A 72089-nucleotide genomic window follows, 5' to 3' on the forward strand; every position below is an offset into this window, starting at 1 on the left:
TGACCTTGGGAAGTATTCCAGAGTCATAAAAACTTGAGCTTGAGTCATAATTCTGCCACCAACTTGTTTTATGATTTGGGAAAATTATTAAATAGCAAAGGTTTTCAGTCTCCTATACACAATTGCACTGCCTCATATATTTTATTGAAGGTTAGATGTGTTGAATCCCATAAAATGTAGCTGGTATATATGCCTTTCATGCTTGCTTTCTTTTTCCTATTTTGGCTCGTTAGTTTTTAATAAGTTAAACATATACATAGTTTAAAAGTTTAAAAAATTAGAATATCATTTCCATGCTGTGGGAGGCAAACAATGCTCACCTCCGTGCCCCTCACACACATGAAAAGATGTCCATGTCTCAATCCTTGGACTGTGAACACGGCACTTACATGGAAAAGGGGACTTTATAAACATGATTGAGGGTTTTGATATGGGGAGATTATCCTGTACTGTCTGGGTAGACTCAGTATTAAAACCAGGATTCTTAACGGTAAAAAATGGGAGTCAGAAGAGTGAAGTCAGAAGAATGACCTCCTACAAGAGAAGAGGTCAAAGTGACTCAAGGGGACAAGGACTCAACAACCCATGCTTGCTGGCTCTGAAGATGAAAGGGTGTCTGCCCTATAGAGCCTCCAGAAAGGAACACAGCCCTGCTGACATCTTGATTTTGGCTCAGGGAAGCACATTTAAGAACTCTGACCTCCAGGGGGATTCCTGGGTGGCACAGCAGTTTGGTGCCTGCCTTTGGCCCAGGGCGCGATCCTGAAGACCCGGGATCAAGTCCCACGGCAGGCTCCCGGTGCATGGAGCCTGCTTCTCCCTCTGCCTGTGTCTCTGCCCCCCTCTCTCTCTCTCTGTGACTATCATAAATAAATAATTAATTAATTAAAAAAAAAGAACTCTGACCTCCAGATTTGTAATATAATAAGTATATGTTGTTTTAGGTGATTAAGTAAATGACAATTTGTTATAGCAGCTGTAGAAAACTAACACATGCCTATTAAGTCCTACCCATGCCTCACTCCCACCCTACTTATCAGTAACCATATTTCCTACTTTCATCTTTATCTTTCCTGTGGATATATTTTTTTAATAAACAAATATATATGTGTTTACCCTAAGTTTTCCTTCTTTCCTGTGCAAAAGACTCTCTACTATATACAGACTCTGTCCCTTGCTTCTTTAAATTTATATATATTCTTCTGGGTTTTTTTTTTTTTTTAACACCTGCACAGTACTGCATGGTGAGGATATGTCACAGTTCATTCAACCAGTTCTTTATTGATTAACATTTGGGTTGATTCCAATCTTTTTCTGATACAAATAGAGTTTTAATGAATAACTTTGTGGATACGTTGTCTACTATCTGAGGAGGTATCTCATCGCATTAGTTTCCTAGAAATGAAACTACAGGGAAAATAGTGAAGCCACATGTAGTGAATAGTGAAGCCTTTTGTTAAATATTGCTTAATCTCCATCCACCTCCTATTTTTTATGGCAACCAGCCATGTATGAGAGTGCCCATTACTTTACACCTCACCAGGAGCATATGTTGTCAAACATTTGTATTTTTGCCAATCTGATCATTGGAAACTGGTATCTTGTGTAGTTTTCATTTTCATTTCCCTTATTATGAGTGAAGGTAAGCCCATTTTTCTCCTATTTAGGGGCCCCAAGGTTCGAGTCTTTATCTGTAAATTGTCCTTTTGATCTTTATCTCATACCTTTATTTTTTTCCTCCTCAATTAAAAAAAATTGACATACAAGGGAAGGTAGCCTTGAACAGAGATATCTTCCATTGCTTCAATGAAGTGTAATTTCTTTAATAAATCATGCACTTTTTATCTACTTCTTCCAAATCTTTGATGCTCTAGTTTCGTTAGAGACTTTTGTTCAATAAATTCCTTTTTTTCCTTTACCTCTAGGCCCCAGAGAGACTCATCTCTCTGTTTCTGTCCCACCACCCCACTACCAAAGTCTTCCTGAGATTGCTACTCCCACTCACCTTCCAGACTCTTCTTTTTGACTGACTCTGCAGCATCCAGTTCTCTACTCACTAGGCTTCAGGCTAGGTCCCCCTCCTGTTGGCCTGGAATCCTAGTTGACATGATCTGTGATCTTCTGCCACCGAGACACACTGCCCTCTGGTCTCTTCTTTGCAAGTCCCTCTTAACCATCCCTTCTAATGCAGGCTCTGGAAGCAGCTTTGCTAGTCTTGAATGAAGGTGTGTGATCTGAAGGGTGTGTGAACTGAAGGTTTGTACTACGGTCTCTAATTACATTATAATAGTGGGGTTTGGTTGATTTCATTTGGCTTCCTTCTTGATCTGTATGATTTAGGGGAAGGGAACATGGAATGTGTGAAGATACTCATATTTAACCAGCACTAACAAGACCTTGGTATGTATCTATGTGTGTATGTATTAAGTTCTAGATAAGTGTTGGCAGTTATCGTTAATTGTGTTAAAAAAAGGGTATATGGAAATCTGAAGAATAAGTATTGGGAACACTGGATTGCTATGGGTAAAAACAAACAAAACTGGATTCCCCTCTAACATCATATTGTTCAAGAGTGGACTGTCCAGGGTGCCTGGGTGGCTCAGTTGGTTAAGTATCTGCCTTCAGCTCACATCATGGGGAACCTGCTTCTCCCTCTCCCTCTGCCCCTCCCTCCTGCTCGTCTTCTCTCTCTCTCAAATAAATAAATAAATAAAACCTTAAAAAAAGAAACAAAGGTGGCCAATAGATCAGAGTTTCTCAACCTTGACACTATTGACAGTTGGAACCAGATAATTCTGTTTTAGGGGCTATCCTGTGACTCTAGGTACCAGCAGCACCTCTAGTCACCCAAATCACTGCAATCAAAATGTCTCCAAGACATTAGTCAGGGAAGCCTCATTTGTCTCCCAAGAGGCAATATTACTCCCAGTTAAGAACCACTTCTGTAGATATAATAAATACCTGAATGAAAAAGAGCCTCTTTGTGACCTAGGGATACAAAAAAATTTCTTTAAACGAAACTTCAAAAACATAAACATAAAGCAAAACATTGATCAATTTCATAACCTCACTCAGGTTACTTTGCTGATAAGTAAGGAGTCAAGAACTGTTTCAAAAAACCCGTTTTAGGCAGCTCATTTTTTTAAAAAGATGTTATTTATTTATTCATGGGAGACACAGAGAGAGAGAGAGAGAGAGAGAGAGAGAGAGAGAGAGGCAGAGGGAGAAGCAGGCTCCATGTAGGGAGCCTGATGTGGGACTCGATCCTGGGTCTCCAGGATCACACCCCGGGCTGAAGGCAGCACTAAGCCAGTAAACCACAGCAGGCAAATGGTGGAAAGAGGATCCAGTGGTGGAACTAGGTGTTGTCTTACTTCATGCATATGCTCTTTAACTCCACTTGCTACTGGATTTTGGGAAGTTAACCTAAGGACAGTTATAGGCTGATGAAAAGCCTAAGAGAATTAAGTCAGCTCAAATCCTGAAAAGTTTCCTTAAAATAGGTTATGTGATTAAGTTCAACTTCTAGACTCAGAGATATTATAAAAGTTATAAATAATTTGAAAAATTACAGTGGAAAGATCTGAGCATAATGTGACCATATATTTATACCAGCAGGAAATGACCCATGGCTGGTGGAAAAATTGGACTTTTTCAATGACTAGTACAAAATTGAGTTATAGGATAAGAAGGTTAAAGCTATGCTTTTGTAGTTAAGTCATATAAAAATGGCAAGAGGAAGGCAATTCTTGGGACCATGTGAATAGAGCCCACCCTCTGAGATATAGAGCCTGTTCTAATACCATGCTGCCAACATTCCTCTCCAGAATACTAAGACCTTCATGGTTCCTCAGCCAAAGACCTAGATGACCTATGGGAGGGTGGATTTGCCACCTTCTGTCCTCTAGCCACTACTGTACATCCTCTACTACCTTGCACTTTTTTTATTGTAGTAAAAAACATACATCATAAAATTTGTCATCTTAACCATTTTTAAATGTACAGTTCAGTAGGGTGAAGCATATTTCCATTGTGAAACAGATCCCCAGAATTTTTTCATCTTGCAAAACTGAAACTCTATGCTCATTAAATAATTTCCTTTTTCCTTTCCCTCTAGCCCCTGATAGGGGCTTTCAATTCTTTAGGATATACCCAGAAGTAGGATTGTTAGATCATGTGGTAGTTCTCTTTTAAATTTTTTGAGAAAATTCCACACTTTTTCACAGCAAATGCACCATTTTACAATCCTACCACCAGTCCACTAGGCTCTGACTTCTCCACATGGACCATAACACTAATTTTTCTGTTTTTGTTTTTGTTTAGAAGTAGCCATCCTAACAGGTACCAGGCACCTTGCACTTTTAACTAAGCCATGTATGCTAAAACAGGTCCAGATCTTCCCTATAGGAAAGGCTTAGGGGGTGCTTTCTGGTTGAAGCAATGCTGTATTTTCACTATATTCTATATGAGATTGAGAAAGTGTTAGTTTTTTTTGTTTTTTGTTTTTTTTTTGTTTTTTTTTGTTTTTTTTTTTTTTTTTGAGAAAGTGTTAGTTGACCTTAAATAAGACCAGGAGAGTCGAGGTTTGATAGATTTCACGGAGTAAGGTTTGGGTGAGGGAAAATTCTCTGTCAGGTGCTTCCTGCTGGCACCATCATTGGCTAATGCTTCCTAGGCAGGTCTCACAGGCCCCCTATTTTCTGTCACATGTCCTTACAATAAAATGCTATATTTTTTAATGTTTACAAGTTGAGTTCCTTTTTTCACTGTATTATTTGGCAATTCAAATGAATCATTTAAATGATTCATTTTTTTAAATCATTTGACCGCAAACCATAAGCCTAAGTGCCCTGCTTGAAGCACACAGTATTTCTACTCTTTAAAGGGAATAGCTGTAAACTGGTATCAAGTCATTCACTGCAAGATTTCAGCCACCAGGGGGCACCTAAGTGTTTCATTTATTAAAAATCAATTGCACTGTTGGTTTGCCAAGTTTTAAATTCATTAAATTCATTTAAATTCATTAAATTCATATAGAGTCAACAGAAAGTCATTGTTTATAATCATATAGTTACAGCTACTATATTAGTTTCCTATTATTGCTGTAACGAATTACTACAAATTTATTGGCTTAAAATTGATACAATGTATTATAGCTCCACAGGTGAGAAGTCAAAATTGGCTCTCAGTGCATTAAAATCAAGGCATCAGCAGAGCTACATTCCTTATGGAGACCCTAAGGGAGAAATAATTTCCTTACCTTCCTCAGCTTTTAGCGACTGCCTGAATTCTTTGGCTTACAGCCCCTTTCTCCACCTTCAAAGTCAGCAGTGGAGTATCTTCAAATTTCTGATTCTGACCTTTCCCTTCCATTTCTAGGAACCTTTGTGATTCCATTGGCCCACTTAGATAATCCAAGATTATCTTTTTTTTTTTTTTAAGATTTTATTTATTGAAACACACACACAGAGAGGCAGAGACACAGGCTCCGTGCAGGGAACCCGACGTGGGACTCGATTCCTGGTCTCCAGGATCATACCCCGGGCTGCAGGCGGCGCTAAACCGCTGCGCCACCGGGGCCGCCCCAATCCAAGATTATCTTATCTCAGCTCCCCTGATTGGCAAATTTAATACCATCTGCAACCTTAATTCCCCCTTGTCAGGTAATTTAACATAATCTCAGGTTTCAAGGAACAGAATACAGGTACCTTTGGGGCCATTATTCTGCCTACCACAGCTACTGTATGTTCTGGAATTTCTAATATGTCTTGATTTTTAATATTTTTGCCCTGTCATATTCAAGTCATACAGCATGCTCAACAAATTTTTCTGGGGTATTCAGAAAATTGATGGATAAATGGATAGATGGAAGGATTAACAGACAGATGGACAAATGGATGGATGCTTGGGTGGATATTCAGACAAGCATAAGACATGAATCAATGTTTTTTACATATGCAAACTCTTTTCATTTCATGACCTTTTCCCTCATCCCACTTGGTCTTATGGACATGAATAACTGCCACGGAAACAAACATCAAATTCTCAGCTTTCAGGGGCAACTGGGTGGCTCAGTGGTTGAGCGTCTGCCTTTGACTCAGGTTGTGATCCCAGGGTCCTGGGATGGAGTCCCACATCTGGCTCCCAGGAGGGAGGCCTGCTTCTCCCTCTGCCTTTGTCTCTGCCTCTCTCTCTGTCTCTCATGAATAAATAAATAAAATCTTCAAAAAAAATTCTTAGCTTTCAGTTTTGAAAAAATTAGTCTGTGGATAAAACAGAAAGATTTAAAATAGTACCCGAAGAATTTTTTTTCCAGTTTCAAAATGAGTCTATTCTATCCACAGAATAAATTAGGATTCTTCTGGCTGTGAGAGAGAGAAGAGAAGGAGAAGCAGGAAGATCATCTGCTCTTGTAGGCTCTGAGGGTAAATACTAGACTGGCAGAGAATATAGAATAAATCAAATGATAAGTTTGGGGGGTCCAAGAGAAAAGATACTTTGTCCAGACTCCTACCTGAAATTTTGGAAGTCAAGGACTCACAAACATTTTCCCTGCTATACTGGCAGAGATTGTGGAGTGGACATGGCTATGAGGCTAACAGAAGGGAGGGATAAGGCAACCTGACAACCCAGAGAGTCATGGGATAATAACTAAATCCTCTGCACACAACTGAGAAAAGGGCATGGAAGTTAGGAGAAAGAGAAAAGGAAAAGGAAAATGGGACAAGCCATATGGCCAAGGACTAGATATATTCACAGAAGTCTCTGCAGATGCCAGCATGGACGATGACTTCTGCCCAAGGACCAGATGGTACCCAGTAGAAGCCAGTATATGATAGAGCATGCCCAAGGATTCAAGGTCTTTTTTTCATTGATGTATGAATCTAATGGAAGTTTCTAGAGCTAAAGTACAATTTCAAGAAGATAAGAGTAGGAAATGGATAAGGAGAAATATATCCTGAACTGACTGAAATTGACCTAGAGGGAATAATTTACCTTAAATGGATATATATGTAAAATTTATATGAAATATAATAGAAATATAAATTATGTATAATGCACAACATATTTTTATTTAAGATGAGGCAAGTCTCAAAATGAAAACTAAATTGTGATTTAAAAAAAAATCTGGTACACTTGAGTTAAAACGATATATCTACTAGATGTAAATATATAATATATAAATAGAGCTATCAAGTCATATGTTTTGTTCAAGTCAATTTTTTGTTCAAAAATATGCAATCACATAGGCATGCTAGGTGAAAAATGATATACTAGAGAAAACGTTGTACTAGTTAGAAAACTTGAATTTTGATCCTTAGACAACTAACCCCAGTTTTTTTTCTATAGCCTTTACCCTCTTCTCATGGAAAGAAATGCTGATGTTTAAGTGCACTTTTTCCATATTTATACTGGTCAATAAATATCTGCCATCAAGTTAAGAAGTTACTTTAGACAGTACATGTCAAATACCCATAAACCTAAAAATTTGAAGTTTTCAACCTTTTTTTTTTAAGAGAGAGATGGGGTAAGAGTGTGGGAGCCAGAGATGGGGAGGGCAAGGGTGCTGGAGGGGAAGAAGAAGAAGAAGAAAGAAGAAGAAGAAAGAAGAAGAAGAAGAAAGAAGAAGAAGAAGAAGAAGAAAGAAGAAGAAGAAGAAAGAAGAAGAAGAAGAAGAAGAAGAAGAAGAAGAAGAAGAAGAAGAAGAAGAAAGAAGAAAGAAGAAAGAAGAAAGAAGAAAGAAAGAAGAAGGTAAGAGAATATTAAGCAGGCTCCATGCCCAGCACAAAGCCCAGCAAAGGGCTTGATCTCACGACCCTGAGATGATGACCTGAGCCGAAATTAAAAGTTGTATGCTTAATGGACTGAGCCAATCAGATATCCCATATTCAGCTTTATATGAGTCTTAATCTTAAATATTTCTATAATTGCCCCACTAATACTTATCTGAGTAAAAGAAGAATAAAACTAAATGGTGAAATCAGGATTGTCACATGGAATCAGCATTGATCCCCAGTTAAAGACAATTTCAAAGAGAGTGTTTACTAAGATCAATGATAGCGTGGCTCTCTGAAATGGGAGCTGGGTGTCACTTTGTGAGATCTCAGTAATTCTGACCTCTGCAGCCTAGGAATAAAGTGAACATTGGATTTACCCAGAGTTAACCATTACTTGATTCTCTAGCCCCTACGGGAACTATATAGGCCTTAGAGCAGTGTAGAGGGGACACTAAAGAGGTTCTCTGGGTATAACGGCAATGTTGGCTGTGAAACAGAACAAGGCTTAGGAAAGTTTTTTAACAAATGCAGTCTGTCTGTCTCTCTGTCCATCCCTCCTTCTCTCCTTCCTTTCTTCCCTCTCATTCTTCTGAGGCGCTGTCTATGCATAAAGAAATAAAAAATAAACACAAAATGATGCTAACAAGTCTTCTGTGATCTATGCAGAATAGAATGAAACTCTCACTAATAAATGAGTCATACAGCTAACACAGACCCAACTCTTAGCAACAAGTGCCACCCACTCCTGACTCTGGCTGACATCAGGTATACTACACTCTGATATGGCTCATAGGGCCACTACTGAGTAAGACTCACTTTTAATATGGCAAAGACAACAGAAACTTATGAACTCAGCCAGAGAAAAGTGTATGCTATGACACCCTAATCATGCTTCATTTATTCAGATAATGAAATGATATAAAAACAGTGAGGCAAGAAAAAGAAATAAAAGACGCTGTTAGAAAAGAGGGGGCTGTCCTTATTTGCATATAATGAGATTGTATTCACAGAAAAAAATCTAAAGATAAGCTATTAGAATACATAAATAAATTCAACAAGGTTTCCAACTATAAAAACAATATACAAATATCAACTCATTTCTTTCTACATACAGCAATAAACAATTAGAAATTAATATATATTTTTAAAATACCAGGACTGGGTATTATATAAGACTGGTGAATCACTGAACTCTACCTCTGAGAGTTAATTAATTGAATTTAAATTTAAAAAAAGAATAAATAAATAAATAAAAATACCAAAAATAAGCAAAAAACACCAAGTACCTAAAAATAAATCAAATAAAAAACAATGCAAGGTACCTACATAGAATACTCTAGAACATGTAGAGAATTTGAAGAAGACCCACGGACCAAAAAAAGACTAACGTGGAGGGATAAATTATGCTGATGAATGAGAAGATGCAATCTTGCAAAGCTACTAACTCTCTGCCAGGTCAATGTAATTCCAACCAAAGTCAGTAGGTTGTTTCCCTATCAGTTGACAAACTGTACTTAGACTTTTCATCACACAAGATGAGGATTATTAATTAATACAGCAAAGTTAGACTGACCTGGATTCTAAATCTAACTCTGCCCCTCTTGCCTGCATGATCCAGGCCAATCTACCTAAACTAGCTGAGCCTCATTCTCCATATCTATAAAATGAAGATAATATCCCCCTCATAGGATTCTGAGAATAAAATGGACTAATTTAGATAATATCTTTAACAGAGCTATCTACCACTAATATTTCCTTTTTAATACACAGTAAGCTCCTGGGAGATGGGGACTGGGTTTTGTTCACAACTTTAAGTGCAGTGTGGATGCCCAATACAGGTTAAATTAATAAGTGTATCTGGAAATATTGAAATAGGAAATAGATGGTAGTTCGAGCAAATATTGGGCAAGAAGGCATTCCTGTGGAAAGTAAAAGGGGTTTCCAAGCCAGTGGGCAGACTGATAAAGAACATCTGGAAACAGACATTGGCTATGGTCAGGGAGGATCTAGAGGAAAATAGAAGATGTGGGACAAGGAGAAGATCCAGACTTCTGTGGACCTAGAATCAGAGAAGCCTATCAACACAAGGCACAGGTTTGTTATTAGGGCTGGTACACTATGGAAAGTGGTGCCCAGGAGACAGGTGGAAGTTTCCAGGTGCTACAACTGGTAAATAAATAAAAATAAAGTCATGTTTAATTATTATTGAATCAGCTAGTTCCTCCCAAACAAGGCTTCTTTCCTCTTGATTAAGGACAGAATCTGCCCTAAAGCCTTAGGCAAATCTGATCCTAAATGTTAAGATCAGGTGACCCCAGCTAGGAGAAAACATTGAAGTTCAGGTTGGTCGATCACATGAGACACCCTTGCTATACACACTGATTAAAACATAAAATAATAGGAGGAGTTTTTTTCTGTTTAAAAAATCCTATTGGGGAGAACTTACTATCGTTAAGAACTTTTCTACTGAGCTCCATTGAGGGGCATGGCTAGACAGCAACATCAAATTGTGAGGTGAGACAAATAGGGGATAGAAGAAAGAGACTCTTTCTTGAAGTATTCTGAGACCTCAGTAGAAAAAGCTAGTGGGGAAGGAGAGGAAGCAAACCTAGGCTGGATCCATAGGGAGTGAGCAGCCACCTGAGTCCCAGACAGAGTTCACAGGGTCTGGGTAACAGTGTCTGACCTGGGCCATGAGCAGGAGTCTGACCTGGGCCATGGGTCTAAGGAGTCTAGAATACCACAGGGTACAGCAGCCAAGCACACTTGACAATGACAGTGGATCCCAAGCAGCTGACCAATGGAGTAGGGCTCCAGCCAGGACATGGGACCGTCTCCAAGGATGAAACTGTCCAGAGGGGAACTCAGAGCTCTAGTCCTGAAGGTTGCCTACAGAATAAGGAACAGTCACAGCACAACAGATATTCAGTAAACCCTGCCAATATAGGAGATAAAGGAAATAGAACGAGCCAAAGACACTCAGGACTCAGGACTAGTACACTTAATCCGGATTGCAGGCTGTAAATTGCATGTCTTAAGTTTCAGTGTCTATGATGCTCTGAGCATACTTTCCATAATGGCTGGACTTAGAAGTGGGTAGAGTTGAGCTGATAAGTAAAAGACTTCAGTATCACAGTGGCCGAGGCTGGGAGGCCAGGCTGAAGCAGAGATGCTCTGCCCAGAGCTTGGGTCAGCGGTGGCCCCACTAACCCCAGTACTATGGTAAGTAGGAAAACTGGAGCCTGCAGCCTAGGCCACTGATCCAAGATTTAAAGACAAATATTTGCTTGTATTTCAAGCACTTGTCTTTGAGGTCACTTTAGACATTGAGAGTCTAGATAACAAACCAAGGACATGTGGCCTTGGGCCAGAAAGACAAAAGGTGGCCTTGAGGCTCCCAGTGACATGGTCCAGCCCCATTCACCAATCCTGGCCTCCCTGTGAGACTATGACTCCACACAGAAGTGCTTATGAGAAACAAATAGCTGTAGCATTCCCCCTGGAGTTCTTTGGGAGCCTCTGAGGTCAGGAAATTGGAGATTCAGGATCACAGCCAACATTCTTTAGTCTTTATCCGCAGTGACAGATGAGGAAATGGGATGAATGGAAAGGTTGACTTTTCTTAGGTCCCATGCCTCGTAGCACACAGGTACTCTCAGAGTTCATAGCAGGTGCTAGGACCTGAGTTTTTCCCTGTTTGTCTTTACTATATAATCACCCTAAAAATCAAGAAGAGCACTAGACTGCTTTTGAAGTGGCCTCATTCCTCAGGTAAACAATCACATCTCAAAGTGTACTCATGCTGGGTGGCCACGTTCAAGATCAGGAGCTGTGCTTCCTCTTTACAGGATCTTATGTCAGCCTGCAAAGTCATTGATTGGTAGGTCTCTAATAGTAGCTGATGAACTTGAAATATTGAGTCCCGGATTGCTTTGCTACCACGTCGCTTATCTAAAACAAAAAGTGAGACCTACTTCCATAGGATGCAACATATCATTAAATGTTAAAAAATCTCCACCAACACTCCCTCAGTCTACCTTGCAGAACATTCAGACCATGAATTGCTTCAACTCACTCTGCACAAAGAACAGCGTTAGTGCATCCATAACAGCAGTCTACCATTCATAGTGTCATTGGTCACATGCCCTGGAAAACAGACTCTGAGATGGAGGTTTGCTTGCATAAATTTTTTTGGGAAGTACTCACGAGAACACCCATGAGGGACAGAAGGGAGCCTGAGAGGGCAGAGGGAGGATCAAACTGCGGTGTAGTGGCAACAGAAGCTTTAGCCAATCCCACAGGAAGTCTGGAGGTGGGTGGCCCTTCAGAAATGTGCCAAATTTAGGCAAGGGGGCTGGGCCTTTACATGCAGTATCATTCAGCTGGCAGCTGGAGGAGAGTCACCACAGTGCTTCGTGGCATTCATGGATGGTTTGTCTTCTTAACGGTAATAGGAGTGTCAAGCCATCTCTCCCCAAGGAACCCTCTGTAGACACATTAATTTTAGCACGTGGAGAGCCCTTACCACTAATCTTCCATGAAGCTTGCTTTGAATTATTGAATTAAGTGACTGAAGTTGTTCAAAAATGAAATTTATCTTCTCCATTACTCTGAAAATTATTGTTTTATCATATAGAGTCCTGCTGTCTCTTATGCTAGGCTCCAGATCCAGTTTTAATTTTCATTCCTGAGGCAGGTCACTGCTCTAAAACCCTCTCTCCATTCCTCTCCTGTGACCAGGCCAATCCACTAGAAGGACATTTGAAGCCCTCCTCCAGCTCTTGCCCTAGAGCTCAATGAAGGTGCTAGTATGGAAATCCTTGATTCCACTTCTCCAGTCTACACCCCTGCTTTGCCTGCTACACAGAGCCAAAAGCACCTTCAGAGAAAAGGCAAGGTATTCACACTCTCATCCCCAGACAAATAAAGGGATAGGGAGGGGAACAAACTTTTCTCAAATGTCTCCCATCTACTAGACACTGAGAAATGTGCTTTTACAGACATCACCTTCTTCACTTTCCATAATTGCATAAGGTGTGGTTTAGATTGCCAGAATTTTATGGATGAGCATTTTATGGAAACTTCTAGGAGCTAAATAACTTGCCCAAATCACCCCAAAGAATGTAGAAAGGACAGAATTGAAACACATCTGGCTGTCTTCAAAACCTGTCTTTTTCCCCTGGCCCACCCTGCATATGCATGAAGAATATCATAGAGCCAAGTCCCAATCCATACTTACTCTATCCAAAAATCCCCAGGCCCAATGGCTGAGATGTTTACAGTCCTTATTCCCTGAACATCAGAGCCCATTCCTGTGTCTTAACAGAAGTTCTTTCCATTGTCTTAAAATGCCTTCTGTACCTTGATGGTTTCCTGCTTACCGAGTTTTAACATTCTTTACATGTTTTATCAGCTAAAATTTTTCCTCTGCTGGTTGTCAGGTCCTGCACTGAGGGGTCTTTAATCTCAATAGGAGTTCTCCAAGAGGAAGTTCAGGGAAAGACACAGGATATGAGTTCCATTCTCTGGTTGCCTCTTTTAGTGGTGCCACATCTTGCCTGTGTCCCAGAGATCCTGTATCTCTCTCAAACCACGTCCCCAATCCCTGAGAAGATTTTACCTTTCAAAAAATTGGGATGGGTAACCAAACACCAGAAGCCATCCCTTCTGTTTGTCATGCAAACTTCCAGGCACCTCTACATGAATGAATGGGATATCGGAAGATGGGAAGAGACTATGGATGAAATATCATCTGGCCATGTAATGCAGTTGAAAAGTGGATTTCTTGGGGCACCTGGGTGGCTCAGTCAGTTAAGTGTCCGACTCTTGATTTTGACTCAGATTCTGATCTCAGAGTTGTGAGATGGAGCCCAACATTGGGCTCTGCTCTCCCTCTGCCTCTTCCCCACCTCTCTCTCCTTCTCTAAAGCAAAAAAAAGAAGAAGAAGAAGAAGAAGAAGAAGAAGAAGAAGAAGAAGAAGAAGAAGAAGAAGAAGAAAGAGGAGGAGGAGGAGGAGGAGGAGGAGGAGGAGGAGGAGGAGGAGGAGAAGGAGAAGAAGAAGAAGAAGAAGAAGAAGAAGAAGAAGAAGAAGAAGAAGAAGAAGAAGAAGAAGAAGAAGGAAGAAGAAGAAGAAGAAGAAGAAGAAGAAAGAAAGAAAGAAAGAAAGAAAGAAAGAAAGAAAGAAAGAAAAGAAGAATTGATTCCTCAATGAGAGTACAACCATTAAGTCACTGAGTTGTGTTCAGAGATGAAAATTACCAGAAGGGAAAAATTTCTAGGAGAAAATTTGTTTTTAAGCAGAATTGCTCAAGGCTAAGATATTTCTGCTTAAGATTCATGCCTTGATGCTGGCATATTACATCCCTAATGCATTTTTCCCATAAGTTCTGCAAGTTTTATTACCAGTTTGCATAGTGTGGTGTTTTTTAGAAATGCATGTGTTCTCTTACTGCAGAACTGACTACTCAGCGTGATAGTTCCCCTAATATGTGCTAAGAAGAGGGAGAGCTTGGAAAAATATGGGAAAAAAGAGACTAAATGCTATTATCATGAGGAAATTATTAATTTGACCTTGATATGACACCAAGTAAATCTACCAAACTAAAGGCAATTATTTGGTTTGGAATTACCTGATGCACTGAACTTTCTAAATCTCAGGGGGTTGAGAGAAGTAAAAATTGTTTTTATAATGGCTAGAGTCAGAAAAGAAAAGTGGGTCAATAAATGAATGTTCAGGAAATGTTCTAAATATAGAAGTTAGATTCATGTCCCTCATTATGAATAATTTAATTCTATGAAAGGACTACAATTTCCAAATGACTAAAATTTTTTATCACTAAAATAATTAGTTTGATTTGAAACCAACCCTTGTCTTGTTTATAAACTACCAACACTAAAAGTCCTGAAAGCAGGGCTGCAAAAAGGTACTTGTGTGTGTGTTTTGTGAAAAAGGGGTGACTGGCCTTTACTACTTCTGCTTTCATCAAACTGCACCCCCCCCCCCCCAACACACACACGGTCCTCTTCAGCCCTACTGATAGGCCGTCTGTTTAAAACCAAACTGGCAATAGAAATTTCACTGAGCATGTCTGAAAGACTGCAGTGCTGCTTGCCAAATATTTCCAGGTCCTCACCTTATAAATACATGATAGGATTACTTTCCTGGGCTTCCTGAGTATCCGGTCAATGGGTTGAGGTAGACTGATAAAAGGGCTGTACCCAAGAATGTTGTGGTACCAATAGGGCCATCCACCTTGAATGAACTCACACATGAACAAGTTGTGAAAAGTAAATGTTTTTATTTTCATGTCTAAAATTTTTTTATGTATAGGGTTTAAACACACACACAAATAATAATATCTACAAGAATATGTTTAAGTTTCACAAATGAGGAAACTAAAGTCCTAGGAGCTAAATTATTTTATGCAAGGTCTAAAACAGACTAAAATAATAAACACATTTAAAAGTCCTCTTATTTTTCTTCTGTTCCTATTTTTAGGAAACCTACCATGACTTAACTGTCTCCAAAGTAGATTCGGTATTTCTGCTGCCACCCCACCTTCTACTCTCATGCCCACCCCTACCCTTGACACTGGATATAACTCCTGTCCCCCAAAGTATGCAGGATCCATACAGTTACAGTGGCTGGGCTTATGGAGGAGACACAGAACAGGCCTTGAGAGTGAAAGCAGACCCCCTTCAGTAGAGCCCCAATAGCTCCAGGCTCGTCCAGGAACTCAGAAAATGGCTTACTATCTTAATCTTGACAAGGTTGACCAAGAAGCCAGGCTCTTGCAAGTCATGGGTAGGTGGTCAAAAGGTCAGTGGTTCTACGTCCTTCAAACCCAGTCACCAAATGTCATTCTCACTTTTTCCTCAGCAAACATTTTGCCCTGACGGCTTAGGTGTCACACTTGGCAAGAAGAGAAAGTCTTCTGAGGAAGCTCGGTTGCCCCTACATTCCAGCTTCCCTCTCCTAGAGCTTCACTCTCAGTCCAGGACACGGAACATTTTCGAAAAATGGAGCAGCCTAAGCAAAATGGTTAAAACACATGTTAACAGGAAGTATAGCTGGCACTTACTGATAACTTAATTTGAACCAGGCATTATTCTCCAAGTTCTGAATATGTTAGCTCGTTGAATCCTGAAACCATCCTGGGAGGTACGTACTATCACTAGCCCCATTTTACAGATGAGGGAACAGAGGCCCAGAGGCCTTGAGCCATCTCCTCAAAGCCACACAGTAGGAAGGCTATTCTCCTGGGTTCCTTTTCCTGTGCCCTCTCCCTTCTGCAGGCTGCGCCCTCAGCCCTAAACTTGGTGCTCAACGCCCTCTCTACCTCTTGGGCTACCTAAGCTTGGTCTCTAGAATGACTGCTACTCTGAACTTACAACTTCACACAGAAAACCATGTCGTTTCTCTGGAGGCATTTGTTCAGTCAGTCTCATGTCTCACTGTGGAATGAAGAGTTCTGCATCCTTTGAGGTGAATTCAGGAATAAACACATATTTTCCAGGAACGAAGAGACTTCCTAGGAACACTGGGAATAACACTGGGTCAGAACAGCAGAGGGCGCTGTGCAGCTGTGTCCTCCCCCACCCACCCCCCACCCCCCTTCTCTCTCTCTCCTCTTCTCTGCCTCCAGAATGGGATTCACACACCTCTGCAGTCCTTCCCTGATCTCCAGACCTCCTAACAAACCTTTCCTGACCTCGTTTCTAAGAGCCATCAAACCTGAGGTCACTGGGATAGACCACTGGGATATAGACTGGGATAGGTCCCTGGGATAACTTCCACCCACGCTCAAGGTCACAAGTTCTACGAGTCCAATTCGGAACTCCTGGCCCTGTCTCACCAATGGAATTCTGAGTATTTCCTCAGACTCTGGCAGTCTTCAATTTTGTACCCTGATTTAAAGTTTGAAATACTGCCTTTTCCTTGTGGTTTAGCCCTGCCTTGGGCTGCAACCTGCCCTGCACTTACCAAACCTCCCCCAACCCCCATGTTGCTGAACATGTTAATTATGTTCCATAATTCTGACCTTAACCTATGGATGGAGCACCGCCCCCCCCACCCCCATCCTGCTGAAACCCCTCTCGTGCTGCTAGGTCTCCATTCACTTATAATGAATTTCCTATCCCTGATGTCTAAATCGTTGCACCCCTAACATGGTCTGCACCAGTGTCAGCTGCTGTTTCTAATCCTTCTGGTTGCATGTGTGTCCTCATGTAAAAAGCACAGCTCCAAGTACTGAGAGAATTCGATAGGCACTTGGCCACCTATGAAGGATACAATGAGAAAATGCAATCCTCAGTTCATCCCTTACCTCATAGGTTCAAAAACAAGAGTTGAAGAATCATGTGGTGAGGATTATTTTTGGGGAGTTGTTAGTACATCTCCACCTCCTCCCTACACTTTCTCCCACCCTGTCGTGGAAGCTTTGTGTACCTCCCTAATTCCAGGTAGGAGTGCAGTCCAGATCCTGAGTTCTATTGGTTTTATCCAATTTTTACTACAGCCAACCTGGTCCACTCAGCTCACTGGAGATTAGACTTCAACCAGCCTCTCTCCTTTAGAATGCATAGATTTAGTATCCCCAGGAGGCAGATCCTCCTCTACCTGAAACAGTCTAACAAACTTCCTAAAATAGGTCAAATCTGGAACTTAATGGAAAGGTCAACTGTGAAAGCTGACCTTTCACAGGTCATTTGAATTACCTCTTGAGTAGTGACTAATCAAGAAATGTTATAGTGATGTTCCACTGTGGAGGAGCTCTGTGGACTAGGAAATGAGGAGAGGTGGGAGAGTTCCCCTTTTTAAAAGACTATGATATCTCTCCTCCCTGCTTTTAAATTACTGACATAAAAACCCAAATGTGAAGATAATTAATTAAGGATAATATGCTGGTGTTTTCCCAACACCCCACACAATGCCTGTCAGCATGTATGACAAACCCCTTTTTCTTTCCCTCTCTCTCCCGGGAACCATGAGCCAATGTCCCACAGCAGCACAACATGAGGTTTGTAGGATCTGTAACGTAGCAAGTCCCTTAAGAGGTCCACCAACTCAGAATGTCTGTGATTCCACCGTTTCAACTCTTGGCTTTGCTCAATACTGGGCCCTGACTCTGAAAGAGAATGAATTTAAAAGAGGATGTGCCTGCTTCCAGATGGTGTTTTAAAAAATCTGAGACTCATCTATATCCATGTACAAAAGCCATGAAACCTCTCTAAGACAAAACCATACCAAAATCGATCATCCCTGCTCATGTTTCCCTAGACCTCTCAGGCTCCTGGATGCCTCTTTGTTACGTATCCCTCTTTATGGATGTCCAGTATTTGTTTTTCCTTAATTTCATCTGTGTAGAAATATGTCTCAAAGGTTGACTGTTAGGCAGCTAACTTGCTGCAATTCTACTCATACTCCCTTAGGGATGATTCTGGACTCCAACTTCATTAGGGAGAGATAGGCTTGTTGGTTTGTGATTTCAATCAATTAAGCCTTCCTTCTCAACAATGAGACTATTATAAGTGTCACCACTTACTGACAAGATGGAATTAAGGTGTGTGAGTGCTATAGACAGCAAGGGTGTCCTATATCAGTGTAGATCTGATGACATCATCCTCTCATTGAGGAAAGAGAAGTATGCTTAAGATTTGGCCATATACTAACTCTAAAGGAATATATACACTAAAAATACTAACTCAAAGGAATATATGCACCCTGGTGTTTATAGTAGCATTATCTCATTCTATAATAGTCAAACTACAGAAACAGCTCAAGTGTCCATTGATTGATGAATGGATAAAAAAAGAAGTGAGATATATGTGTGTGTGTATATATATATATATGTATATATATGTATGTATATATGTATATGTATGTATATATGTATATGTGTATGTATATACATACATATATGTATGTGTATATATGTATATGTGTGTGTGTGTGTGTATATATATATATATATATAATGGGATGTTACTCAGCCATAAAAAAGAATGAAACCTTGCCATTTGCAATGACATGCATGGAGCTAAAGAGTATCATGCTAAATCAGTAAGTCATTCAGAGAAAGAAAGATACCATATGACTTCATTCATATGTGGAATTTAAGAAACAAAACAAATAAGCAAAGGTGGGGGAAAGAGAGAGGGAGGCAAACCAAGAAACACACTCTTCACTGTAGAGAACAAACTAATGGTTACCAGAGGAGAGGTGGGGGTGGTGATGGTTGAAATAGGTGATCGGGATGAAGGAGGACACTTGCTGTGATGAGCACTGGGTGTTCTATGGAAGTACTGAATGACTATATTGTATACCTGAAACTAATATTACACTGTATGTTACCAGGAATTTAAATTAATTAAAACTTTTTAAAAATGTGGATGTAGACACTGACATGACATAGGTTTTGAGGATGTGCATATTTTCATTTATGCACTGTGTAGTAAAGAAGTTTTTAATCTCTGAAAGATCTATCTACCTGTTCCCTCCCCACCTCACTCCTGCATCACACCATAGGCAATAGTGAGCTCACAAGGGACATTCAGGAGTTTGTCACAACTTTAAAGTAAAGATTCTCCTTGAGTTTTTAATACTCACATCTCATCTTCAACGATTCATTAATTTAGATCCATTGGTTGGGCTTAATGATGCATTCTAAATGAAAAAAAAAAAAGTTAACAGCAATGTCACTAAGTAGCAGCATTGACAAAAAAAAAATGTGTTTATATTTATATATATGTCTTCCTAGAGATAAACATGTAAAAATGGAAGCCTGAAAAATAGTACTCAAATTGACACAGCTACACAGAATTAAATTATATTTCAGAACCTAACATTGTTAGCTATGTCATTATTATGTTCCCTTAAGAAAAAGAAAGAAAAAAAAAACTTGCCAATTAACTCATGACATGCCCCTGATTGTAAGATACATTCCAATTTCAGAAATGTTTAAAGCTGAAAAAAATGCCTATCTTAGAATTGATGAACTAGGGATACCAAAAGTCACCCTCAATACTAGTTAACTGTAAGTGCTGACTCTCAATGTGTTCAGAAAATTTTTTGTTTATTTTTAAGAAAGTAGCTTTTATTGTAAAATTATTGGTTAAGAAAAATGACTTCTTTCTAATTAATTAATATAGCACTGATGGCAATTTTAGTTGGTACCTTAAAAGATGGATGGATAGATTGGTCAAAGTCATCTTCAAGATCAATAAGTATACATATACTTCAATCTAAGAATATGGTTTACTGAAAAGAGTCCTGAGCAAAAAGAATGCTAATTCTCATGATTATCCGGGTGGCTTCAGGCAAATCTCATAAGCACTCTGGACCTTGATTTCCTTACCTAGGAAACAACTAGCTTGAACTAGAACCTCATTTCTAACTCATCTCTCACTTCCCAGCTCTAGTGCTTTACGAGTCTTGATCCTGGTTTCATGTTGTCCCATCTCAACAGTCCAGATGTCAAGCTGAAATACATCCAAGGTGGAAAATTCTCTAGAGAGGTATATTTTACTGACCTTAAGCCTCAGTAGGATACTCCAAATTTGTCGAATGAAGAAATGAATGAATGAATGAATGTATGTATGCCCTAATAATTCACTTTGCTAACAAATCCTAAATACCAAGCTATAATATTTGTCTCTACATGACTCTGCTGAGGACACTGACCCTTCAGTATTGAGCCTGAGGACACTGACCCTTCAGTATTGAGCCTGAAAGGGAAGGCTTACCTCCGCGGCCCTTGATCTTCCCTTCAGTGAAGACATCCTCATCCTCAGAGCATCTCTTATCTGAAGAAGCAATGACAGACAAGAAATGACAACATCCCCAAAACCCAGACCCAGGTCCTGAAACTTCAAGACCAGTAACCCTGGAAGAAGCAGCATCAGATGGCTTAGTCTAGTGCTTAGCCAATAAGATTTGGATAAAAATTAAGGTGTCGTTATACTTAGATTTAGGATTAAAACTAAAATTCTGCGGGCACCTGGGTGGCTCTGAGGTTGAGCGTCTACATTTGGCTCAGGGGATGATTCCAGGGTCTCAGGATTGAGTCCTGCATCAGGCTCCTCACAGGGAGCCCGCTTCTCCCTCTGCCTATGTCTCTGCCTCTCGGTGTGTGTCTCTCATGAACAAATAATACATTTTTAAAAGATAAAATAAAATAAAATAAAATAAAATAAATAAATAAAATAAAATGGGGCAGCCTGGGTGGCTCAGCGGTTTAGCGGCGCCTTCAGCCCAGGGTGTGATCCTGGAGACCCAGGATCAGGTCCTGCATCGGGTTCTCTGCATGGAGCCTGCTTCTCCCTCTGCCTATGTCTCTGCCTCTCTCTCTCTCTCTCTCTCTCTGTCTCTGTCTCTGTCTCTCATGAATAAATAAATAAATAATCTTTAAAAAAATAAAATAATAAAAAATAAAACTAAAATGTTGGTTATTATAATTAGATTTAGGATTAAAATTAAAATTCTGGTTATGGTTTTTATTCTTTTAGCTACTCTCATATACAGCCTCCTGTTGACTTAAGTACAGGAAATGAGAATATACTTCTCTCCCTTCCTCCCCTCAGCTCATGCCTCAAGCACCTCCATAAATTCACCCCCATGGACCAGGCTTTTTGACCAAAGCTGTTTCACCCCCCTGCTACCCTGAGCCCTGTGAAAATTTTTACAATGAGTGAAACAAATTCATATTACCTTGCGGTCCATAATGGTTCCAAACAGCAGGATGAAGAACCCCTGAGGCAAAATTCAACAGAAGTATGAGGGATGATTTGGCAGACAATATCCCAACTGTTTTAATACCACTCTTATAGATATCTTCAATGACAGTTATTGGACATTAGAACCTTGCCCTTCTACTGATTCAGGAATAAAAAAAAAAAAAGAGAAAAATACATTGGCAAGTATTTTCTGTGATTGTACCTCAAAGAAAGAGGGTCACCTTCATGTCTGCACATGACAATTATTGATATTTATTGAACGGCTACAGATGTAGGATAATGTTTTCTACCTTATTATATCTGTTTACTTTCTTTCCAAATATTTAGCTGTTCTTACTCTTAGTAACATGACATAACATGACATGGAATCCTGTAGCTCAAAGTAACAATCAATCATGGAAGGTGTCTTGAGAAGTAAAACCTGTATTACAGTTTACTTTCAGTTGGAGTTAAAAGTCAAGAAATAGCAGGCTCTCTGAGCTGGTGGAATTAAGTTTATGCATAAAAGAGAAAAACTACACAAATTTAAAAGCAAGTTTAAATTATTTGGTTACCTACAAAGTCACAGTAATCTATAGTCAATCTTTTTAAATGGTAGAAGTTGAAGTTTAAGAAAATTCTGTATCTCAGACCACTGGGTGGCTCAGCAGTTGAGTATCTGTCTTCGGCTCAGGGCATGATCCCAGGGTATGGGGATGGAGTCCCACATCAGGATCCCTATGGGGAGCCTGCTTCTCCCTCTGCCTATGTCTCTGCCTTCTCTCTGTGTCTCTCATGAATAAATGGTTAAAATCTTTTTAAAAAGAAGAGAAAAGAAATAAAAGGAAAAGAAAAGAAAATTCTGGATCCTGCCATGAGAGTGGAAGGAAGGCTGGGTTTCTAAGGATAGTTTCATGGTGGAGAAATGCTGATCAGAAGATAAAGAATTTTAAACATGACTCACAGGGAAAGCTTGCTGAGAAAAGTTGGAGTGAATTTACCTAAAAGGGTTTCAGTATTTTTCTTTCTATCAAGAAAGGAGAAAAGAAGTGATTCAGAAAAGAAACAGAATAAAACATTATGGGGTTTGATTAGGTTGCAAAGTTAAAAAAAAAAAAAAAAAAGAATGAGATCATTAATCACCAAAGTAACTTCAAGAGTTGGGGAGATTTATGTCAGTCCAAGAGCTTTTGATTTAAAAAACAAAACAAAACAAAAAAACCGTAAGTCAAAAGTTTCTCTTTAAAGCCATGCAGGGGCAGCCCGGGTGGTGCAGTGGTGGTGCAGCAGTTTAGCGCCGCCTTCAGCCCAGGGTGTGAATCTGGAGACCCCGGATCGAGTCCCACATCGGGCTCCCTGCATGGAGCCTGCTTCTCCCTCTGCCTGTGTCTCTGCCTCTCTCTGTGTGTCTCTATGAATAAATAAATAAAATCTTAAAAAAAAAAAAAGCCATGCAGGGCAAAGAATGAAATAAATGTTCACTATAGTTATTAAAGAAGTATGAGCAAGATTTATAATTGATCTGAGTGGGCATTTCTTAAAAGTCTGCTTTGTATTTCATACTACCTTTTTAAATAGAGTAATAGTGACATGTTAATAGGAATACATTGCTGCTTTACTAAGCAGTTATATTTATATATTTAAAGCAGTGGCTAGAAAATTTTTTTCTGTGAAGAATCAGATAAGAAATATTTTTAGCTTTGTGGGCTACACAGTTTCTGTTACAACTACTCAACTTTACCATGGTAGCTCAAAAGCAGCCATAGGCAAAATGTAAATAAATGAGTATGGCTTTATTCCAGTAAGACTATTTACAAAAATAGGCAGCAGGCTGGAGTTTACCATCCCCTGATTCAAAGTATAATTAAAGATGTGAACTTGCCAAATTTGCTATTACTTATAGGTTTGAAAAGCAGTCTGGCTAGTGACAGCTTCCCAAAAGTACAAGCTCAGTCGCCAAAACAGGCAAAGCAAATTTTAGAGGGATAATTTTGCCAAACCACGTATGGTGGAACAAGAAAAGACAATAGAGATGATTTTAGATTTTTTTTTTAAGATTTTATTTATTTTTTTAGAGACACACACACACAGAGAGGCAGAGACACAGGCAGAGGGAGAAGCAGGCTCCATGCAGGGAGCCCGACGTGGGACTCAATCCCGGCTCTCCAGGATCACGCCCTGGGCTGAAGGGGGCGCTAAACCGCTAAGCCACCAGGGCTGCCCAATCTTAGATGTATATCTTTATCTTGCTAAGGAGAAGGTTGAAGCCCAGAGGAAAGTAACATTTTTAAGGTGGAGCAACATGCAGCAAGATCCATTTCAATGAAAAACGACCTAACATTTATTTCACAGGGAAGCAGCATGAGAACTCCTAACCTGTTAGCACTCAAAGAGAATGGCAAGCCCTGTCTCTTCATACTATGGAAAATGACTATTTCACTGAGTTCCCAAATTGCATGAGAAAGGATAAAAACTGTGCTTTGTTTTGAGGCATAGCATGTGAGTGTAGACTCACACATCTTTGATGAAAGACTAGTCCTCCATAAATAAAGGTCAACTTCTGACACTAAAACTTTAGGAGGGATACAATGGATCAGTTGAGGACAGAAGAAAGGAGATTCCCACCCAATCAGCCTGATCAACTAAATCCAACTTGACAACCAATAGCGTAAGAGATGCCACAGCTGAATGTCTGTAAAACATGGAAAGAAATGAAACACTTTGTATTCTATATTTTTCAATCAAAGCCATTTTTTGTTGTATAGCCAGAATAGTGAATTATAAAATAAAAATAATCTTATAAATAAAACATTTATTAATAATATTAATTAATAAAAGAAGTCTACTTCTTGGTACTTACCTGAAAAGCATTGAGGAGGGCAAAGATTATATGGAATATCAAGGAAGTGTCTTCTATAAGTGTAGCTATTCCAAAACCCCAGGTCAGTCCCAACAACGGGGTGAGGATGGCAACATTTTTGCTGATCCTCATAATTATGGCCAGATCCTGAGACTTGGAACTTCCAATAGAGGGCCTCTGAGTGTTGACAGCAACAACCAAAACCACCACAAGATTCACAGCCACAATGACCAAGGCTGGGATGGCAAATGCTAAAAGGGCTTTGGTATTGTCCCAGTTAAGCCAACAAGCATCAGGTCTCATGTAGCCTTTCTCTGGCACTGTGACAGCAACTGTGGTGCCAGCAATGATCAAGGGGCACCCATAGCCAATGGCAAAGCCAATGGCCATCATGCGGGACTTCATCATCCTACGGAAAACAACCAATATCCCATAGATGATGAGCAGTGCTTTGAAGAACATCCAGAAAAACAGAGAGAGGTAGAAAAAGTGGCTGAAAAATGTCAGTGCAACACACCAGTTGGAGTCCTGGACCTTTTTGTGAAAGTTAGAGTTTATGATGAACCACACATTAGCAATCAGGAGTGACACAGCTATGTTCACGATGCACACATGACGCATGTATGATATCTCTGTCACAACCACCCGGGACCACACCATGGCTTCAATGATCAGGCAAAGAATCAGGCTAAAGATGGAGATGCTGAGCCCAATGCAGGTGATGTAGTCCAGGACTTTGTTTTCTATAGATTTGGGGGACATTAGAATTGAAAAGGACATCACCATGTTGGTGTAGTTACACAAGCATTTCACTTTGTTCATGATCTCCAATGTGGTTTCACATGCATTCTCGTCCCACCTCCTTTTCCTGGAGTGCCAGCCAACACACTGGGCCCTGGCATTCCGGGACTTGTTGATCTTTTCAAAGGTGAATAAAACTTGCTTCAATTCTTCTGGTAAAATCACTGAAAGGACAAGACCATTTACAGGTCTAGGAAGACTCACATTTTGCAAGTGGACTTCCTTCAATATGGCCCCCAACGTGGGAAAAGCTATGCTGATGGCTTGGGATGCATTTGGTGGCAGCTTCCACAGCTCTTGTCTGGGAATTTCTATTACTCCTAAGATACCCTCTGTTGTATTGTTCATGCTCACAGAGAAATTGAACTTTTTCTCTGAGGTATTGTGGTTGATGAGAAGCCCTTTTGCCTGAATGAAGAGTTCATCCGCAATGTTCTCAGATTCATTGTGGATGTGGAGTTGCCTTGCAAACAGATTCACTGACTGCAACAAATCTGAGCTGGTATTTTTGTCTGGAATGAAAGCCCAATTTGAAATGGCTGCTGTGTCAAGGATGTGGTTGGCCACTTCACTATAACTCTGCAATGGAGAAAAAAATGGAAATTATGCTAAGGATTTACACATTATTGTAGGAAGCCAATTTCTAAAACCTGAAATTTCTAGTGATCAAATCTTATTTGACATATTTCTCTTCAAATTCACAGTTTATTAGAATCTCATGCTAAGAAGACTTCAGAGAGGGAAGTAAAGTAAAACAACGATTAAAATTTAAAAAAAAATCACAGATAAAGTTTACCTGCTTTATTATGTGCCTGGGGCAGCCTTTCCAAACTGCATTCCATATAACCCAAAATTCTCATGAGATATTAATGATTGTTTAATGGAGGGATTTGGGGGTACATTCTATAAAAACCTAAATTTGAGAAATACTGCGTACCATATCCCTATCCCCTCTCTTATAAGGAGTTCCAAGTTTCATTAACACATGAAAAGCTCTAAAAAGTTCTTCCATAAGAAAACTTGTTTATTGGGAAGCATGGGTGGCTCAGTAGTGAGTGTCTGCCTTTGCCTCGGGGTGCGATTTTGGGGTCCTGGAATCCCAGCATCAAGCCCCCTGCAGTGAGCCTGCTTCTCCCTCTGCCTATGTATCTGCCCCTCTCTCTGTGTCTCTCATGAATAAATAAATACAAATCTTAAAAAAAAAAAGAAAAGAAAGCCTGTTTATATTTAACTTGGAATTACTACATCTACTATGTACAGATTTCCCTTTTAGAAATGAAACCTCCCTTAACATTTCTCAGAACAATTATCTACAGAATGAAATGCGGGCAACATAGTTTTGCTCACAGCCATTTTTTTGGGACATTTTCTTGAAAATAGTGAGTCTATACAAAAACATGTATTAAAAATGTGCTAACTTCTTGAAAAGTTCCATAAACTAGAGTGAGTTGATATGCAAAATTGAAATAAAATGCATATTGTTGTTGTTATGGTTGCTGTAGTTTTCATACCTTGTACCCTAAAAAGTACATTTGAAACTGTTCAAATGCAAGATTTGGTACAAAAAAAAAATACCATCAAGTTTTTTAATGAAATTATTAAAGAATACCTTCATTTTTTCTCGGGTAACATTATCAGACAAATCTGTAGAAATATTTCTTAATAACTCCACTATAAATGCAATGTTTCCAGATGTGGCTTCTGATGATTTCACAACATCGAGTATGCAAGCATAGTCAACTGGACAGTTCCTGCGGATTCCTTGGGCTACACTCTCCATGGGCTCTGGAGCTCGAAAATCAAGTACATGAACAGGTATGGATGATGCTGCTAGGGAAAGGCGTGATGCACTATTGAAGTCCTGTTTTTAAAAAGAAAAAGTCGTTTTCTTAAAAAATGATTAAGTACCTAACCCATGTCAGAGTAAAGAAGCTAAGGCACAAATACACCACCTGGGGAAAATAGGGAAGCAAGTGGTCCTAAAAAGGTGTTTAGATGCCAAAAAAGTGGTAGACAGTAAGATGGAGTCATGCACAGACAAGAAATTCCACCAAAATTCCCACTGAGATCAAGATACTGACCTATTGCTTTCAGGATTTCAGTTAATGGTTCTTAACTCAAATGTGATAAGATAGTTTCCTCTAGAGATGTGGAGAAATTCTAAAAACAAAATTTGTCCATTTTTTTTTAAATTTTTTGAAAGAGGAATCACATGGAATTTGTGGGAAAGGGTCGGAGAATGAATTTGGAATTTGGCCAAAGAATGCTAAACTGTAATTTCAAAAGTTGCAAGTTCCCTAATAAGACGAAGTTACACACAAATCCATCTTTAGAGCTCAAACTTTAACCTCTAAGCATTGCCCATTGTGTGATTGAGTTTCTGATCTATTTTTGAGAAAAGATGCTGAGAGGGAGAAAGAGAGAGTGAGAATGGAGAGAGTATCTAAGAGTTTGGGTAAGGAAGGAAGAATAGACAAATTTCACTCACTTTGCTATTTTCCCAAATCTAGATCTGAGATTTATTGTCATGCCGAAGAGAACACATGAACATGCCAGTACCTTCTCCTGGGAAATTAGCCCCGGAAGCCAATAATCTGCAAATGCATTACCTTAAAGAGTGTTTCCACAGAAAGGCTTGTACATGTTTCAGTTGATTTTTGCCACTGGTTTTGATGACATGTAAATCCTATTTCTCCACGAAAGTGCTGAGCACAGGGCTGGCTGCAGTTGGAAATAGTGATGCAAGGTCCATGGCATTTCTCTGAAAAGGAAAAGAGAGAGGAGGAGGCCTAATTAGCATTGCTACACTCTGAGGGAGGCAGCTAACTCATTCTAGGGATTTGGGGGTTGCTTCCCAGAGGAGGTGACATTTAACAGTGTCCTCAGCACCAGCTACGGCTTACCAGGCAAATTGCAAAGCTAATGTCTAGACAGAGTGAACAGCATATGGACAGAAGGGATCACAGGTCATACAGAAAGACTAGTTCAGAGCTTCCAAGGGGAAGGTGGCAAGAGATGAGGATGGGAGAAAAGGAGGAGTGAAGGAATGAAGGACTTTGAATTCTGTGCTAATACAAGGGTTACCAGAAAGTGTGATTGGATTTGCTTTTGAAAGATAATTAACAATAGCATAGAGCAGAATGCAGTAAAATTTTTATAAAGGAACGGATAGAGTTGCCAGATATCATACACAAAGCCTAGTAAAATATTAACTTTATTTTCAGACACAGTTGATTCTCATCATTTGCAGTAGTTATGTTCGTGAAGTTGCTTCCACAAACACTGAATGAGGGGAAATCAAGACAGGTTCTTACAAGCTTTTCCTCACAACATTTTTATCAACTGATTAATAAATGAGCTCGTTTTGTGTGTGTTTCTATTTAAAGACATATTTATTTATGTTGTTGACTCATAACATTGAACTCGTGGCCAATAGCACCATAACTCACAATAGCACATGAACAAAACTTATCTAAGATTTGTATTTTCTCCTTAAGGCACATCACAGCCTTTACAGGAACACTAGACAGCACTTCAGAACTATACTCAGGGCCATTTTAAACAGTGAAATCACTCAAAAAAAGTACAAAATGAAAAAAATATATGGCATTATATACACCACCAAAATAACACTTGTTTGTAGTAGGACAGCTAGAACAAGAGGACAAAAAAGCCACCTTGTTTGGCTGGGAACTTGCACTTTAGCTACCTTGATTATTTTTTTCTGTGAATGATCCAGAAAGCACTGTGACTAGTGACTTGGGGGTTACAAATAAGTTTCAATGAACAGAAGAATTTGCAAATACAGATTCCATGAATAACAGGAATCACTTGAAAATATTCAGTTAAACAATGGATAAGTAGTGTTTATATGACCCATGCAATACCATTCATTGTTTATCTAACATTTAAGTTTAATGAGGCATTTCATATTTTTATTTGGTAAATATGATAACTCTAGCCAGAATGTAAATATTTTCAGCATTGTAGGCTATGTGGTCTTTGTCATAACTACTTAACTGTGCCTTTGTGGCATGAAAGCAATCAAAGACAATACGTAAATAAATGGGCATGGCTGTGTTCCAATAAAACTTTATTTTTAAAACCCAGTGGCAGGCCTGCTTTGGGCCATGAGTAGAGTGGGTTGACTTGAGTCAGGGAGCCCAAGAATAAAGCTATTGAAGTATTCCTAGGAAGAATTGCCTTAGGGTAGTAGTAATGGAAGGAAAAGAAGTAAATCATAATGAGAGCTAGTAAGGTGTTGCAGTCAATACCAAGTGGTGACTAATTGCTATGAGTCAAGGGATGCATTCATATTAATGGCTTGGACAGCTCTGTGGATGAGTCCATTCATGGGGAAAGGAAACAATGAAGTTAGCCTTTTTCTTTACCACCTACCCACCGTACCTGGTTTTGTAAATTATTTGAGCTCAGTGCTTCTCAATTTCTTCATTCATACAGTTTGGAGGTGATGCCCATAGTCTTGTTACAAACATTGAATGAGATAGCATCCTGTTCAGCACTTCAATCATTATTGCCATAAATGTTCAATGAACATTGAACATCTCTCTCCCTCTTTTCTCAACTCCACATCTATGTAGAGATGTATTTGTTGCTAAAAATATACATGGACATGTCTGTGCAGAATCCAATTATCCCTAGTATGGGGGGTGGCTAACTGTGTGATTTCACTATCTTACTAGTAATGATTATCTCCATTGTTTATCTTTGACTTCTTGAAAGCAACCAGTCTCACCAACACAATACCTATCTTACCTCATTTCAATAGATTCCTCAGCGCCAGAGTATTACGTACATTTAAGCATTCTGAAAATATCTTCACATGAAGGAAGGAATGCTGCCCTGTTCCCTCTTCTGTTTCTTGTTAGCTCATTAATTCAAATATATTTCCCTTTGGAGTTTTAAAGGGAACACTTGTCTTCTATTCTAGAACGCATGTGAATATTTGCCAATGTGGGTCATTGACTATGCCATGGATAATGGTCTAATTGTAAAAAAGTCTATCAATGCTGGTTAACAATGAGAACTGGTTGAAGACTGTTATTCTATTTGAAAGCTTGTGGCCTGGAGACTTGCTCGGCAGTATCTGGGTCCTTCTTTACTCTGTCCAGTCTCCATATGGAAGAAGGCTGTTCTGTAGACACATACCTTGTATCCTTCCAGTCTTGAGTTTCCCTTCAGGATGTTGAGGTTTATCTCCATCCTGTAAAACATAAATTCCCAAAGGTCCTCTTTATCATGGGACTCTCCTCTCTTATCTCAATTTAGAGGCTCCATGTGGATATGAAGAGAAAATGTGTTCAGGAATCGGAAGAAAACTGCACCAGGTCCATGTGTGATACTGTAGGAACTTGCAGACAGAAGCATAGAGGTGAACACATATGGAAGACAAACTACCCTCTTGCCAGTGGTCACTTGGGCCTTGAGGGTCAGGTTAGTGTAGTGGATTGGGTACATATTTTGGAAAGTTTAAGTACCCAGGGGCAGAGGAGATGTAACAATTATAATGCTAAGCTGGTCTCTATCTGTATTAATTTTAACTGTGAAATGGAGCTAATCTGATCCACCAAATACCACACTATCCCCAGAAAGGAGGAAATGAGCAGATGCTAGGAATAATCATTAGGTGACAATAACAGAATCACAAACTCATTTGTAGCTATAAAGGGCTATAAAAATGATCTAAAAGGAAAAAACTAGGCAAGCAGGTGGAGGAGCAGGGGCCTCCCCTCACCCGGCCCCACCAACTGACTAGATAACTTCCAAACCATCCTGAACACCTACGGTTCGACCTGAGATTTAAAGAGAGAAGCTGGAACGCTACAGAGACAAGGGTTTGCGCTTCTAACAAGGTGGAAAGGCGGAAAAATAAAATAAAAAAGAATCCAGTGGGGGAGGGCCCCGGGAGGAGCCGGGCTAAGGGGGGCAGGAGCCCCGGGACAGGAGAGCCCGCCCCGGGAAGCGGGAACTTTAACAATCTGCACGGGACTCTTCCCGGAGGGAAAGGTGCTCAGCGGAGAACCCAGGCAGGACCACAGGAGGGCGGTGGGGCCCCCAGTCTCCCGGGGTCACTAACAGAGGAGGTGCACCGGGGGGAGCGCCCCACAGCCCGCGGCAGAGCGCGGTAAAGGGCTGGAGTGCCCGGCAGGGCCTCGGGGAGAAGCTGGGGGTCGGGGGGGCTCCGGGCGGAGGGGGCTGTGCCCTGCTGCCTTCGGGGTCCACTGCCCCAGGAGCGATGCCAGCGGCGCAGGCCCCAAGCCCAGGGCACCGGGGGACACAGCCCAGGATCCTGTGGTCCCCCCGGGACAGGCGAGGCGGGGAGGACCCAGGATGGTGAGGACGCTCCTGCCACAGGCGCCCCCGAGCTGTGCAGGTGAGCACCCCCGCACCGGAGCATCAAGGCCACTGCGGACGGGGAGCTGCGGTGGTTACTGCGGGAGCTAACTCCAGGGCTGGAGGGCTGGCCGCCACCAGTGGGGTTGTTCCTCCTGGTGTCACCCTGTGCCTGGGAGGGTCGGGGCTGACAGGGGACATGGGCCTCATGGGGTAAACAGCTCCCACTGAGCCCGGCACCCGGTGGGGGGGCGGGGTAGCTCCCCCAGGTGCACACACCTGAGAGTCAGCACAGCAGCCCCTCCCCCAGAAGACCAGCGGGAAGAGCAAGTTCTTGAACCAGCAGCACAGGACAGCTCCAGGGGAAGTCGAAGGATTTATAGTATATAGAACTAGAGGGTATGCCCCCCCTTCTCCCTCTTTTTCCAGTACAACTCGGTTTTATATCAGACTAAAATTTTCCAATATTTTTTCTCTTCCCACCTTAACTACAATATTTTACCACCTCTTCAGTTTTAAGTTTCTTCCTTTTTGACTTTCATATTTCTACAATTACAGGTCCTAGATATATTTTCCATGTCTAGATTTCCTTGAACATACTCAATATAATTTTGGGAGATACATGAGATATGTTTTTTGTTTTGTGTTTATTTCTCTGCCTCTTTTGTTTTACAATGGTGGAAGTTAATATGTTCTAAAACATGACCAGCATGCACCCAGACCAAGTGGTATACAGTGCTGGTTCATTCTGTAAGATTATATTCTCTCTTCATTCACATTCTGTCCCCCTCTTTTTTTTTAAGATTTTATTTATTTGAGACAGAGAGAGAGAGAGGCAGAGACACAGGTAGAAGGAGAAGCAGGCTCCATGCAAGGAGCGGGATATGGGACATGATCCTGGGTCTCCAGGATCATGCCCTGGGCTGAAGGCGGTGCTAAACAGCTGAGCCACCCTGGCTGCCCCTGTCCCCCTCTTTTATCTCATTTAGGTTTTGGTGGTCAGTGTTGGGACTTTCTATAAGTATTTCTGGTTTATATAAATTTGGGACTGAGCATCTTCTAACATACAGAACTTAATACACTCAGAACCAAGAGGATCACCCTCTAGGACCCCTCAGGTAGACTACATTCTCCCTCCACTACAACTTCATCACCATCACCGTCTCCCAGCACTCCCTCCTTTTTTTCTTCTCTTTTTTTTCTTCTTTACTCTTGCTTTTTTTCTCTTTTTTCTTCTTCTTCTTTGGGATTCTTGGCCTCTTATTTTTTACTACTTTGTTTTAAAATTTGTTTTTCACTTTAGTGGTCCTTTTGTTTTATTTTGTTCTGATCTTTGTTTTCATTTTCTGGTCTCTGACCTTGTCAGAATCATCTAGGGTGAAATTTACTTAGGTCGTGTTTGATATTCTTGACTCAGCCCACTCATACAACCACTCTTCACTGACCAAAAGGACTAGAAGGAAGAACTTGCCACAAAAGAAAGAATCAAAAACAGCACTCTCTGCCACAGTTACAAAATATGGATTATAATTCAATGTCAGAAAGCCAATTCAGAAGCACAATTATAAAGCTACTGGTGGCTCTGTAAAAAAGCATAAAGGATTCAAGAGACTTCATGATGGCAGAATTTAGATCTAATCAGGCCAAAATTAAAAAACAATGAAATGAGATGCAATCCAAACTGAAGGTCTTAATGATGAGGGTTAATGAGGTGGAAGAAAGAGTGAGAAACATAGAAGACAAGTTGATGGCAAGGAAGGAAGCTGAGGAAAAAGGAGAAAAACAATGAAAAGACCATGAGGAAAGGTTAAGGGAAATAAATGATAGCCTCAGAAGGAAAAATCTACGTAAAATTGGGGTTCCAGAAAACGCTGAGGGACAGAGGGCCAGAAAGCATATTTGAACAAATCATAACTGAGAACTTCCCTAATTTGGGGAGGGAAACAGGCATTCAGATCAAGGAGACAGAGAGGTCCCCCCTCTAAATCAATAAAAACCATTCAACACCTCAACATTTAATAGTGAGACTTGCAAATTCCAAAGATAAAGAGAAAACCCTTAAAGCAGTGAGAGACAAGAGATTCCTATCTTATATGGGGAGAAATATCAGATTAACAGCAGACCTCTCCACAGAGACCTGGCAGGCCAGAAAGGGTTGGCAAGATATATTCAGGGTCCTAAATGAGAAGAACATGCAGCCAAGAATACTCTATCCAACAAGGCTCTCATTCAGAATAGAAGGAGGGATAAAGAGCTTCCAGGATAGCCAGAAACTGAAAGAATATGTGACCACAAAACAAGCTCTACAAAAAATATTAAGGGGGTTCCTGAAGAAGAAAGAGGAAGCCCAAAGAATCCACAAAAACAGGGACCGAATAGGTATTATAATGACACTAAATTCATATCTTTCAGTAGTTATTCTGAATGTGAATGGGCTGAATGATCCCATCAAAAGATGCAGGATTTTGGACTGGATAAAAAAGTAAGACCCATCTATTTGCTGTCAACAAGAGACTCATTTTAGACCTAAGGACACCTCCAGCCTGAAAATGAAAGGTTGGAGAACTATTTACCATTCAAATGGTCCTCAAAAGAAAGCTGGGGTAGCAATCCTCATATTAGATAAATTAAAGTTTATCCCAAAGACTCTAGTAGGAGATGAAAAGGGACACCATATCATACTTAAAGAATCTACCCAACAAGAAAACCTAACAATCATGAATATTTATGCCCCTAATGTGGGAGCTGCCAAGTATATCAATCAATTAATAATGAAAGTAAAGAGATACTTAGATAATAACACACTAATAGTAGGAGACTTCAACACGGCACTTTCTGCAAATGACAGATATTCTAAGCACAACATCACCAAAGAAACAAGGGCTTTAAATGATAGACTGGACCAGATGGATTTCACGATATATACAGAACCTTCCATCTGAATGCAACCAAATACACATTATTTTCAAGAACACATGGAACTTTCTCCAGAATGGACCACATACAGGGTCACAAATCAGGTCTCAACCATTACCAAAAGATTGGGATTGTCCCCTGCATATTTGCAGATCACAATGCTTTGAAACTAGAACTCAATCACAAGAAGAAATTTGGAAGAAACTCAAACACGTGGAGGTTAAAGAGCACTCTACTAAAAGATAAATAGTTCAACCAGGAAATTAGAGAAGAATTAAAAAGATTCATGGAAACTAATGAAAATGAAAATACAACCATTTAAAATCTTTGGGATACAGCCAAAGCAGTCCTAAGAGGGAAATAGATAGCAATACAAGCTTCCCTCAAAAAAAAAAAAAAAAAAAAAAAAAAGGAAAAAACTCAAATACACAAGCTAACCTCACACCTAAAGGAACTAGAGAAAGACAAGCAAATGAAAACTACACCAAGCAGAGGAGAGTTAATAAAGAGTAGAGCAGAACTCAATGAAATAGAGACCAGACTGTAGAACAGATCAACAAAACCAGGAGTTGGTTCTTTGAAAGAATTAATAAGATAGATAAACCATTAGCCAGCCTCATTAGAAAGAAAAAAGACTCAAATTAATAAAATCATGAATGTAAGAGGAGAGATCACAACCAATACCAAGGAAATACAAACGATTTTAAAAACATATTATGAGCAGCTATATGCCAGTAAATTAGGCAATCTAGAAGAAATGGACCCATTTCTAGAAAACCACAAATTACCAAAACTGGAACAGGAAGAAATAGAAAACATGAACAGGCCAATGACCAGGGAGGAAATTGAGGAAGTCATCAAAAACCTCCCAAACACAAAAGTCCAGGGCCAGATGGCTTCCCAGGGGAATTCTATCAAACTTTTAAAGAAGAAACAATACCTATTCTACTAAAGCTGTTCCAAAAGATAGAAAGGGATGGAATACTTCCAAACTGGTTTTATGAGGCCAGCATCACCTTAATCCCAAAACCAAAGACCTCACCAAAAAGGAGAATTATAGACCAATATCCCTGATGAACACAGATGCAAAAATTCTCAACATGATACTAGCCAATAGGATCCAACAGTACATTAAGAAGATTATTCACCATGACCAAGTGGGATTTATCCCCAGGACACAAGGTTAGTTTGACACTCATAAAACAATCATTGTGATAGATCATATCAACAAGAGAAAAAACAAGAACCATATGATCCTCTCAATAGATGCAGAGAAAGCATTGGACAAAATACAGCATCCATTCCTTTTTTTTAAGATTTATTTATTTATTTATTCAGAGAGAGAGAGAGAGGGAGAAAGGCAGAGGGAGAAGCAGGCTCCACGCAGGAAGCCCCACGTGGGATTCGATCCCAGGTCTCCAGGATCACACCTGGGCTGCAGGCAGTGCTAAATCGCTGCACCACCAGGGCCACCCTACGGCATCCATTCCTGATCAAAACTCTTCAGAGTGTAGGTATAGAGGGAACATTCCTCAGCACCTTAAAAGCCATCTATGAAGAGCCCACAGCAAATATCATTCTCAATGGGGAAAACCTGAGAGCCTTTCCCCTAAGATCAGGAACATGACAGGGATGTCCACTTTCACCACTGCTATTCAACGTAGTACTAGAACTCCTACCCACAGCAGTAAGACAACAAAAAGAAATGAAAGGCATTCAAATTGGCAAAGAGGAAGTCAAACTCTCCCTCTTTGCAGATGACATGATACTGTACATAGAAACCCCAAAAGACTCCATCCCAAGATTGCTAGAACTCATACAGCAATTCAGCAGTATGGCAGGATACAAAATCAATGCCCAGAAATCAGTGGCATTTCTATACACTAAAAGAGAAATTAAGGAGTCAATCCCATTTACAATTGCACCCAAAAGCATAAGATACCTAGGAATAAACCTAACCAAAGAGATAAAGGATCTATACCCTAAGAACTACACAACACTTCTTAAAGAAATTGAGGAAGATACAAAGAGATGGAAAAATATTCCATGCTCATGGATTGGAAGAATTCATATTGTGAAAATGTCTATGCTACCCAGGACAATTCACATTCAATGCAATCCCTATCAAAATACCATGGACTTTCTTCACAGAGTTGGAACAAATAATCTTAAGATATGTGTGGAGTGGGAAACAGGCAAGACGGCGGCAGAGCAGGGTCTCCAAGTCACCTGTCCTCAACAAATTACCTAGAAAACCATCCAATCATCCTGAACATCTACGAATTCGGCCTGAGATTTAAAGAGAGACCAGCTGGAACGCTCCAGTGAGAAGAGTTCGCGCTTCTATCAAGGTAGGAAGACGGGGAAAAAGAAATAAAGAAACAAAAGGCCTCCAAGGGGGAGGGGCCCGCGAGGAGCCGGGCTGAGGCCGGGGCGAGTGTCCCCAGGACAGGAGAGCCCCGTCCCGGAGGAGCAGGAGCTGCACCGACCTTCCCCGCGGAAAGGAGCTCCCCGGGAATTGGAGCAGGATCCCCAGAAAGGCGGGGACGCCCTCGGGCTCCCTGGGACAGTAACAGAGGAACTGCGCCCCGGGAGATGCGCCGAGCTCCCTAAGGGCTGCAGCGCTCGGCGGGACCCGGAGCAGCTCGGAGGGGCTCGGGCGGCGGCTCCGCGGAGGGGGCTGCGCGGCTCCGGGAGCAGCTCAGCGGCGGCGGCTCGGGCGGAGGAAGAAGCTCCGCGGAGGGGGCTGCGCGGCTCCGGGAGCAGCTCGGAGTGACTCGGCCTGCGACTCCGCGGAGGGGGCTGCGGGGCTCCGGGAACAGCTCAGAGGCGGCGGCTCGGGCAGAGGAAGAAGCTCCGCGCGGAGGGGGCGGTGCGGCTCTGGGAACAGCTCGGAGGGGCTCGGGCGGTGGCTCCGCGGAGGGGGCTGCACCGCCGGGAGCGCGAATCCAACAGCGCAGGCCCCGGAGCACAGGGCGCCAGGACACAGCCCAGGATCCGGCCTCCCCCGGGACAGGCAGAGGCCGGGAGGGCCCAAGGACAGCAAGGACGCTCCTGCCCCGAGCTGAGCAGGCAAGCGGCCCCGCCCGGGAGCCCCCAGGCCCTGCAGACGGAGAGCCCCGGAGCTACTGCGGGAGCTGACTCCAGGGTCCCAGAGCTGCCGCTGCCACTGTGGCTTCCTCCCGGGGCCTCACGGGGTGAACAACCCCCACTGAGCCCTGCACCAGGCAGGGGCAGAGCAGCTCCCCCAAGTGCTAACACCTGAGAATCAGCACAGCAGGCCCCTCCCTCAGAAGACCAGCGAGACGGACCAGTTCCAAGGGAAGTCAAGGGACTTAAAGTACACAGAATCCGAAGATACTCCCCCGTGTTTTTTTGTTTTGTTTTGTTTTTTTGTTTTGTTTTGTTTTGTGCTTTTTTTTTCTTTCTTTCTTCTTGATTTCTGATTGCTTCCCCCACCCCCACCCCACCCCACCCTTTTTTTTTCTTTTTTCTCCTTTCTTTCTTTTTCTTTCTTTTTCTTCTCTTCCCCCCCCTTTTTTTTCTTCTTTCTCTTTTTTCTTTTTCTCTTTTCTTTCCTTCTCTCTCTTTTTCTCCTTTTCCCAATACAACTTGTTTTTGGCCACTCTGCACTGAGCAAAATGACTAGAAGGAAAACCTCACCTCAAAAAAAAGAATCAGAAACAGCCCACTCTCCCACAGAGTTACAAAATATGGATTACAATTCAATGTCAGAAAGCCAATTCAGAAGCACTATTTTACAGCTACTGGTGGCTCTAGAAAAAACCATAAAGGACTCAAGAGACTTCATGACTGCAGAATTTAGATCCAATCAGGCAGAAATTAAAAATCAATTAAATGAGATGCAATCCAAGCTAGAAGTCCTAACGACGAGGCTTAACGAGGTGGAAGAATGAGTGAGTGACATAGAAGACAAGTTGATGGCAAAGAGGGAAACTGAGGAAAAAAGAGACAAGCAATTAAAAGATCATGAGGATAGATTAAGGGAAATAAATGACAGCCTGAGGAAGAAAAACCTACGTTTAATTGGGGTTCCTGAGGGCGCCGAAAGGGACAGAGGGCCAGAATATGTATTTGAACAAATCCTAGCTGAAAACTTTCCTAATCTGGGAAGGGAAACAGGCATTCAGATCCAGGAAATAGAGAGATCCCCCCCTAAAATCAACAAAAACCGTTCGACACCTCGACATTTAATAGTGAAGCTTGCAAATTCCAAAGATAAGGAGAAGATCCTTAAAGCAGCAAGAGAAAAAAAGTCCCTGACTTTTATGGGGAGGAATATTAGGGTAACAGCAGACCTCTCCACAGAGACCTGGCAGGCCAGAAAGGGCTGGCAGGATATATTCAGGGTCCTAAATGAAAAGAACATGCAACCAAGAATACTTTACCCAGCAAGGCTTTCATTCAAAATGGAAGGAGAGATAAAGAGCTTCCAAGACAGGCAGGAACTGAAAGAATATGTAACCTCCAAACCAGCTCTGCAAGAAATTTTAAGGGGGACTCTTAAAATTCCCCTTTAAGAAGAAGTTCAGTGGAACAATCCACAAAAACAAGGACTGAATAGATATGATGACACTAAACTCATATCTTTCAATAGTAACTCTGAACGTGAACGGGCTTAATGACCCCATCAAAAGGCGCAGGGTTTCAGACTGGATAAAAAAGCAGGACCCATCTATTTGCTGTCTACAAGAGACTCATTTTAGACAGAAGGACACCTACAACCTGAAAATAAAAGGTTGGAGAACCATTTACCATTCAAATGGTCCTCAAAAGAAAGCAGGGGTTGCCATCCTTATATCAGATAAATTAAAATTTACCCCAAAGACTATAGTGAGAGATGAAGAGGGACACTATCTCATACTCAAAGGATCTATCCAACAAGAGGACTTAACAATCCTCAATATATATGCCCCGAATGTGGGAGCTGCCAAATATTTAAACCAATTAATAACCAAACTCAAGAAATACCTTGATAATAATACACTTATACTTGGTGACTTCAATCTAGCTCTTTCTACCCTGGATAGGTCTTCTAAGCACAACATCTCCAAAGAAACGAGAGCTTTAAATGATACACTGGATCAGATGGATTTCACAGATATCTACAGAACTTTACATCCAAACTCAACTGAATACACATTCTTCTCAAGTGCACATGGAACTTTCTCCAGAATAGACCACATACTGGGCCACAAATCGGGTCTGAACCGATACCAAAAGATCGGGATAGTCCCTTGTATATTCTCAGACCATAATGCCTTGAAATTAGAACTTAATCACAATAAGAAGTTTGGAAGGACCTCAAACACGTGGAGGTTAAGGACCATCCTGCTAAAAGATGAAAAGGTCAACCAGGAAATTAAGGAAGAATTAAAAAGATTCATGGAAACTAATGAGAATGAAGATACAACCGTTCAAAATCTTTGGGATGCAGCAAAAGCAGTCCTGAGGGGGAAATACATCGCAATACAAGCATCCATTCAAAAACTGGAAAGATCTCAAATTCAAAAGCTCACCTTACACATAAAGGAACTAGAGAAAAAGCAACAAAGAGACCCCACCCCCAGCAGAAGAAGACAGTTAATTAAAATTCGAGCAGAACTCAATGATATCGAGACCAAAAGAACTGTGGAACAGATCAACAGAACCAGGAGTTGGTTCTTTGAAAGAATTAATAAGATAGATAAACCATTAGCCAACCTTATTAAAAAGAAGAGAGAGAAGACTCAAATTAATAAAATCATGAATGAGAAAGGAGAGATCACTACCAACACCAAGGAAATACAAACGATTTTAAAAACATATTATGAACAGCTGTACGCCAATAAATTAGGCAATCTAGAAGAAATGGACGCATTCCTGGAAAGCCACAAACTACCAAAACTGGAGCAAGAAGAAATAGAAAACCTGAACAGGCCAATAACCAGGGAGGAAATTGAAGCAGTCATCAAAAACCTCCCAAGACACAAGAGTCCAGCGCCAGATGGCTTCCCAGGGGAATTCTATCAAACGTTTAAAGAAGAAATCATACCTATTCTACTAAAGCTGTTTGGAAAGATAGAAAGAGATGGAGTACTTCCAAATTCGTTCTATGAGGCCAGCATCACCTTAATTCCGAAACCAGACAAAGACCCCACCAAAAAGGAGAATTACAGACCAATATCCCTGATGAACATGGATGCAAAAATTCTCAACAAGATACTAGCCAATAGGATCCAACAACACATTAAGAAAATTATTCACCATGACCAAGTAGGATTTATCCCTGGGACACAAGGCTGGTTCAACACTCGTAAAACCATCAATGTGATTCATCATATCAGCAAGAGAAAAACCAAGAACCATATGATACTCTCATTAGATGCAGAGAAAGCATTTGACAAAATACAGCATTCATTCCTGATCAAAACACTTCAGAGTGTTGGGATAGAGGGAACTTTCCTCGACATCTTAAAAGCCATTTACGAAAAGCCCACAGCAAATATCATTCTCAATGGGGAAGCACTGGGAGCCTTTCCCCTAAGATCAGGAACAAGACAGGGATGTCCACTCTCACCACTGCTGTTCAACATCGTTCTGGAAGTCCTCGCCTCAGCAATCAGACAACAAAAAGACATTAAAGGCATGTAAATTGGCAAAGAAGAAGTCAAACTCTCCCTCTTCGCCGATGACATGATACTCTACATAGAAAACCCAAAAGACTCCACCCCAAGATTGCTAGAACTCATACAGAAATTTGGTAGCGTGGCAGGATACAAAATCAATGCCCAGAAATCAATGGCATTTCTATACACTAACAATGAGACTGAAGAAAGAGAAATTAAGGAGTCAATCCCATTTACAATTGCACCCAAAAGCATAAGATACCTAGGAATAAACCTAACCAAAGAGGTAAAAGATCTATACCCTAAAAACTATAGAACACTTCTGAAAGAAATTGAGGAAGACACAAAGAGATGGAAAAATATTCCATGCTCATGGATTGGCAGAATTAATATTGTAAAAATGTCAATGTTACCCAGGGCAATTTATACGTTTAATGCAATCCCTATCAAAATACCATGGACTTTCTTCAGAGAGTTAGAACAAATTATTTTAAGATTTGTGTGGAATCAGAAAAGACCCCGAATAGCCAGGGGAATTTTAAAAAAGAAAACCATAGCTGGGGGCATCACAATGCCAGATTTCAGGTTGTACTACAAAGCTGTGGTCATCAAGACAGTGTGGTACTGGCACAAAAACAGACACATAGATCAATGGAACAGAATAGAGAACCCAGAAGTGGACCCTGAAATGTACGGTCATCTAATATTCGATAAAGGAGGAAAGACTATCCATTGGAAGAAAGACAGTCTCTTCAATAAATGGTGCTGGGAAAATTGGACATCCACATGCAGAAGAATGAAACTGGACCACTCTCTTTCACCATACACAAAGATAAACTCAAAATGGATGAGAGATCTAAATGTGAGACAAGATTCCATCAAAATCCTAGAGGAGAACACAGGCAACACCCTATTTGAACTTGGCCACAGTAACTTCTTGCAAGATACATCCACAAAGGCAAAAGAAACAAAAGCAAAAATGAACTATTGGGACTTCATCAAGATAAGAAGCTTTTGCACAGCAAAGGATACAGTCAACAAAACTAAAAGACAACCTACAGAATGGGAGAAGATATTTGCAAATGACATATCAGATAAAGGGCTAGTTTCCAAAATCTATAAAGAACTTATTAAACTCAACACCAAAGAAACAAACAATCCAATCATGAAATGGGCAAATGACATGAAGAGAAATCTCACAGAGGAAGACATGGACATGGCCAACATGCACATGAGAAAATGCTCTGCATCACTTGCCATCAGGGAAATACAAATCAAAACCACAATGAGATACCACCTCACACCAGTGAGAATGGGGAAAATTAACAAGGCAGGAAACCACAAATGATGGAGAGGATGCGGAGAAAAGGGAACCCTCTTACACTGTTGGTGGGAATGTGAACTGGTGCAGCCACTCTGGAAAACTGTGTGGAGGTTCCTCAAAGAGTTAAAAATAGACCTGCCCTACGACCCAGCAATTGCACTGTTGGGGATTTACCCCAAAGATTCAGATGCAATGAAACGTCGGGACACCTGCACCCCGATGTTTCTATCAGCAATGGCCACAATAGCCAAACTGTGGAAGGAGCCTTGGTGTCCATCGAAAGATGAATGGATAAAGAAGATGTGGTTTATGTATACAATGGAATATTACTCAGCAATTAGAAACGACAAATACTCACCATTTGCTTCAACGTGGATGGAACTGGAGGGTATTATGCTGAGTGAAATAAGTCAATCGGAGAAGGACAAACAGTGTATGTTCTCATTCATTTGGGGAATATGAATAATGGTGAAAGGGAATATAAAGCAAGGGAGAAGAAATGTTGGGAAATATCAGGAAAGGAGACAGAACATAAAGACTCCTAACTCGGGGAAACGAACTAGGGGTGGTGGAAGGGGAGGAGGGCGGGTGTTGGAGGGGAAGGGGTGACGGGCACTGAGGTGGGACACTTGACGGGATGAGCACTGGGTGTTTTTCTGTATGTTGGTAAATTGAACACCAATAAAAATTAATTAAAAAAAAAAAAGATATGTGTGGAGTCAGAAAAGACCCCAAATAGCCAGAGGAATACTGAAAAAGAAAACCATAGCTGGAAGCATCACAATGCCGGATTTCGAGTTGTACTACAAAGCTGTGATCATCAAGACAGTGTGGTACTGGCACAAAAACAGACACATAGATCAATGGAACAGAGTAGAGAACCCAGAAGTGGACACTCAATTCTATGGTCAACTAATATTCAACAAAGCAGGAAAGAATATCCCCTGGAAAAAGGACAGTCTATTCAATAAATTGTGTTGGGGAAATTGGACAGCCACATGTAGAAGAATTAAACTAGGCCATTCTCTCACACCATACACAAAGATAAACTCAAAATGGTTGAAAAATCTAAATGTGAGACAAGAATCCATCAAAATCCTAGTGGAGAACACAGGCAACACCCTTTTTGAACTTGGCCACAGCAACTTCTTCAAGATATATCTATGAAGGCAAGTGAAACAAAAGCAAAAATGAACTATTGGGACTTCATCAAGATAAAAAGCTTCTGCACACAAAAGAAACAATCAACAAAACTAAAAGACAATGTACAGGATGGGAGAAGATATTTGCAAATGACATATCAGATAAAGGGCTAGTATCCAAGATCTATAAAGAACTTACTAAACTCAACAGCAAAGAAACAAACAGTCCAATCATGAAATGGGCAAAAGACATAAACATAAATTTCACCAAAGAAGACCTACACATGGCCAATAAGCTCATGAGAAAATGCTCCACATCACTGACCATCAGGGAAATACAAATCAAAACCATAATGAGATACCACCTCACACCTGTAAGAATAGTGAAAATTAACAAGACAGAAAACAACAAATGTTGGAGAGGATGTGGAGAAAGGGGAACCCTCTTGCACTGTTGGTGGGAATGTGAACTGGTGCAGCCACTCTGGAAAACTGTGGAGGCTCCTCAAAGAGTTAAAAATAGAACTGCACTGCGACCCAGAAATTGCACTGCTGGGGATTTACCCCAAAGATACAGATGCAGTGAAATGCCAGGACACCTGCACCCCGATGTTTATAGCAGCAATGTCCACCATAGCCAAACTGTGGAAGGAGCCTCGGTGTCCATCGAAAGATGAATGGATAAAGAAGATGTGGTTTATGTATACAATGGAATATTACTCAGCCATTAGAAACGACAAATACCCACCATTTGCTTCAACATGGATGGAACTAGAGGGTATTATGCTGAGTGAAGTAAGTCAATTGGAGAAGGATGGTCATGATATGGTTTCACTCATATGGGGAATATAAAAAATAGTGAAAGGGATTATAGAGGAAAGGAGAGAAAATGAATGGGAAATATCAGAGAGGGAAAGAGAACATGAGAGACTCCTAACACTGAGAAATGAACAAAGGATGGTGGAAGGGGAGATGGAGTGACTGGTGACAGGCACTGAGGGGGGCACTTGACAGGATGAGCACTGGGTGTTATGCTATATGTTGGCAAATGAACTCCAATAAAAAATATACAAAAATAAAATAAATAAAAATAAATGAACAAAACACCCTATGTTATAGATAAGGAAATTAAGATTCAAAGAAGCAAAACAACTTGTGCAACTAATGAGAAGCAAAGTTAAGGTCTGGGGCTGAATTGCTAGCTGCCAGGCTAGTACTTCCTCCTCCCAACAGCTGCCTATCTACATATTTTGTGGCTTGCAAAGTGATTTTTCAACTATATTATTACATTTGTTGCACCCTGCAAATGTACTGTTACAAGGCCTAGCCACCTCTCAATTTGTCTTTGTTCCCTTAAAAAAAAAAAAAAACTATCAGCAGGAGTAAAATTGTAGTCATTTGAAAATTTATTTAAGATTATGTTATTTATAATAAATTTAGCCATCTAGGAGAACAGACAGATTTCTCATGGGACCACCTAAAAACGGATCAAACTTACCTTTATGTGCATCTTGGATCTATAGTGAGAACATTCTGTGGCCAGAAATAACATTAAACAGCAAATCATGGTTGCTTGGGACTTCATTTTCATACATTAGGATCTTCACCTGCAATACAGAATGAAACTAAATCCAGCTGGAGGTGATAAGGCCAAACAATACAAAACTTAGCCAACTCGGGACACCTGGGTGGTTCAGTGGTTGAGAGTCTGCCTTTGACTCAGGGCCTGATCCTGGGGCCTTGGATCAGGTACTGCATTGTGTTCCTGTGGAGAGCCTGCTTCTCCCTCTGCCTGTCTCTCTCTCTCTCTCTCTCTCTCTCTCTCTCTCCCTCTCTCTCTCTCTCTCTCATGAATAATAATTAAAAAAAAAAACCCTTAGCCAACTAACCAACCACTTGGTGACCCTACTGAGTACTCTGAGATATCCACACCAAAATATCCTGCTCCAAGAAAGGACACCAACATCTACTTTCAGGCCAGCTAACATGTAAAAAAGAAAAAAAGAAAGAAAGAAAAGCCTTTCTCTCAACTGTTAACTTGTCTGCAAAAAATAGACAGGAATGATGGAACCACCAAGAAAGATGTATGTTCACCAAAGCATCATTTCTGATTGTTTAATCCACAATTTTCCGTAATAATAACATTTATCAAGCACTTTTATTTGTCAATCACTGTTCTGAGCATTTTCTTTGCATTAACTCATTTAATCAGATGACATAAGACAGTATTACATCTTCATTTTATCAGTGGAGAAGCTAAGGTATGAAGTGTGGAGCAACTGTGAGCTAAGGTCACTCAAATAAAAAGTGGGGAGCCGAAAGTTCAACCCAGATGGTACAGCTGGAAAGCCAAGCTCTAGAGTGGGATTTCTCAGTAATGGTATTATTGGCATTTGGGGCTGGATTCTTTGTTGTTGGGTGTTGTCCTGTGAGTTGTAGGATGTATAGTAACAACTCTGGCCTCTATACATGAGGTGCCAGGAACAGCCTCCTCCCCAGTTGTGACAGCCAAAAATGTCTCCAGACATTGCCAAATGTGCCCTGGGAGATAAAATTGCCCCCAGTTGAGAACTACTGTTCTACAGTATACTGTCTTTCTAGGCATATGGAGTCAAGCAACTTGAATATACACTATTGTCTGTTACTGGAGCAAGCACTGAGACTCTCTCTTATGGATGGATCAACTATTATACAGAGAAATTAGAAGCCTGAGAAGATCACTTTCTATTCTTCGGCCATATCTCTGTTTCTTGCCTTTTTATTTTTTTAATATATAATTGGCTTGTAACATTATATTAGTTGCAAGTGTACAGCATAATGATTCAATATTTATGTTTTTGTGAAACTGTAAGTCTAGTTAACATCTGTCACAACACATATTTACATTTTTTTCTTTTGATAAAGCCTTTTTCTTGATAGTTCTACCTTTCAAAGACAAATCTCCAAGAAAGCATCTTTACAACAGTTGGAATTAATCAACATCATCATTCTCATCACCACCATTCTTTTCTTATAGGATAGTACAAACTAAGACCATTTATTGGAAACAAAGCTCCTTAGAATGATTTCCCTGGTAGTACAGATGCAGCAAAGTGGAAATGTCATGGATTTCAGAGGCAGCATAAGCTAAGTTATTAATCATATTTACACTATTGATGAACTGTTTAACCTTTGCTTAGCCTGTTTTCTTTCTCATCCATTTCAAAAAATGTGACATGATTACATTTGTACCAACCACCGTTGATTGGGTGCCTCCTATTTGCCAGGAACTGTGCCAGATGCTGGGGGTAGAGAAATAAAGGGTGCTGTCATTTCCAGTAGGGAATGCTGACAAATCAAACCAATAGTGAGAAGAGAGATCATCTATGTACTGTGTCTAGTCAACAAGGCGAAGCAGAAACTGAGCTTCAGCAAACATAAATTCCTTGATGGAGGTGAACTGACTCTGATCCATCTAGGCTCACCAGGCAACCTGTGGCCAGAGAGCAAACAAAACTCACTGATCAGGGATCAAGCCCTTCCTGAGTGGACTCAAGACTAATATGGACTGTCACAACTCCAGTGAGCCTTCACATAAGATGACGAGCCACATCACCTACAGGAAGGCTTCCAGATTGTCTTTGAGCTTAAAATTCTTCAAGTTCCTAACCAATGAACAGGGGAGGAAGTGTTTTTGACTTACACTATCATCTTGCAGAGCAAGTCTGAGCAAGGGAAAGGGAACATGGAAGAATGACGGGCAAAGTGTGGTAATGGATTTGCATAGTTGTTGGGATATGTATGTGGAATTTAAGATCTTACAAGAGTGGGTGGAAAGTAGGTCTCACATGTGTGGCAAATTGGTGGATGGGCACACTAAGCAGTTGCAATATTAATATTATTTAAGATAGGGGTCCCTGGGTGGTGCAACGGTTTGGCGCCTGCCTTTGGCCCAGGGTGCGATCCTGGAGACCCAGGATCGAATCCCACATCGGGCTCCCGGTGCATGGAGCCTGCTTCTCCCTCTGCCTGTGTCTCTGCCTCTCTCTCTCTCTCTCTCTCTGTGACTATCATAAATAAATAAAAATTTAAAAAATATATTATTTAAGATAGATTTTTAACCATCATCGCAAAAGGAAAAACCAGAAAAACCAGTGTAAGTTGTCTTAGAAGTATCCATGTGTTTCACATATACTTTCAAAGTGACTTTCAAAGTGTTCTATCCTGACACAATAATAAAAAAGATCTTACATCATGACTCATTGTGTACAGACATATATATGTGTGTATATAGGAATCCATACATAAAATTGGAAAATTATGTAATTTTTATATTTCAAAAACCTTTATGTATTACTTATCCTTCTCATCTATGAGCAAGGCTGTCTGCTACATCCACGATTTTTATCTTGCATTCCACTCTATCTGACATCCTTTTAGCAATTGGTTGCCACCTACTAAATTGAATCTACAACCCTCTAATGGATTGTAACCTGCAATTTGAGAAATAGAAATACAGACTGGAAGATTCATTTTCATTATCAAGTCAAAAATCATTCACTTCTGCCACTGAAGTGGTCCCTTTGGTCCCTTCTCTTTACTATTTTTCACAATTCTATTGAAATCTTCTTCCCATGCTATATGCATCAGGGAAAAAAGATACCTGCATTCAGAGCCAAATAATAGGACTGATGCTGAGGGTAAATGCAATTCTCTTCCACTTAGAGAGCAATGGTTTGAAATGCACAGTGAAATGGGTGAAGATGAGCCAACAGGAAGCCACTTATAAGTAATAATGCCTGCTATCTAAGGCTTCAGAAGGAGATCTTTTACTGTCCACAGTCTTCAATATAAGAACTTTATTTAAAGCTAATCTTGTTGAACGAAAGTCAGGCATTTGGCACAGTGACATAATGTGTTGTGATGTGATGTGATGTGATGTGATGTGATGTGATGTGATGTGATGTGATGATGTGATTTAGGAAGTCCAAACCGTTTTCCTGAGCAGTGCTAAATCCTCTATAAGTCCACAGGTCCTGAAAGTGTTCAGGGAGTAAAGGTTTCAATAGTTATGGCATTTTCTGTAGATCATTATGCTCTTTGTGGAACATTATGAAATAATGACACATTATTTTTTTCTAAGAAAAAATTTACTAGCAGATAATTTATATGTAGTATGAAATCATAAGCAGGATCACAAGAAACACAGACTTTGAACTGAGCACAATTAGTTGTTTGGAAAGTTTGGGTTAATTAATTTGCTATTTCATCATTCATGTTCTTATAGTCTGGTGTATGTAACCCATCTACCATTTTCTATAATAATTATATGGTAAAGTTCCTTTAATTATTACAAGTGGGAAGGAGGTGATGTTTAATAATGTTACCCAAGAGGAGGCACAGCATTCTTATTTTTGCCTACTTTGATTGGCAGAGATGGGTCAGATTGAGAAATGCTTTCAAGGTAGCCCAAATGGGTGTTTCTCTTCTCAGCAGAAAGAGTAGAACGGAATCTGTCCCATCATAATATAGATAGCTGAAGCCAAAATCCAGAGTGTTCTTCAGAGCACACAATAAGCCAGAGCTTAAGAGCTCTGAAATGGGGAATTAAAATATAAAAAGAAGTACATCCAGCATAATTCATGATCAGAGGCTGATATTTTACAGAACAGAATGAAAGAAACATACTTAGATTGACCATTGATAAAGATTTAATAATTAAAGTGAACTTTCAGCTTTGCATAATGCTGAACTGAAAATTTTCTGCAAATATAAAGTATGTTTGGATGCTTGGGTAGCTCAGTCAATTAAGCGTCTGACTCTTGATTTCAGCTCAGGTCATGATCTCATGGGGTTATGAGATCGAGCCCCAAGTTGGGCTCTGCACTGGGCATGGAGACTGCTTAAGATTATCTCCCTTTCCCTTTGTTCCTCCCATCTCTCTCCTTCTCTAAATATATATATATATATATATATATATATATATACATATATATATATATATATATATTGCAGAAGAGTTGTATACCAGCACCACCGCCCCAGCACCTCACATATATCTGTATGCATAGCAAGTTTCTGGGAATCCTTGTGGTAAAAACACTGTCTCACTCTGGTTATACAAAATTTACTTTATCATCCAAAGTGCTCTGGGGGGATTTAAGGCTGCTGTTCAAGGACCATATGTCATCTTGGAACACATTAATTTATCAGACTCAGGTTCCACAAGCATTTGTTGGTCACCTACCACATGCCAGGCCCTATGCTAATACCTTCATAGGAGGTCACTCACTGTGACCCAAAGTATCGCATCAGAGAATAACAGAGCTGGCCTTAGTGAATCCTGAAAGGAGGCTATGGATAGGTCATCTTTAACAGTGAAAAGAGTCCGAATTATCCTGACACCTGATGCTCTGGGTGGATTGGTGAGGAAAGGCAGGCATGGGTGGGATGACAATCAGATGTTCAGGATAATCACAGGAAAAGGAAGGCAGGCTCAGAAATGCAGAATTTAAAAGAGGAAGAGAAAACCACATGCAAAACTTAGCGCCTGAGGCTTCTGTGGTAATTAAGTAAATAGTTATCTAACATTTACAAAGAAATAAGTCCTGTATCTTGTTCCCAAAGTGCCCAAAAGATGGCCTATTTCAGGGATAAAAACAACAAGCAACTGGAATTGGCAGCTTCTCAGGTACTAAAAAAGTAGCATCCCAAATCCCTCCTCCCTGCTTCCACAACCTTCTTTTCTCTCTCTGTGCCTCCTCATAAGTGTAAATTGCCCACTACCACCCACTTTTGTCTTTCACTTGATAATAAATAGCAATTTAGGCTACTGAATGGAAGCCAGACTCTCTACTCTAACAGAGTGATTACTTTAGAGAGAGAAAGAGAGAGAGAAAATCACCTTTGCTGGACCCCTGAGTGTGAGAGGACAATGTAGCTAGACTGAAGGGTCCCAGAGGTAATGTGGCTCAGGATGTCCCTCCCCGGGGAATTCTCAGCAATGGCTGCCTCCTGGACCACTGCCTGTGCTCTAAGCCCTGATGACAAGGGGTCTACAGAACACAAGACTTAGTGCTCCCAGGCCCAAGATTGAGAAAAATTAGCCCGCACCCAGCAGAACAGACCAAAACAAACAAACAAACAAAAAATCAGGTTGTTATTAGGAGGTGAACAAGAAGGGAAATTTCTCTGTCCCCAGTATCCAGCAGAGTGTAAGATGCATAGTAGCTACCCAGTCAGCGTGTGTTAGATAAAAGAATGAATATGTGAATGGCTCCCACAGAGAATGAATAAATGAGTGGCCCCCACAGAGAAAATTTCTGAAGTTTTTAAAATCACAAGGCAACTTCTCTTAGAGGGGAAGGGGAGCATATGTACAGCTCTAGATCATTTTGGAACCTGGTGACTTAAGTAGACATGCCCCCAGCCTTCCTCTTTGTTATACTACCTGGATCTCATGTGCAAAAGGATTGTGAGGTCCCACTTAGGTGCAGCAAGACACAACGCCATGCCAGATTAATGATGTCTGCCCCAGGCATGGCAGTGCAAGTATCCTTTCTGCCCTGTCTCCATGGTCAGAACACACAAAACACTCTCTTGGACAGCCTTAGAAGACCCCACCTGTTCTCAAACACCATCTCCTATTTGTCCCACCCTCCTTGTACTAAGAGCTGAGTTTCTGAATGAATTGAAATTAAGAAGTACAATCAGTCTGCCTGTGTCCTAGAGCTTGTTTTTGATCTGCGCTAGAATGGGGTTGTAGGATATGACTCATGGAACTGAGGCGCTCCCCACCTGCCTGGACATGCTGTGCGAGGGCTAGCATCAAGGACTCTCAAAGCAAACTTTAAAAAGGCACAGCCTGGGAACAGTGACCACTGTCAGTCAGGAAGTAATACATGGAAATCCATGATCTCTCAGACCCCTCCACACTGAACACCCCAAGGTAAGCTGGACGGGACGTTTGCAAACGAAGTGGACATTTCCCCAAAGTGTTCCCCTCCATGGACTTCACCACAACACAAGAAGAAGGGCCTACTCTATTTGTTGGGTAACCTTCTAGGCAGCAAGTCACCTCACACTTGTTGACCAATCCCTTTGATGGGAAGGACCAGTTCAGAGAGGTTAACTGAGGGTGAGTCTGCTGACCCACATGTTGGGGTGTGTGTCTGTTTTTTTCCCCTCATCTGAATTTCATAACCGTACACTCCATCTACTCTGCTGGTATAATTAGAGCACTGATTATAGAGTCAGATGGCTGAACACGTTGTTTGCGTGTTCTTGGCCTCAGTAACAGAATGGATTCAGTCACTCTTACCAGTTTTCCCTTGCCATGGAGGAGCTGTTTCATAAAGAGCCTTGGGGGAAAGAAAGATATAAAAGATCTATTAGAATCAGAAGCATCTTATCCTGGGCTATTTTAGATGGCTTCCAGCCAATCTCTTTGTAGCTCAGTATCATTTCTGAGAATTGCAGTGTGGTTCAAATACTGTTATGTTTGAAGAATCACATGATTTCAGAGCTGGAAGGTATCTAGCCTTCCTCTCACCAACTATCTTGAAACTTAGAGGATTTTAAAGTAATTGATAAACCAGGCAATTGCTTGGCTCCATGAAGAAAGCTCACTGGAGCCCTGACACAAATAAAAAATAGTACCTTATGACGCACATTTGAAAGGCTACAATTGTCCTCAGAGTACAAGGAATATAGGTCATTAAATGGTGTACAGTAGACCACTCAAAACAAGGATAGATGCCTTTGCAAAAAGGTTTGGCAGTAACTGGAGGAAATGTTTCCTTTTAAGATGATATAAAGACATCTTTGCCAGCTCCACTATAAGAAGGAACTATTAAATAATACATTATAAAAATATGGATATACGACTTTGCATTCAGCCTAAAAGAAGGGAATTGAAAGCTGATTTGCTTATCCACTTTATCAATCAAAGGGACAATCAGAAAACAGGGTCTAATTGCCGGACAAGGTGCTTTGCATTTTCACTCCCAGGAATGAGCAATTAGATCCTGACAAATGATTTTTAAAGAAAAATAAATGTAAGAGAGATCTAGGAAATACTTTAACCTAGAGCCAGCCAATTTCAAAATAACATCAAGAAAGCTTCCAGCAGAATCAAGAATTTGAGAAAATACCACCATAAATTACACGTTTTTCCCATTCTGGAATACACACAAGACCAATCCGGTCTTCAGTAGGAGACAGGTTTTGTTGTTCCATGAGTACTCACCGCATTCAGGAAATCTGGCAGCCCAGCAGGAGAGTTGGCACCGAGCTTCCCGCCACTGCACCCCACCATCACGTGTGCCTGCCCTCACACTGCCCATGGTCCCCCTTCAGTGCCCGAGATCCCTCTACTCCCATTTTTGAAAGGGAAATCCAAGAGGCCCAGGTGCACACCAGCCACCTGTTGTGAGGAGCCTCTCTGAGAACTCTAAAACCGCCCGGGGTTTCAAGGCTTGTGTAAGTCTGTGATTCACTCCACGATGGGTCCATCAAGCACGCCTAAGAGAAATTACAGGTTTCTCCTGTCTGGAGTAAATCCATTAAAATGAGTCACTTGTTTGCATTTCAATTCCTCACCTTTATCTCAGACAATCACATGAGACCATGTTGCATCTACTGCAGTGTTGTGATTAGAACACTGGGAATATAATGCAAAGTGGTGCCATTGTGGATGATGGGTTTCAAGGGTTATCACGTTTTTGCCTGTGTCGACGTTGAGCTTGAGGCAAAGCTGGCTAGCAAGTGGTTCAGTAAATCATGATCTAATTCCTACCTTACACCAAAGACATTTTTGTTTTATTTTTTAAAAACTGGGCCAGGAGTTTTTATTGAGCCTTGGACACAGAAGGCACAGTCTCCACTTGCAGGAAACTTCAAGTGATCTGACTTCTGACAGGGTGGCCAGGGTGGGTTTCCTCTCTCACCAGCAAACCCCACACATCCCAATTCCAGTGTCTTCTATTTACGTACCCTCACAACCACAAAATAATGCAAATTGCCATTTAAATATTACCAGGGGAAATGTTGACAAGAAGGAGAAATAAGGGAAAGACATTTTTGTAACATCTTTTACAGTAAGGAAGATTAAGGAGGTCATGTTTGTGGAAACAGATCATTTCTACTGAGGTTACTAGTTAAGTACCAGGTTGTTTGGAAAGAGAAAAGCCAGTATCATCAAACCTTTGGTTGTGTAATCAAAAGCCTTTATTGGACATGTTCTATGTGCAAGATACCTTGCTCTGCACTCTGGGCATACAAAAGGAAGTAACATAGTGAGTAAATAAAGTGAGTTACCCTATCCCCAAAGGCTTACAGTCTTATCCAAGAAAGAAAATATATATATACCAAAAGACGAAAAGTAAACAAACAACAAAACACAATAAATACTACATATAAAGTGAGTGGCACAGATTATAAATATTATAGGAATCAGGTGGGGACAGTCAGTACTTCCAGGATGGACTCATGGGGAAGACGTCACAGAGAAGGCAACAAGTGAAGCAGAGCTCAGAGTGTGTCCCGACTAGAACCCCATAGTCTCTCCTAGGCAGAGGACTCTATATCTCAGCCATGGTAACACTGAACGAAAGAATTGTTCCAATGGTAAAAATGCAGCTTATTACCCCTGATGTTGAACAGACTGAATCAAATGCTTAACTCTTTTCTTTAGAAGTCAATGAAATAACTTCCATGAGAGTGTCAACCTCCAAACTTATGCAAAAGGCCATGGCTGTTTGTTCTCTTGTGTCTGTGTGCGTACGTGAATTGACAGGTACTTTGACAAAAATGGCTAACATTTTAATGGCCAAATATTATCCAAAGTATTTTACCTACACCACTACTCATTTAATCTTTACAATGACCCTATGAGATAGACTCTATTTTTCTAATTTATGGCTGAGGAAATCCAAATCTAAGGAATTTAAATAACTTTCCCAAGGATCATCATGCCTTAAGTGTCTAACCATGAATCTGGCCTTAGACACCGGTAGCACCAATTTCTCCTTGAGCCACCTGACCAAGTCATCTCCTTGGTGAGGTGAGAGTAGGACATTGAATAGGTCTCTACTCGGGGTCTTCCACAGTCAAGCTAACCATGCAGTTCACTGATATCTTTCAGGATGGGACAGTGTGGGTTGCGCGCTATAGGAAAGAAGGCACAGCTTTTTCAAGGGATTTCCAAAAACTTCTGGAGTTTCTCTATTAGCATCCAGGAGCCCTTTCTTGGTTAATAATAATCCCAAGGCAGAACGTCTTTACTGCCATCCCATCCTAAGAAGTACTCTACATCTGAGTAGAGTGTGCTTTCATGCTACATTGGACTGTTTAATGTTTAATGCACAATACAGATGAAAGCCCAGTCTCTCTCTTGTTGGTACCCAGAGTTCCCATCTATAAAATGAGGCCATTGGACCCAGTCTTTTCTACAGGTTTTCCTGATTTCTAATCCTGTAACTATTTAGCTTCATGAGATTCCATCCTCTTCAGTATATTGACTCTTGGTAAGTTGTGTTTCTTTGTACTGGGATCTCTACATTATGAAAACTGGGACTGTGCCTGCCCCACTCCCTTCCCTTGAAAAGACTACAGAAATAACTAGGGATATGTCAAATTAAAATCCCTTTCTGACTTCATTTGAGAAAAATATGACTGTTGTCTCAAGATTAGCAATGTCACTTGAAAGGTGACTTACTCTGCAGGTTGGTGTATTTTTCTACCTTCTGATTGACTTTTTTATTATATTTTTTGCTTTTGCAAACTTCCTTACTTAGAGAAAGTTTTTTACAGTAAAAAAGAGAGAGACCCTACTCATTCACCAAGTGTGTCTCACTTTTCCATTTGTAATGCAACATCATTAATACTGGCTTCTTGGTAGGATAATTAGAGGGATTCACAGCCCCCTTTTCCTTTATCCACCCATTTGTTTCTGATGCATCAGGCTGGGTACTTGCTTTATAAAGGAGCTTTTTCCCTTCCAAAGGGGCTTCTACCTATTGTACTGCTATCAGGTGGCTCTTTATTTGAGCATCAAATTTGTTTATATACAAGGTTAAGAAAATGAGCAGCTCTGTACTTGAAATATGATAGTCTCCCTTCCTCATCACTGGTTTCAGAAAAAACATATTGTCAGTGAGGGTTAATCTTATATCATCAGAGTAGACAGAATGCCTCAGAGGTTCTGTGTCTTGAGGAGCAAGTCCAGAGCTGAAAGCCTGCAGACTTCGGTTTCTAGCTCTGGCTCAAGCCTTGATTAGCTGTGGCCCATCACTCTAGGCTCCAGGCTCCTTAACCTACAGTGAGCATCTTTCTGGTTCAAAAGCTCTATGTTTTTGTCTTGGCTCACAGCCAAGTTACATCTAAGCCCCAGCCAGCTAACCATGTAATCCATTTAAATTTGTACAGGTGGACTATGCTGGCAGTTGGATTCCTTTTGTACAAGGAGCCAGCAATGACCTACTTAGAGTCAGTCCAACTGTTGGTGAGTATTCATGAGGGCCCCTCCCTTAGCAACCCACAAAATCCAGCCAGGTGACATCCCAGGCTACCTCTGCCAAGATGAACCATTCTCTCTTCCTGAGGATAAACATGACCCAACAGCATGGAACGGGAGGCTCCAACAAGACCAGGGTCCTGCTGCAGCCCATTTTGTCTTTCTGTTCCCTCAATGGTGCCCAGCATGGCATATAATCTATCTATGTGTTGACAGTTCTTGGGGGACAATGTTTAGCAGCACAGAATAGCTTAGACAGACGGGCCTTCCATTCTTCCTGTACTTCATGTACTCCTCCATCAGTAGCACAGCATGGGAGGCTTCCTTCATACTCCCTGGGGGCAAGAAGACAGGAATAAACACATTTTTTTCTGGGGCTCTGCTATTCCTCGAATGTATGGCCTTGTCAAGAACAGAAAACCACAACTTTAAAGAACAAGCAGCAAGACCCAAAAGCTTCACAACAGCTGCATTATGGGCTCACTCTTTCTGGAACAATGAGCCCCTTTGGGTAGAGTCCCCTTGGCAAATGGAGAATCTTTTAAGTCACTCTGCAATCCAGGGAACAGGCTAGTTTTATTTTTTTTTTAAGATTTTATTTATTTATTCATGAGAGACACAGAGAGAGAGAGGCAGAGGGAGAAGCAGGCTCCACACAAGGAGCCCGATGTGGGACTCGATCCCGGGACTCCAGGATCACACCTTGGGCCAAAGGCAGGCGCTAAACCGCTGGGCCACCCAGGGATCCCCTGGGCTGGTTTTCTATTGCCTACAAGTATCGAGTTACAAACCTTGTCTTTCTGTAGGTTGGACCACTTCCTTTCCATTTGGAAAAGACCCCTTTTGTTGTACAAGGCCCTGGGCTGCCACAGAAGGTCTCAGCCACAGCGGCTTACCGGAGCCCAGATTGGGGTGGGGAGGGAAGCTCTGTCTACTACATATCTGAGTATCTCTCTCTGCTTCCCTCTCCACTCTATCTCTGTCACTCTCTATGTGTCTCTGAGTGAGCCTCAGTCTCTATATACATCTCTGTTTCTTTGTGTGTTTTCTGGATCTCTGTCTGTAACCCTTGGCCTGTCTCTGCATCTCTCCAACTCACTGTGAATGTGGGTATCCTGTTGTGAGTGTCTCCATCTCCCTGTCTGATTTTCTCTCTATAGCTCTATAGAGACATGGACAAAAAGGATTGGAAGACTTTTCTGCACATGTCCACATATCTAGGTGGCTATCAAACCCAGAGTCACCACGCCCCTCAGTGTCTCTGTACTTCTGTCTCCCCCTGTGGCCCCTTTCCCTCTGTTCCTATGCCTCTGCCTCTTAGACGTTACCTCAAAAGTGAACTAACTTCTTCATTATCCCTGAAGCCTCTCACAGATAGTGTTTATGATAATTCCTTGATCTTCTCACGCTAGGGAAAGAGAGGGGCCCGAGTGGGGATAGGTGGAGATATTGTTGGTATCAGGTCTTTGGAATGGGGAGGTTGAGAGGGAAAGGATGCACAGCCATCTAGAGCTGGCACCTCTGCTCACTCCCCTGTTAAATACACTCAGGCTAGGGGCACCTGGGTGGCTCAGTTGTTGAGCATCCACCTTTGGCTCAGGTCATGATCCCGGGGTCCTGGGATCAAGTTCCACATCAGGGTCCCCATGGGGAGCCTGCTTCTCCCTCTGCCTGTATCTCTGCCTCTCTCTCTGTGTCTCTCATGAATGAATAAATAAAATCTTAAAAATAAATACATACATACATACATACACTCAGGCTAACTTTTATAATCCTTCTCAGATACACCTCATTGTTCTACAGCAACAACAAAAATTTCAGTTGTGCAACAATTAGAAGTGTGAACATCAACCATACCAAGAAGAGAATGGATCATATTAGAAGCCTTTCTATTAAGAAAGAAATCATTCCTTTTTTTTTTAAGATTTTATTTATTTATTCATGAGAGACACAGAGAGAGGCAGAGACACAGGCAGAGGGAGAAGCAGGCTCCCTATAGGAAGCCTGATGCGGGACTCTATCTCGGAACCCCAGGATCACTCCCTGAGCCAAAGGCAGACACTCAACCACTGAGCCACCCAGGCGTCCCGAAAGAAATCATTCTTAATTACCATGACTCACATTGTGATGTTTTAAAAAGAAGTATCATATATACAGCATGCATTTGAAAACCCCCTTCCTTCCCACTCACCTCCCAAGGTAGGGGTATAGCCAGGGTTGTTAGCTTGGCCCTTTAGTGGGCTGACAAGAGAAATCAGTAGAAAGGTTCTGTTGACAACAAAGACATAATTGCGCTTAATCATTATTGGTCCTTTTTCAATTATCACAATTATTCAAAGCATATAGAGAATGGTGACCTACAGCAATTTATTTTATCCTTTTATCCAACCCTTCCTTTATATTAGCACCACTGACAACAACCAGGAAGACTGGTTAGAGGCAAATATGCACGATGCTAGGTCCTTCAGGAAGGCGAGCAGGAGAGGGTCTCAGCATCAACCACATTAGAACCACCTGGGGAGCGTGTAAATTCCCAGACACACCTCAGGCAATCCAATTAGACTCTCCAGGGGTAGGACTCAGGCAAAAATTTTTTGAAGCTTCCTAATTAATTCCAATGTTTGGCTAAGGTGGAGACCCACTGCTTTAAATAATTACTGATGTTTATTCCCAATAAAACTTCGCTTTTGAAAATTCCAGCTGGAAAGGATATGGAGGGGTCCACCATCCCCCAGGTTTGAAGACCAAGGACCAAGTTAGGGTAGGAATGACACCAAAAGAGATAGAAAAGTTAAGAGAAGAGAAAGGAGGGAATATAAAAGGAGGGTTAAAGAAATCAAAAGGGAGAAATGAGAAAGGCAAGGGATATGGGGGGGGCAGAGCTGCTAATTGGGGCCATGGGGTGCCAGCACCACAGTGGGTATGGATCCCATCTAATGTCAACATGGGAAACTCTAGATTGCCTCTTTTCTTGTGATTGGGAATGTCCCCTGGGCCAGCCCTGACCACCACCACCACCACCACCACCACCCCCGCCGGGTTGCTGCCATTCAAACATTTTCCAGTGTTTCTCTCAGAACAGCTGAGGAGTCAACCTTGGCACAACAATACATGGTTTCTACACTGTGGAAGGGAAGGTCAAGGAAAGGGCGTGTGTGCCACTAGATCATTGAGTCTTTTCAGTCACACTGCTCAGCAGGTGCTGAGCTCTCCTTTGCATCTCCAGTAACCAAGGTGGCCAGCCCATCTGGAAAACCAAGCTACCAGGAATTTCTCTGTGTAGTGTCTGAATTTTTTTCCCTGGATTTCTATACTTCAGACATGGTTTGGCCGACTGGAGTTGTAAAGAACCAGCAGGCTGTCACAGGAAGCTGGTTTTTTCTCTTCTCTCATTTCTCATGCTTTCCTGCTATCTGGGTTGAGGTTTGCCCCTCCAGCAACTCCCAGCCAGGCTCCCACCGGACCACTCCCTTTCGCATGCATATAAATCTGCTTTCATCTCTTTAGATGTGGTCCCACTACTCCAGAAAGAATCTCAACAGTTCAGAGAGGGGCTAACTTGGCACTTCTGAACGGCCACGCCACTGAGTGTTAAGGTGATCATTTGGGCAACACACCACATCCCACAATAATGAATATGGAGGCTTTACCTCAGATATTCTGGAGATCCATTTTGCAGAAGTTACTCGACCCTTTAAAGCTTCTCTTATCTGGATAAAGAACAAAAGGAATAAGAATTAAAAGATGATGAGGAGTCAACGCAGGTGCTCAGGCCCAGTGAACACTGGTGAGGGAATATGTTACCAGCCTGGTTCTGGTGGTGGGATGTGGCGGGATCAGTAACTTGGAGGAGGGCCTTGAGAAAAGGTGGGGAGAGGGGCAGACACAAGAAAAATGAGGCTGCCACAGGAGACTCATTTTCCGAGGTCTTTAAGGTGACCCCCGTGGCTCACCTTTTGCCAAGTTTGCCACAAGTCTGAGGAATCTTTGATTTCACTTTGGGGGTAGGTTTCAGGAGTGCAATGAATAGTTGAACATTTCCCATAGCTTGTCTGTTATTTAAACCCCTCTTTCTAGAGGCATCTGGGTGGTTCAGTCCCTTAAGCGTCAGCCTTGGGCTCAGGTCATGATTCTAGGATCCTCAGATCAAGCCCCATATTGGGCTCCCTGCTGAGTGGGGAGTCTGCTTCTCTTTCTCCCCCCACTGGTGCTCACTCTCTCACTCTGTCTCATAAATAAATAAAATCTTTAAAAAAAAAAAAAGCCCTTTCTAAAAGCCAACCCATAGTTCAAAAATAAGAGAATTTTATGCAACATAGCAAAAGCCCATAGAATAAAGAAAATAAGAATAATAAGTATATTTTATTTTTAAATATATATTAAATAGGTATAATGTAAATATAAATATGAAATGTGAATATATTTAATACATATTAAATAATGTATCATATATTTGATTATATATTGTATATTAATAGTATAATGTAATATAATATAATATTAATGTATTATATAATAATATATAATGCAATATATAATAATGTAAATTCAAATAATACTAATATAGCTTGTTTGTGTATTAATAATGTTATTAATATATGATATATTGTATAATAATATAAATTAACATGATATAATGTTGATGTGGCATATTTATATATTAAGTAATTTATTTATCAAATACATTTTGTTTCTTAAATTATATTTTATGTTTACATTTTTTTACAAAACATGTTAAATCACTTTTCATGCCTATTATCTCATTTTATTCAAAAAAGAATCGTGTTGGGATGCCTGGGTGGCTCAGCAGTTGAGCGTCTGCCTTTGGCTCAGGGTGTGATCCTGGTCCCAGGATTGAGTCCCACATCGTGCTCCCTTCATGGAGCCTGCTTCTCCCTCTGCCTGTGTCTCTGCCTCTCTCTCTGTGTCTCTCATGAATAAATAAATAAAATCTTTTTAAAAATTAAAAAAAAAGAATCCTGTAAAAGAGGTACTATTATTTCCATTTTACAACTGAGGACATTAAGATTAGGAGATGAAGTAACACCCAAAGTCAGCTGTCTACTGAGAAGAACCCAGACTTGAGTTCATGTCCCCAGACTCCAGACCAACCTGTCATTTTCCCCTAAATCTCTCCTGCTGAATGCAGGCACTGTCTTCTTATTTCTATTCCTTCTTCCCTTTTACTTGATAAAATGTTATTCACCTTCCAAGGACTTGTAGTTTGTTCTTAACGGGTACCAAACTCCTCCAGCTCAGAGTGACTTCACCCTTCTCAGAAAATGCCATATTTTTTGTCACACAGGCTCCAGAGGGTAAGGAGCACTCCTTGGGGTTTGGGCACTTGCACTCAAGAATCCATGGGTTTATGAGAAGACAGCCTAGAGCTTCTATTTACATTTGTTTTTGTTTTTTTTTTATCTCATCCTTCTTAAATTTTAAGTTTCACAACATGCAAAATACATACTTTGTAAATTTATAATAAACAAATCTGGGGACATATGCTCACTGCTTTTTACTGACCCTAAAAATGTGAAGATTACTGGTATCTGCAACTTTATGTCAATGAATCATGTATGGTCCTGTGACATCTTTAAGTCTTGACCTTTTACATTATAATTTTAAATGTAAGAGGTCTTGATCTTGGTAGAAAGTTCTATGTCTTAGAGGTCTTTGCACATCTCATGACACCCAGTAAGTTAGTAAGCAATAGTGCTGATGATGATACTTTGACAATAAATACTAGCTGTGGTATTATGATTAATAAAAAAAATCATATGGTACACAATTGTGTACTACTTTAAGTGCTTTCTGTGTTTTTTCACTTGCAAAATCACATTTGTTCTTTACCATGCTCTAGTAGAAGAGGCAGGAAAGTCATCATTATCTCTGCATTCCATTTGGGGTGTCTGGGTCCCTGAGAGTTGAGACCCTCCCCATAATGCACAGGTAGTACATAGGACTGAAACACTAATACTCTGCCACCTGCAAATCATTTTTATTAGGTCAACATGGTATGCTCATAACAAAATGAAAGGACCAGAGTGAAATGCCTCTTTCACAAAACTCAGCTATTAATTAACTAATTAATTAATAATAGAATAGCATTGGTAGTCAATTAGTTAATTAATTAGTCAATTAATTAATCAAAAATCAACCTTGCAGTGAAGGTGTTTGTGTCTACATTTGAGATAGTTGTTTGCTTTGCTCATTCTAGGAGGCAATGTCATACAAAGGAAAGAGGGTAATCTTGGAAGCCTGAGTAAACATTGGATATTTTATTCATTTGTTTAGTTTTTATCTGTTTTCACCACTTACCACCTATACACACTCCTCTGTATTTGGAAAATTCACCCCCCCTGAGTCTACTGCTCTTTAGGGTAGAACTCACTGTCTCAATCTCTCTTGCAGCTAGCATGCAGCCATGTGACCTGGACTCAACCAATCAGACATGACAGTGCAAAGAAGCAAGAGCCAGCAGGCCCCAACAGGCAGGCCAGAGGTGACCTCCAAGACAACAGGAGCATCAGGTCTAGCTCAGCATCTGCTGCCTGACCTTGGCCTGGTGAGCTGTGCTATCTGTGCCCAGGAAAGTGGTGACAAGCACTGGTGTCTAGTTCTGTGCTATGGATTGGGAATTGTTCCTGGTATGTAGCCTCAAGCCTCCAAGCCAGAGAGACCTTCCCAAAGATGATATTGTAAGATTTAATAAATCCTCTTTCTGCTTCACCTTGTTCAAGTGGGTTTCTGTAGAGCTCATGGGCAAGTTTAATCACTCTGAGTCTCAGTTTCTGCATCCACAAAGCTGAAAATAAGAATACCCAAGATTGTCTTAAGGATTAAAGCTAATCTACATAAAATGCTTAGCTCCATAGGAGTTTGCAAGATGGTAGATATTATTTGCATCCTAAAGAAGAGTGATGCCCTGTGCAAGTGTCTGCACAGACTGAGGTTGAAGATGCTCAATAAGTGGTCTTTACAAGTGAGGATTTCAGGGCTAAATACTGATAGTGAAAAAAAAAAGAAAAAGAGGAAGAATTTACAATACCTTTGGATCCAGGATTGTTCCAAACACCAAGATGAAGAAGCCCTGAGAAAGAAGAGGGAAGAAGAGACATTTTAAATACCAGTACTCATTAGTTCCTATTCTGGTAAAAACAAAACAAAACCCTAAAATAAAAACAATTTATTAAATCTTTCATTCTCTTTTTTTAAAAAAGATTTTTATTTATTTATTCATGAGAACATAGAGAGATAGGCAGAGACTCAGGCAGAGGGAGAAGCAGGCTTCATGCAGGGAGCTGGACGTGGGACTCAATCCTGGGTCTCCAGGATCCCGGCCTGGGCCGAAGGCGGCACTAAACCGCTGAGCCACCAGGGCTGCCCAATCTTTTACTCTCTTAAGGTCACAACTCCTGGATTCATCTATTCAATGAATATTCATTGAGCAGGTACATAGAATATTCATTGAGCATCTTCTATGTGCTCAGTAAATCAAACAGACCAAGGTTTATGATTCATACCAGAAAATTATGGGACTTTCTTTTTAAATTTGGCAAAATATGGGACACCTGGGTGGCTCAGTGGTTGAGCATCTGCCTTCAGCTCCAGGCATGATCCTGGAGTTCCGGGATCAAGTCCCCCATCGGGCTCCCTGTATGGAGCCTGCTTCTCCCTCTGCCTATGTCTCTGCCTCTCTCTTTCTGTGTCTCTCATGAATAAATAAATAAAATCTTTAAAAATAAATAGATAGATAGATAGATAAATTTGGCAAAATAAAAGTGTTTTGCATTTATCAGGAGCTCACCAGAATGTAAATCTCACCAGAATATAATAGTCTGAGCAAGAGTCAGAGGAGGTATTAGGACATGGACAGCAGCCTTGCGGTCCTTGGACAAGCTAAAATGAAAAAAACTTCCACAGGAAAAAAAAGCACAAGTGGCTATGTTCAGCTTCTATTAATATTTTCAACCTCCTTCCCCCATCCACAACCAAAGAATGTTACAAAACTTACAAAGAAAAATCGAGTACACGGGCCCTCAGAAGACTAAGACCCAAGATGGATTGAGCTTCTAAGCACATAACATGTGCTCAGAAACTGACGCTCCAAATATGATGACATGAAGGGAATTACTTAGCCCTCAGATCCCTTACCATCCATACAAAGATGAAAGATAGACCCCATTAAAGTCAGAAGGAAGCTGTTCCTCTATAGTATAGTCTGTTTGAGTTGTCACAAAACCACCCTGAAAGAAGGAAGGTAAAGGATTTGCCCCATCTTTCAGGCAAGGAAAAAGAAACTCAGAGATTCAACTTTCAGAATGTGACAGAGAACTATATTCATTAGTCAGTTTCTCCTGTAGGCGGGGTTACTCAGGTCCTGGCTGAGCTGAGAAGAGAAATGAGATAATGACCTCTGATTAACAAGGCATCACTTTGTTAAGCTGCTTCGATTTCATAATCGAATGTGAACCCTTACCCAGGCAGAGACCTATTAAAACACATGGGTTTAACATAAATGATACCAGAAAGATGTTGCAACCAGGCGGTCCTCAGCAGCAGCAATTCCAAACCCACTGCTACTTCTATTTGTAAAAAAGCTTAGCTGAGTCGTGGAGGACTTCACAGGGACTGGTGCTGGCCATGAAGTTCATCCATTCCCCCAAACATACTAAATCTACCTATCCATTCAGCCAGTCCAGCATGCCCTCCAAAGCTTGGAGAGCTTCAATCAGATTGCTCTTTTATTTGATCCTCTTGGCCTACAAGATAACTATTGAAATCTGCCACTATGTCTATGAAGAAAATGTCATTGATGGCATGGTCCATTAGGTTACAAAGCATCATTTGGATAAAGATGCTTGGGACAAATACATCCAGGCTTGGTTTTGGTACTAGGAATACATTTTAAATCAGAAACTCCATGAATTTTACTGAGGAATTAAAATTTTAAAATATCTAGGAACCATAATTTGAGCCTGTCTCCTCCAAAAAACACATTCCTCTGGCTAAGGGATGAAGAGGAATTTCTCTCCTGATAAGGTTTTCAATTTCTGGAGGCTAAACTAAGTATATTCATATCTGCGACATTTAGCATAATGCTTGACACAAAATGCTCAGTAAGTGTGGTGGGTCTGTATTTTTTTGTGTGTGTACCTGTGCTATATAGAGTGTGTGTTTAATGGCTTTATTATGCAACCTGCATTTGTATAGTCCTAAATATGTAACAGGGAAATATTCCACTAGGATCACCTTTCATTGATCCCACGTTGGGAAAAATTACACAAAATATCATTCAGAAAATTTGGATGACTTATTAGACAAGGATTTAGTATCTGATTAATAAAAATTCACTGGGAGCATTTCTTCCAGTAGATACAGTACAACTTGAGCAGATAAATATCAAGGTGTTCTCCCCAATTCTAAAATATATGCTTTACTACCACGTTTTTTTTAATTTTTTTTTATTATTTATTTATGATAGTCACAGAGAGAGAGAGAGAGGCAGAGACATAGGCAGAGGGAGAAGCAGGCTCCATGCACCAGGAGCCCGATGTGGGATTCGATCCCGGGTCTCCAGGATCGCGCCCTGGGCCAAAGGCAGGCGCCGAACCGCTGCGCCACCCAGGAATCCCCACTACCACGTATTTTTAAGTGAAAAAGTAAGGTGCATAATAATGTATTTTTTAACCCCTATGTTCTATGAAAATATATTTGCAGTTGAGCATAAAAAATTTTTGCAAGGAAACATATGGAACTGTGAACATTGCTTAATTCATAGATGTGAGAGAAGGGAAACTATCTTCAATATCACTCTGTATGACCTGCCTCATTAAAATAAGATGGTTTCCAATGGGAACTAAAAATTCTAAATGGAAAGAAATACAATAAATGTGCACATTTTAAGACCTCCAGTTAGGTACCTAGTTTTGGGGGAAGTGGTGATATTTAATTTCTAAACTGTAGCAGCTCAGCATTACTGTTGTGCTATTTATGATCTTGAGGTCATTTTGGTACTTGGTGCTTTCCCATTCAGGGTTTTATTTCATTTTCCTAACACCCCTATAAGGTAGGCAGTATTATACCCATTTTATAAGTGAGATAAATGTGGCTCAGAAAAGTTAAGTCAATATCTCAAGAGAATATTACACATTAGTAAATGAGAGAGTCAAGATTTTAACCAGGCCTTTCTGGGGTGGGGGTGAGGACATGGGAGATAAAGCTTATTTCCTGACTCAATAGGCTCTTCCAAATCTATTGTTTTTTATGAAGAAATATGATTGCAGAAGCTCCTGATGACAAACCTTCTTCCTGAATTCTCTCCCTTAGGACCGGGTCAGTGGCATCTAGAGTTACCTGGAATGCATTGAGCACGGAGAAGATAACGTGGATGGCCAGGTTGCTGCCGTCAATGACTGTGGCTATCCCGAATGCCCAGGTCAGTCCCAGCATCGGTGTGAGGATGGCGATATTCTTACTGATTCTCACAATGGCTCTCACCTCCTGGAACATGGAGCTGCTGACGGCGGCTCGCTGGGTCTTGACGATCACCAGTGTGACCGTGATCAAGTTTACGACCACAATGGCCAGGGCTGGGATCACAAAGGCCAGAAGGGCCTTGGTCATGTCCCAGTTAAGCCAGCAGGCCTCAGGCCGTAGGTAGCCCTTTCTGGGCTCCGTGGCAGCAACCGTGACAACAGCAATGAGCAGAGGGGCCCCGTAGCCAACTGAAAAGAGAGCTGCCACCAGTACTGATTTGGGCACTGTATGGAAAACAATCAGGATCCCATAGAGGATAAGGAGTGCCTTGGCAAGCATCCAGAAAAACACAGAGAGGTAAAAAAAATGAACAAAGAATGTTGCTGCCACACATCCATCATGGTGTGTCACTGGACCGCTGAGAAAGGAAGCCACAATGAACCACACGTCAGCCATCAGCAAGGTGGCCGCGATGTTGACGATGCACACGTGGCGTAAGTATGAGATCTCTGTCTTCGTTACTTGGCTCCAGACCAAGGCTTCAATGGACAAGCAAAGGATCAAGCTGCAGATGGAAATGCCTAGGCCTGTGTACGTTATATAAATCAGGATCGGGCTCTCCAAGATGTGGGGTGACATAAGAATGGAGAAGGAGGTAAACAACTTGCTTGGCCTACATTTGCAAACAGCTTGCTGGGAGTTTTCTTGAATTATTTGACAGGCCTGCTGGTCCCATCTGCTCTCCAGGGAGTGCCAGCCAACACACTGTGTCCTCCTTTCCTCCGACTTGCTGATCTTTTCAAAAATCAGTGAGATTCTTTTAAGTTCCTTGGGCAAAATGACAGACAAGACAAGCCCATTCACGGTGACATTTTCCAAAAGACTGGCTTCTAGGATGGCCCCGAGAGTTGGAAATGCAATGCTGATGGCCTGAGAAGGAGCAGGCACCTTGAGAAGTTCGTCTCTACTGATCAGCACCTGCCCAGTGATCGCATTGCTCGTGTCATTAATCCTCATTGCAAAAGAGAAATTCTTCCCAGTGTTGTCTCGGGATATGGTGGTGCCCAGAGTGTGAATGAAGACATCTGATATGTCAATGAGATATTTATTTATAAAGAGCTTTCTTGCAAAGGAATTGATGGAATGTAGCAGAACACAGCTGCTGTTTCTGTCAGGGATGAAGGTCCAGTTTGAGATGCTTTTGCTGTTAAGAATGTGGTTGGCCATGACACTGTAACTCTGCCAACAAAGAACCAGCGTTAGTACCGTGCCACTCTGCAAATCTGCCAGGATAGTCAAAGTTCACTTTTATAAAGTGGGGTCCTCCAGCCAACAGCATAGGCATCCCCTGGGAACTTGTGAGAAATATGGAATCTCAGGGCCCACCCCAGACCTAGTGAATCAGAATCAGCATCGTAATGAGATCCCCAGGGTACTGGCATGCCACCAAAGTTTGGGTGGGGGAATAGAGCAATGCGTCGTGTATGCAGTATCTCCCTATGAGGCAGGCAAGTGGGCAGCCTTCCCCATGCTCACTGACATCATGGGTTCCACTTCACACCTTGGGGAAGCCAGCAACCCACCAACCCTGCTAAGAGTACCCATCATGCAATTAACATCTATTAAATCCCAACCGTGTGCAGGACCCTGGTCAGGAACATAGCCAATCAAAAATTGACACCAGAGGCTGACCCTCCTTTTAATCCTCTGCCTCAAAGACCAAAAGTAAAAGAAGTGAATCCAGTTCCACTCCACACGTTTGCAGCAGACACGTATGGCTGTTTTCTTTGCATTCGATTATTTTCCATGTTATCAGCCTGTTCTGACTCGCAAGGAAAAGTAGGGAAAGTCTCTCTCTGCAGGAACCACAATGGTTCTTAGAGGTTTTCAGTAGCCAAAGTACACATTTGGAAAGCTTACTCTGTTGTTGGACCCAGTACTCAATAAGCAGTGTCTCTACTGGTTGCAATCCCTTTTTCCATTCCTTTGTTTATTCTGTGGTGAACGTCTATGGAGCATTTGCTATGCCAGGCATTACAGATACAGATGGGAAAGAGGTGGTCCTCAGACAGACCCCAAAGGGCCCACAGAAAACTCTAGCTAACCTGCATTCCTTTCCACCAAAATATCATTCTACCAAGTCGAGGCCACTCACCTGCATCTTCACCTCATCAACACCCGTCAGTAGCACCGTGGATATGTTGTGTAAGAGCTGCACGATGACAGCAATGTTTCCCGGGATCCGGGGAGACTGCTGAATGTTCCTGAGCACACAGGACAAATCCTTCGGACACTTTTGCATCAACATGTCTGTGATAGTCTCAGACATTCTGGCATACTCACTGATTTTTGTATTTTCTCCAAATGGTTGAGCTGAATATAAATTTGTCTAAGAAATGGCAAAAGGAAAGTTTTTATTATGTGACTTTTGTCCTGAAGATTAAAAAAAAAAAAAACAACCTTTAATACAATTTAGGATAGTCTTATCACACGATTGTGCATTGCATAATGTTTTCCAATTTTACATTTTCATAGTCACATTTGCTATGGAATAACTTGCACAATACAGAGGTGTATGAACCGAATACCAAAGTTCCAACCTGCCAGCTCCCTGCTCCTAACCCCCTTCCTCCAGAGAGCTGACATTATCTTTAGCATAGCATTCAGACCCCTTCTGATTATACACACTGTATCTATGCCCTGTGCACACTGATAAATCTCTAATGTCATTTAAGCTTATTTTTACTAAGCATGCTTTAAAAATAGAACTTCTGAACTAGATTTGGATGAATCAACTGACACCAACCAAAAGAATATGTGAAAATAGTGATGAACAGTATCTCCCACAGATCCACCTTCTGGGTCCCACACTTGAGAGCAGGGGCAGCAAACATGGCCCCAACTGGCTGCCTTTTTTTTTTTAAAGATTTTCTTTATTCATGAGGGACACAGAGAAAGAGGCAGAGACATAGGTCAGAAGGAGAAGCAGGCTCCCTGCAAGCAGTCCGATGTGGGACTGGATCCCAGGACCCTGGGACCACGACCTGAGCCAAAGGCAGACACTCAACTGCTGTGCCACCCAGGTGCCCCCTATTTTTTTAAATGTTTTATTGGGACCCAGTCTGCTCATTATTTAAGTATTGTCTTTGGCTGCTTTCATGCCACAATGGCAGAGTTGAATACTCCCAATAGAGACCCTATGACCCCTAGGTCCTAAAATACCAACCATCTGACCCTTCACAGAAAGAGAATTGCCAACCTTTACTTTAGAGGACCCCTCTCTGGCCTCCTCTAACCTGCCCCTTCACAAAAGAAAGAAACTGTGGGCCTAGGGAGTATGCGTACTCAGAGCTCATGCCCCTGCAGCTAGACACTTAAATTCCTGGCTTAGCAACCCCAAGCCCACTTCTGGGGCCTGCCTGGGCCTCTTCCCTAAGTCTGTGCTACCAAGGGTGGACCCTGCCACCAGTGTGCTCACCACTAGGCCTGAGAGGTGGCAAAGGGACACTGGTTTTCAGGATTATGAACAAGTGACTTTGGCTTTCTACCACCCTTGAGGTACAGGACATAATCTGATGGGAGACCAGCAGAACACATTTTACTTAGCAGTCCATAAGCTTGATTTAAACCATTTAGATATTAAAACATGAGGTACGTGGGTCTCCTTGTGTATATGTGCCCAGATTCCTCAAAGTAGAGATGGACCCAGTGACAGACACCCTGGAGTGGGCAGCCTTTTGAAGTCTGGTCAAGGACTTCAAGTATAGCATCCACTGGCACTCCCTCTGGCCACCCTCAAAACCACCAAATGAGGATGTTCCCTAGGACCAAAGAGATACTAAAGCATTGACTGCCCTGAAGTTCATCAGAGACTGAACTTGAGCAAGGTGAAGCTCCTACTAGAAGAGTAATAAAAGAAACAAAAGGAGAAGAAATATTATTTGACTTGATTTTATTTATCAAAATTTTATTTAAAAATGTGTAATGACTTAAGTATATATGGAAATACATTCATTTGTTTGATGATGAAGCCCTTCCCTTTAGGTCAGCTTGCTTCTCATGCTTTACTGAGCACAGAAATCACCTGGGGATCTTGATAACATGCAGCTTCAGATTCAACAGGTCTGAGGTAGAGTCTGAATTCTGCCCATCTAAATGTTCTTAGGGTTGTATTAAAGAGCTAAGATGGAGAAGTAAACCATGATCATTCTAGACAGCTCTTCTACCTCTGACCTGAGGATCACATTCTTTGGTGTCATGAAGCGTGTGGGAAAACAGGGCAACAAACTTTTAGATGCCCAAAGTTAGGACTTCCATTCTTGTACAGAGAGAGGAAACGAGTAGGTGTTTATGTATTCTCGTACAAATGCACTAACCTACCCCGTGCTCTCCCTCTCTCTTATTGACCATGCTATGTGCTGCTAATTTGGGACTCAGCTCTGGATGTCAGAGAAAGGATATTACCTCAAAGATGTTGAAGGCATTAAGAGTCCGGCAGGTTTCAGTGATCTTGTGCCATTTCTTTTGACTGCAAAAAAATCCCATATTTCCCTGAGTGTCTGGAGGGCAAGGTTGACTGCAGTGGGAATTGGCCACACAGGTACCATCACATACACCTGGAGAAATAAAAAGTATCAGTATCAGTGGCACCTGGGTGGCTCAGTCAGTTAAGCATCTGCCTTCAGCTTGGGTCGTCATCTCAGGGTCCTGGGACTGAGCCCCAAATCAGGCTCCCTGCTCAGCAGGGAGTGTACTTCTCCCTCTCCCTCTCCCCTGCTCATGCTCTTGCATACACTCTCTCACCCTCTCTCTCAAGTAAATAAATAAAATCTTTAAAAAATATATTTCCCAGTACAAAAACAACATAAATTAAAAAAAAAAAAGTATTGACATCAAATGGAAAGGTCAGGACTCAGTGCTACATATGCCAATCACCAAGACATTAGCACAATGAGAGTACATAAACCCAGTGGACATCAAATGTATTTTCTTTGCAAAGTGGAGGAAGATTGAAATAGATCAGTGATCATCATATATTCCAGTGAAAAACACCTCTTGTTTCCAACAAAATCTTATCCAGAACTCAAACATATGAAACAGGTAAAGTGGAGCTTCCCCAGTTGAAGTAACACGGAAGGAAGCCCACATCTAGTCCATGCCCCACACCTCCCTTGAACTCCTCCAGCTCCCAGAACACAGTAGGGAAGCCACTACACCCGAGGTTCTCAGGAAGGTCCCAGCTCTGGAACTTCATGATGAGTCCGTCATCAATGAGTTCTCACAGACCTGCTCTAGCCCCTGCTCCAGCCTATGCTGGCTCAGTCAAAAAAGTTTATGGCAAAGAACTCTCAGGCTAGGATGGAGCAGAGGGTGCTGGGAGGAGAGGGGAGCAGGGGTCAAAGGTACAATTTAATATGAGAAAACGAAAGAGTCCAAATGTGAACCATCAAGGTGTCCCATCTGCCATGCCATAAACAGAGGGCTGAGCACGGCTCTCTATTACAATAAATAAACAAAAACTTCATTACTTCATTACTAACCACTGCCAACATACCATGTGGCCTGGCAGGCATCTTCTCTTTGCTTTTGTTGGCAACCT

The 72089-nt window shown here is 41.2% G+C and overlaps 2 protein-coding genes across 2 annotated transcripts in view; both read right to left on the reverse strand.

Moving 5' to 3' along the window:
- Window positions 1-15167: 15167 nt before the first annotated feature.
- Window positions 15168-52767, reverse strand: ADGRF4 (adhesion G protein-coupled receptor F4). Its single transcript, XM_041774188.1, has 11 exons — window positions 52745-52767; window positions 51818-51857; window positions 45017-45125; window positions 30323-30377; window positions 27763-27914; window positions 26763-27014; window positions 24353-25732; window positions 21488-21529; window positions 20524-20583; window positions 19388-19444; window positions 15168-15808 (listed from the first exon to the last, which is right to left on the reverse strand). The coding sequence occupies exons 3-10, from the start codon at window positions 45107-45109 to the stop codon at window positions 19397-19399; spliced, it is 2082 nt and encodes a 693-aa protein (XP_041630122.1). The 5' UTR covers window positions 45110-45125; window positions 51818-51857; window positions 52745-52767; the 3' UTR covers window positions 15168-15808; window positions 19388-19396.
- Window positions 52768-58231: 5464 nt separating this feature from the next.
- The window catches only part of ADGRF2 (adhesion G protein-coupled receptor F2), an 18201-nt gene continuing 4343 nt past the window's right edge, over window positions 58232-72089 (reverse strand). Inside the window, exons 2-8 of the mRNA XM_041747947.1 lie at window positions 72045-72087; window positions 70955-71106; window positions 68646-68879; window positions 66368-67729; window positions 63060-63101; window positions 59662-59721; window positions 58232-58279 (exon numbers count right to left, since the gene is read on the reverse strand). Of these exons, the coding sequence (XP_041603881.1) occupies window positions 58232-58279; window positions 59662-59721; window positions 63060-63101; window positions 66368-67729; window positions 68646-68879; window positions 70955-71106; window positions 72045-72087 (1941 nt within the window). The remainder of the gene's footprint in view (window positions 58280-59661; window positions 59722-63059; window positions 63102-66367; window positions 67730-68645; window positions 68880-70954; window positions 71107-72044; window positions 72088-72089) is intronic.

This window comes from Vulpes lagopus, chromosome 1 (genome assembly GCF_018345385.1).
Source record: "Vulpes lagopus strain Blue_001 chromosome 1, ASM1834538v1, whole genome shotgun sequence".
Lineage (NCBI taxonomy): Eukaryota > Metazoa > Chordata > Mammalia > Carnivora > Canidae > Vulpes > Vulpes lagopus.

Excerpts from the sequence above, each read along its gene's own strand:
- ADGRF4 (XM_041774188.1), bottom strand. The coding sequence starts at position 45,109 with ATGAAAATGAAGTCCCAAGCAACCATGATTTGCTGTTTAATGTTATTT. Across the intron at positions 27,915-30,322 it reads CAAGACTGGAAGGATACAAG|AGAAATGCCATGGACCTTGC; the intron begins GTATGTGTCTAC and ends TTTCCTTTTCAG. Across the intron at positions 27,015-27,762 it reads CTGTGGAAACACTCTTTAAG|GACTTCAATAGTGCATCACG; the intron begins GTAATGCATTTG and ends TTTTAAAAACAG.